Source organism: Budorcas taxicolor, chromosome 6 (genome assembly GCF_023091745.1).
Source record: "Budorcas taxicolor isolate Tak-1 chromosome 6, Takin1.1, whole genome shotgun sequence".
In the NCBI taxonomy this organism is placed as follows: Eukaryota; Metazoa; Chordata; class Mammalia; order Artiodactyla; family Bovidae; genus Budorcas; species Budorcas taxicolor.
Window position 1 is genome coordinate 25,794,533 of NC_068915.1, and position 72,089 is coordinate 25,866,621.

General features: G+C 40.8%; 1 protein-coding gene and 1 pseudogene across 1 annotated transcript; both read left to right on the top strand.

Moving 5' to 3' along the window:
• The first annotated feature begins 14,794 nt into the window (after positions 1-14,794).
• On the top strand, positions 14,795-15,315 carry LOC128049871 (male-enhanced antigen 1-like; annotated as a pseudogene).
• Positions 15,316-17,188: 1,873 nt separating this feature from the next.
• LOC128049869 (all-trans-retinol dehydrogenase [NAD(+)] ADH4-like) lies at positions 17,189-56,792 on the top strand. The gene is made up of 9 exons (XM_052642190.1): positions 17,189-17,206; positions 19,737-19,838; positions 20,795-20,936; positions 25,456-25,543; positions 40,468-40,699; positions 45,922-46,182; positions 51,122-51,257; positions 51,743-51,881; positions 56,768-56,792. Exons 1-9 carry the CDS (start codon positions 17,189-17,191, stop codon positions 56,790-56,792), a joined length of 1,143 nt encoding a protein of 380 aa, XP_052498150.1.
• Positions 56,793-72,089: the final 15,297 nt, after the last annotated feature.

A 72,089-nucleotide genomic window follows, 5' to 3' on the forward strand; every position in this document is an offset into this window, starting at 1 on the left:
CCTGGTTTGGATGCACTTCCCATGTCTAAGCCACTCAGGTTCAGGTTCTCGGGCACTCCACAAAGGCGCAGACTTGGTTGGGCCTGCGTTTTGTGCCCGTCCCAGGTCCAAGCAGCTCCGGTGACCAGGTGCTTAGTGAGCACAGCCGCCCCCAGTTGAAGGCTGTGACTTATCGCCTCCCCCTTCCCAGCTGCTCTTAGGTGTGCCACGTATCTCTTCTGGGGAGCTGATCTCTGGCTGTGACCCTCCCAGCCAATGTCAACTGTCCAGAATCCCAAGAAGTCTTGGTTAGCAATGAAACCAGCTTGCAGTTTGGTATAGGATGATTCTCTGGGTCTGTGATTTCCCCCTTCCAGCTCTGGCTGTCCTCGCCTGCCTGTCTCTGGAGGGGGATGGGCCAGTCTGCAGCTGGCTAGCTCTGCTCAGTCCTTTGTTCTGTGAGCCGGCCTGGCAGTGCCTTGAGTGAGTGAGTGAGTGAGTGAAGTTGCTCAGTCGTGTCCGACTCTTTGCAACCCCATGGACTGTAGCCTGTCAGGCTCCTCTGTCCATGGGATTTTCCAGGCAAGAGTGCTGAAGTGGATTGCCATTTCCTTCTCCAGGGGATCTTCCCGACCCAGGAATCGAACCTGGGTCTCCCGCACTGGGGGCAGACGCTTTACCGTCTGAGCCACCAGGGCAGTGTCTTAGGTTAGGGCTTTTCATGGGTTAGCTATCCCACAGTCTGGGTTGCTATCTCAAGCTAGTTTCCTCAGATTGCCCTTGGGGCATTCAGGCCTGGTCCCTACCCTAAGCAATGCAGCCCGCGCCTCCCTGTCCAGCCCCCACTTGCTAGTGGGGGATGTGAGGATCTGGGCTGCTGCTCCACTGGGAGTTGCTGTTAGGCACGTAATCTGTGGGTTTTAACTATTTATTTATTTTTCCTCCCAGTTATTTTGCCCTCTGAGATCCCAAGGCTTGCCACAGACCCATCGGAGAAGAGTGTTTGCTGGTGTTTGGAAACCTCTCTTTTTTAAGACTCCCTTCCTGGGACGGATCTCCATCCCTACCTCTTTTGTCTCTCTTTTTATCGTTTATATTTTTCCTACCTCCTTTCGAAGACAATGGGCTGCCTTTCTGGGTGCCTGATGTCCTCTGCCAGCATTCAGAAGTTGTTTTGTGGAATTTGCTCAGCATTCAAATGTTCTTTCGATGAATTTGTGGGGGAGAAAGTGGTCTCCCCGTCCTATTCCTCCATCATCTCAAAATTTCTGTTTTATAGTGACCCTTACTGATTAAACCAGATCTTGCACAGGTGGTCCCTATTAGATGCAATCCCCATTCTGAGATTTCCAAGTTGATAATTTAGGACTGGTTTATGATCTCCACGCAGGCTTGGGGTTCAGAAACCAGTCCTAAGAAATCAATTTACATGCTACAGCTAAGACACAAATGAAACTAACTCCATAATAGACAACAATGAAGAAAACACAAGGAAAATAAAAATAAGATTTCTAATTAGGGACACTAGTGGTATACATTTAGGGATTTCAAAATAAAATTATAAAATGAATGAAATATAAATATCAAAAATATGCCAAGAACAGAAAAATTAAAATGAATAAAACCTCCGTAGTTGTTAACTATGTTCATATGTTAACTGTATTCAGTTCAGGTCAGTCGCTCAGTCGTGTCCAATTCTTTGTGACCCCATGAATCGCAGCACGCCAGGCCTCCCTGTCTATCACCAACTCCTGGAGTTCACTCAGACTCATGTCCATCGAATCAGTGATGCCATACAGCCATCTCATCCTCTGTCGTCCTCTTCTCCTCCTGCTCACAATCCCTCCCAGCATCAGAGACTTTTCCAATGAGTCAACTCTTCTCATGAGGTGGCCAAAGTATTGGAGTTTCAGCTTCAGCATCAGTCCTTCTAATGAACACCCAGGACTGATCTCCTTTAGAATGGACTGGCTGGATCTCCTTGTAGTCCAAGGGACTCTCAAGAGTCTTCTCCAACACCACAGTTCAAAAGCATCAATTCTTCAGCACTCAGCTTTCTTGACAGTTAACTGTATTAGCATATGTAAATGTTCTTTGCAGCTTCAAATGGTTGAAATAATAAAAGATCAGAAAGTAAGGATTCTTGTAGTAGCAACTCAAGAATTTGGGATTTCACTTTGTTGGTCCTACCAAATGAAACATTCCTTCTTCCAACATAGTTTCTTAAATTTCACGCCTTTAGAACTAGAAGGAATTTATAAAAGACAAGATCTAGTTCAAGTCTTTCACTTTTAAGATGATGAAATCTAGGCACATGGGTGACCATTCACTCTCAAGATTAAATGGCTGAGTCTGCTCTTGATCCAAGGTCTCCTGATTCTTAATTCAGTCCTTATCCCTACATAGAAAAAGTCATTGATTTTGTGATGGATAGGGAGATCCTATCCACATGTAACTATACGAGTGACAATTTCCTAAGCAATTTACCACAGATGAATGTAAAAGATTGAAAACCTATAAGGTAATCTATCTAGCTCATCTCTTCATAGATTCTGCCTCTTCCTTAAATTTATGAAGAGCTAGGAGTCATCTTTGTTGATGGGACCAGGTATGGTCATTAAACTCCCTGAAAATTTAGAATCTAGACCAAATAAAGTGTGTTGATTCAGTAGGTGTCAATATTTTTCCATGTCTCTTCATGGGAGGTATTGTTTTGACTTTGAGCCATTAATTTTCTTTAAGTAAACATATATCTAGAGTAGAGAGTAAAGAGCATTTATCCAGGTTTATTGTGATACTGTTTGATTCCCAACATTATTCTTCTCCCAGATGATGAAATTAAGCCAAACAGCACTTTTAAATATATTCCCTTGCAATTATTTGCCTAGAGATGAGCATGTGATTTGAGTTGGCCTAATTAGCTTACAATCTCCCATGAGTTTAACTGGGTTATACCTGGCTTTATTTCTTTGTTTTCCAGAACCCCTCATCCTCAGTGATATAACTTTTTTCCTTTTTTTTTTTTTTAAGATTTTTTTTATGTGGACCATTTTTAGAGTTTTTATTGAATTTGTTATAATACTGCTTCTGTTTTATGTTTTGTTTTTTTTGGCCTTGAAGCACATGGGATCTTAGCTCCTTGGCCAGGGATCAAACCTTCACCCCCTGCACAGCAAGGTGAAGTCTCAACCACTGGATCTTCAGGGAAGTCCTTGATGATTTTTTTCTTGTCTGGAACTGCAAATCCAGTCATCAAATTCAAACCAGTTTCTTCTCTTTCCTTTTGTCTTCCCTCTCCCCATCTTTCAATTTCACACAAACAAGGAAGCATGTAGTACCAATCAAGGACTGTAATCAAAAGGAAAAAGAGCCTTTGATGAATTCCACAGTGACAGTAAAGCAGAGAAAAAAATAAAATCGGGGTTCTTACTGACATCACCAAACCACTAAATCAACCAACTCCAGAGCCAGTCCTGCCCCTGGAAATCTAATTAAAGTCATAATGATCTTAGGAAGCTAGCTTGAGTCAGAGATTTCTATCTTTTTTTTTTTTTTTTTTTTTTTGCACAAAATATCTTGAATAATTTAAGCCATCCTTACTCTAAACAAAATAACCCAACTTTCTTTTGATTTCCCAAAAGCCAACTGACTTGTCTGAACTCTGAATTCTAATTTGAGTTTCATAAGTGTATGTACTGATCAGCAAGGATATGGCCTTTGCAGAGATCAGCAATGCATTTCTGACAGGCCCTGTATATCTCCGATTATAAATTAGGACTAACTGGCATCACAGTGTTCAGTCACCTATGAGGATTTTGTGGGTTTTCTTGGCTGCACTCTGCAGCATTCGGGATCTTAGTTCCCTGACTGTGCCCCCTGTATTGGGAGTACAGAGACTTAACCACTGGACTACCAGAGAAGCCCCACCTATGAGTTTAATTTTATGCCTCTTTTCTCAGAACTACCTTATCCTTAGATGAAAAAACATCCTGATTTTTAGGACTTTAAAATTAGTAGGATAATCATGGGCCAGATGTTTACTTCATGCAATGTGAGTATATTAATCTGTATTCAAAACTATACTTTAAAAAGATGAATCACATAAACTTATTTAAAGTGTAAGAGTAATCATCTCCAAAAATACATAAATAGCTAATTTTCTCTGTGAATTTTACTGACTTCCATTTATTCCATCCCACCGCCACCCCTCCCCTCAATCAAGAAAAAAATGCAACAGCTAATATGTACTTTAAAAATACCTCCAAAGTAACTGTTCTGTCTTAGCCCAAACCATCTCAGATTGGAAATATCTTTCTTTTTATTAAACAGCCTCGACTGTAAGATTATGAGAAAATCTGTAGCAGTGCAGAGCAACAGTGGTCTGGGGCTGGGAGAGTGCTGCCACTCCTGCTGAGGAGTGTCCCAATCTCCTCTTGGGAAAAGAATCAGAGACAAACAGCCATACACCTGCATCTTGCTAGCCAGATTTACTGCCCAAAGACAAAACCACCATTTCACTCAAAACTGCTTTCACCACCAGCAAATGCTCTGTCATTTGGTTATTACTACTTTAGTATCTTCTCACTGGCATAAATTAAATTATCTTTATAAAATCATGACCCATGACCTCAGGCCTGTTTGCTCTATAAAACCCTTATGGGAAAACAAAAGTCTCTTAACAACATGGGTCATTGAACTTCTAAGCCACTTAACAGATGATGTTAGGAACACAGGTGAAAATAATTAAAACCAACAAACAAGATGTTTGTCAAACCTGAAACCTAAGTTACTAGGTTTGCTGAACAAACTACACCTTTTTTCTACTGTGCTCCAGCTCTACCAAATAATACTTTCCTTTATAGTTTCAAGTTAACTTCCAAGTATCTGTCTTATTTCACCCACCACTTTTCCAATTCATCAGCACGATTCCTCCCCCTTCAAGCCAGATATAAAGTTAGTATATTTATGGATACATATTTCTGTAGGTTTCATCAGTTCAGTTCAGTTGCTCAGTCGTGTCCGAATCTTTGCAACCCCGTGAATCACAGCACATCAGGCCTCCCTGTCCATCATCAACTCCCAGAGTCCACTCAGACTCACGTCCATTGAGTCAGTGATGCCATCCAGCCATTTCATCCTCTGTCATCTCGTTCTCCTCCTGCCCACAGTCCCTCCCAGCATGCGTCTTTTCCAATGAGTCAACTCTTCGCATGACGTGGCCAAAGTACTGGAGTTTCAGCTTTAGCATCATTCCTTCCAAAGAAATCCCAGGGCTGATCTCCTTCAGAATGGACTGGTTGGATCTCCTTGCAGTCCAAGGGACTCTCAAGAGTCTTCTCCAACACCACAGTTCAAAAGCATCAATTCTTCGGCACTCAGCCTTCTTCACAGTCCAGCTCTCACATTCATACATGACTACTGGAAAAACCATAGCCCTGACTAGGTGGACCTTAGTCAGCAAAGTAATGTCTCTGCTTTTGAATATACTGTCTAGGTTGGTTATAACTTTTCTTCCAAGGAGTAAGCATCTTTTAATTTCATGGCTGCAGTCACCATCTGCAGTGATTTTGGAGCCCCCAAAAATAAAGTCTGACACTGTTTCCACTGTTTCCCCATCTATTTCCCATGAGGTGTTGCGACCGGATGCCATGATCTGCATTTTCTGAATGTTGAGCTTTAAGCCAACTTTTCGCTCTCCTCTTTCATTACCTCTTCTCTAAATGATAGAATTCTCCTATGAAGCCATCTGGTCCTAAGCTTTTGCTTTTGGAAAGTTTTTTTTTATCACAGCTTCAATTTCAGTGCTTGTTGTGTTGTTCATAATTTGTATTTCTTCCTGGTTCAGTCTTGGAAGACTGAACTTTTCTAAGAATCTTCCCATTTCTTCCAGGTTATCTATTTTATTGCCATATAGTTTTTCATTATAGTCTCATAATCCTTTGTATTTCTCCATTGTCTGCTGTGACCTCTCCTTTTTCATTTCTAATATTGTTGATTTGATTCTTCTCTCTTTTTTCCTTGATGAGTCTGGCAAAAGGTTTGTCAATTTTATCTTCTCAAAGAAACAGGTTTTAGTTTTACTAATCTTTACTATTGTCTCTTTCATTTCTTTTTCATTTATTTCTGCTCAGATCTTCATGGTTTCTTTCCTTATACTAATTTTGGGGTTTTTCTGTTCTTCTTTTTTCAGTTGCTTTCTGTGTAAAGCTAGGTTGTCTATTCGATGGTTTTCTTATTTCTCGAGGTAGGATTGTATTGCTATAATCTTCCCTCTTAGAATTGCTTTTGCTGCATCCCATAGGTTTTGAGTTGTCGTGTTTTCATTGTCATTTGTTTCCAGAAATTTTTTGATTTCCCTTTTGATTTCTTCAGTAACCTGTTGGTAATTTAGAAACGTGTTGTTTAATCTTCATGTGTTTGTGTTTCTTAGTTATCTTCTTGTAATTGATATCTAGTCTCATAGCATTGTGGTCAAAGGAGATGCTTGATTTGTTTTCAATTTTCCTAAATTTACTGAGGTTTTATTTGTGACCAAAGATGTGGTCTATATGGAAAATATTCCATGTACACTTGAGAAGAAAGTGTATTCTTCTGCATTTGGATGGAATGTCCTGAAGATATCAATGAGATCCATCTCATCTAATGTATCATTTAAGGCTTGTGTTTCCTTATTAATTTTCTGTTTTGATGATCTGTCCATTGGTGTGAGTGGGTTGTTAAAATCTCCTACTACTATTGTGTTACTGTCAACTTCTTTTATATCTGTTAGTGTTTGTCTTATTTATTGAGGTGCTCCTATGTTGGGTGCATAGATATTTACAATTGTTATGTCTTCCTCTTGGATTAATCCCTTGATCATTATGTAGTGTCCTTCCTTATCTCTTGTAATCTTCTTTATTTTAAGGTCTATTTTGTCTGATATGAAGATTGCTACTCCTGCTTTCTTTTGCTTCCCATTTGAATGGAATATATTTTTCCACCCTCTCAATTTCAGTCTATATGCCTCTTCAGATCTGAAGTGGGTTTCTTGTAGACAGCATGTATATGGGTCTTGTTTTTGTATCCATTCAGCCAGTCTGTGTCTTTTGGTTGGAGCATTTAATCCATTTACATTTAAAGTAATTATTGATATATATGTTCCTATTGCCATTTTATTAATTGTTTGGGGTTGATTCTGTAGAGAGGCAAACAAAGGAATAAATGTAGAAAAAATATAGCAGGTTTAAAAGAATTAAAAAATAAAATTATAAAAAACAGAAAAGAAAAAAATGGAAGAAGAAAGAAAAAAGGAAAAAAAGAAAACTTCACAGAATTGCAAAAGCCAAATGTAGAGGCAGAGGTTTATAACAACAAAAAGAAGTGTGAGTGAATATACACATATATATACACACCCATAAGCAAATCAAAACAGTCCAACAAAAATAAAGTACAATAGAATGACCAAGAAGGAAACCAAAAATTATATCTACCAGAACAAAACTAACTAAAGAATAAACTAGAAAACAAAATTAAAGCAAGGTGCCGATTGGGGAATAAAGCAATGAAAATAAAACTAACAAATATATTAAGAGGAAAGGAGAGAAAGAAAAGAAGGAAAGAATAGATATGAAAAGTTAAATAGAGGTGGATAAAAAATATCTATATACATTAAAGATTAACTGCAAGGGAAAAGAACAGTAGGAAAAGCAAGCAAAGGAATAAATGTAGAAAAAAAAATAGACTTTGTAAAATTAAAATTTAAAAAAGAGAAAAGGAAAAAAAGAGAAAAACTCCATAGAACTGCAAAAGCCCAATATAGAGGCAGAGGTTTATAACAACAATAAAAAAAAGTGACTGAGGGAAAAAAAAGCTCAAAAGCTTAATTGGATTCCATAGAGTCAACAAAATCGACAACTACATTAAAGGGGAGGAAAAAAAGGAAAAGAAAAAAGAAAAAAAATCCAAAAGAATCTGCAGAACAAGTCAAAACATAAGAATAATAAGTGTTTTTCTTGAGTCACTGCTATCAGAGTCCTTTCCCTCGCTGGGAGTCGCAGGATAACCTTACCTCCCTAGGTTGCCCTTCAACACTGTGCTTATCTCTGGACCTGCTGTGGGGGCAGCTCAGATTCTAATCTGATCCTACTCCTGTGTATTTTTGCCTCCAATGTCCACAGCTATCAGAACTAGTGCGTTTTTGTTTTGTTTTGTTTTGTTCTGTTTGTGTGGGAGTTCTCAATCACCTTTTATATATTCCATAGACACAAAGTCTGCATAGTTGATCATGTGGATTTAATCTGCAGCTTGTACAGTTGGTGGGAAGGTTTTGGGTCTTCCTTAGCCACACTGCCCCTGGTTTTCAATTGTGGTTTCATTTCCACCTATACATGTGGGTCATCCACTGGGGTTTGCTCCTGAGGCTGCCCTGGAGGACTTGGGTTTGCCCCTGTGAGGGCCAGGCATGGAGGTGGTGCAGCTGCTTGAGTTGCAGAGGTTCTGACAGCACCAGGTACTCAGTGGAGTTGACAGCTACAGCAACAGGAAATGTAGTGCTCTAGAAGGATATGGAAACAAGTATTGGCCAATACACTCTAGCATTCTTACCTGGAGATACCCTCTCCCTGATAGATTGCCGGGAGAAATATCAATAACCTCAGATATGCAGACTACACCACCCTTATGGCAGAAAGTGAAGAGGAACGAAAAAGCCTCTTGATGAAAGTGAAAGAGGAGAGTGAAAAAGCTGGCTGAAAGCTCAACATTCAGAAAACGAAGATCATGGCATCCGGTCCCATCACTCCATGGCAAATAGATGGGGAAACAGTGGAAACAGTGTCAGACTTTAATTTTCTGGGCTCCAAAATCACTGCAGATGGTGACTGCAGCCATGAAATTAAAAGATGCTTACTCCTTGGAAGAAAAGTTATGACCAACCTAGATAGCATATTCAAAAGCAGAGACATTACTTTGCCAGCTAAGGTCCGTCTAGTCAAGGCTATGGTTTTTCCAGTGGTCATGTATGGATGTGAGAGTTGGACTGTGAAGAAGACTGAGCGCCGAAGAACTGATGCTTTTGAACTGTGGTGTTGGAGAAGACTCTTGAGAGTCCCTTGGACTGCAAGAAGATCCAACCAGTCCATTCTGAAGGAGATCAACCCTGGGATTTCTTTGGAAGGAATGATGCTAAAGCTGAAACTCCAGTGGTTTGGCCACCTCATGCGAAGAGTTGACTCATTGGAAAAAATCCTGATGCTGGGAGGGATTTGGGGCAGGAGGAGAAGGGGACGACTGAGGATGAGATGGCTGGATGGCATCATGGACTCGATGGACGTGAGTCTGAGTGAACTCCAGGAGATGGTGATGGACAGGGAGGCCTGGCATGCTGCAATTCATGGGGTTGCAAAGAGTCGGACACGACTGAGCGACTGAACTGAACTGATAGAGAAGCCTGCCAGGCCACACAGTCTACAGGGTCACAAAGAGTCCAACACGAGTGGAGTGACCCTGCACACATAGATGCATGACTTTCTTTGCCTGTGGCAGCTCTGCCCCAGTGAGAATTGAGCGTGAGGGTGGCACAGCTGCTTGGCTTGCGGGGACCCTGGCAGCGCCTAGTGTGCAGGGACATGGACTGCCTCAGGTGCAGGAGTTATAGCCCTATTAGAGTCTTTTTTCGAGCCTTTTGTAGCTGACAAACAGAAGGCCTCTTTGGCCAGTCTTTCTCTGTAGCTCTGCCCATTCAGGTACTTAGAGGGCTCCCTTGCCTGGGGTCCTCCTCTGTTGGTCGGTGCATCAGGCCCTTAAAGGGGCACCCTGGGTGGGGTCCTACTCTCTAGTTCAGTGCATCACGTGTTTGATGGGCCAGCCTCTCTACCTGCCAATGCTGGTGAGTGGAGAGAGAGAGGCTATGCTGATGGCTCCACCCTCTGCATGTGACTTAGCAGTACTGCCTTGCTTCCATGGCTGCCTGGCATACCTCCACCAGCATTTCCCACCATGATCTCCTCCCTCACATCCCCTCAATCTGTCTCTCTGCAGTCAACAGCAGCCCTCACTCTGGGATTGCTCCACAATCCCTAAACTCCAGCTCCCAGCCACTGCACCTTCCAGGGAACCAGGGTTCCTGTCTGGGGTATGTATGGCTGTGGCAAGGACTGTCTGATTCTCATCCCACTTAGGCTGCCACAGGTCAACTGTTTCACTCTCAGCCTTAAATGTTTCTCCTCTGACTCAGACAATTGCCCCAATGTGGGGATTGAACCCCTGCTTCAGTTCTCCCACCTGCTGAGGGCAGGTCCTGTCCTACTAACACTCTTGTTTTTCCCTCTAGTTCCTTGGTCCTACCGAGTTTGGCATGGTTCTATATATTCTTTTCCACTGGTCAGGTACTCCTGTCCACTCTCAGCTGGTGTCTTGCATGCACTTATGTGTCTGAAGGTGTATTCTTGATGTATCTGTGGAGAGAGATGTACTCCATGTCCACCTACTCATCTGCCATCTTGTTCCCCCCTCCCCTTATTTTTAAATTAAGATTTTTGGTTGGCATTTCAGTACAAACTCTCAAAAATTAATAGAATGAATACAAAGAAAAGTAGAATGATAGTGAATACCTGAAAAGCACCATGAACCAATACAACATAATTTAAGATTTATACAATTTTCACACAACAGCAGGATACAAATTCTATCCAGTTCCCATAGACTATAAACCAAGTGACACTGAAACATATCCAAGGACATAAAACAAGTTGCAAAATTTTCATTAGTCTTGTCAGATTGTTTTTCTTTGCTTCTACTTTTTCTCACTTCTGATTAAATTTATCCTTTGGCTAAAGTTTTTCCACAGACAAAAGGCTGGCAGAGGACATGAGGAAGAAGGAGCATAGGGTCCTGCTCCATTTCAGTACCACACAGCACTCTGTACCTCAAAAAGTTCATCTAATATCTGTTAAACCATTGAACAATTCCAAATTAGTTGATCATTATTCAATATTTTACATGTGTAAGGCACTGCAGGGACACAAGATGAGTAAGTCTTTGTACTAAGGAGGAAGGTCAAGGAAAGAACTCAGTGTTTCAGATTATAAGGCAGAATAAGATGATGTAAAACACATACCAATTACTCTGGATGTTCAAAATAAGGGAAAGAATGGAAGGATCAGAAGAGGCTTCATTTGGAAGATGATTTCTGAGATAAGCCTTGAAGGAAAAGTAGTCATTTCACCTACAGAAGTGGAGGTACAAGAAACAAACTTAACAAAGTCAGGTAAAAGGACAATATTAAGAGATAGTCAGGTGACAGCTGAATTTTTCAGCTTTGTTGAAAACTAATGCATTAGCAACCAAAGTGTAACTCCATACATATTAGTAGATTAAAAATCCTTGAGTTACAGGATAGCAAATTCATATCTAATTTGATAGATCTATTATGCAACCATTTAGATTTTTGAATAGGAAATTAAATGATTTTAATGTCCCTTTGGAAATCTATTCTGAAGAAGTAAGAGACCAGAAGGTCAATGAAGAAGTTGTGAGAGAAATACCACTTAAGAAACAGTGAGGAATATTATTTCACACCTGCTAGGATGGCTACAATGAAAGAGAGGAAAAAAAAAAAAAAATAGCAAGTGTTGATGAAGAGTAGAGAAACTGGAAGCCTCATACATTGCTAGTGGAAAAGTTAATGGTGCAACCATGACAAAACCTTTGGCAGTTGCTCAAAAGTTACACATAGAGTTAACTTAGCAATTTCATTCCTAGCTATATACTCAAAAGAATTGAAAAGATATGTTTTCTACAGGAAAAAACTTGTACATGAATATTTTAGCAGAATATTTATTTATAACAGCCAATAAGTGAAAAAATATATTCATCAACTGAAAAAATAGAAATAAATAGTGGTATATCCATACAATATAATATTACTTGGCAACAAAAAAGGAGGACATACTGATGCATGTTACAATATGAATGAAACTTGAAAACATTATGACAAGTGAAAATGAAAAAGGCCATACACTGTAAGATTCCATTTAAATAAAGTTTCCAGGACAGGAAAATTTACAAAGACAGAAAGTGGATTAGTGGTTGCCATAAGGATAGGCAAAGGGATAAATAAACTACCAAGTATGGGGTTTCTTTTCGGAGTGATGAAAAAATTCTGGAATTAGTATTCACGATGGCTGCATAATATTGTAAATATATTTAACAATCACTAAACCGCATACTTTAAAATAGTCAAAATGGTGAATTTTAACTAAATGAATTCATCTCATTTTTTAAAACAAAAAAGAAATACTGAGGAAATAGACTACAATGGCAGTCATGTGACTAGAAGGACAAAAGAGGGAAATGTTAAGAAATTACGGTCTACATTTTTTTTAATGTTTATGCTTTTTTAATTAAAAGTCAGGAATTGATATTACACACAGCCAATAATTTTTGAAATTAATGTTAACAGGAAGCTGCCATGAAGCACAAAATGAATTTCATAATTTGAACTCTACTGAGATATAGAAGAATAATTTTATTTTTTACAGACATTTTCAACTACACAGCCAGTTTAATTAGGAAGGTAAGCTTATATCCCATCTGTCATACACATTCTGTTACAGTGTATGATATTGGTGATTTCTGAAAAAATTAGTTGTTGGATTAAAAGCAAATTTTTCATTAATTAATTTTTATTGAAGTATAGTTGTTTCACAATGTTAGTTTCTGCTGTACAGCAAAGTGAATCAGATACACACACACACACACACACACACATATACACTCTTTTTTGGATTTTGTTCCCATTTAGGTCACCACAGAGCATTTAGTAGAGTTCCCTATGCTTTATGGTAGTTCTCATTCATTATCTATTTCAGTGCAGAGTTCCAAAGAATAGCAAGGAAAGACAAAAAAGCCTTCCTTAGCGATCAATGCAAAGAAATAGAGGAAAACAATAGAATGGGAAAGACTAGAGATCTCTTCAAGAAAATTAGAGATACCAAGGACATATTTCATGCAAAGATGGGCTCAATAAAGGACAGAAATCACATGGACCTAACAGAAGCAGAAGATATTAAGAAGAGGTGGCAAGAATACAGAGAAAGTGAAAGTGAAAGTTGCTCAGTCATGTCTAACTCTTTGCAATCCCAAGCACTATACAGTCCATAGAATTCTCCAGACCCTGATGCTGGGAAAGATTGAAGGTGGGAGGAGAAGGGGATGACAGAGGTTGAGATGGTTGGATGGCATCACCAACTCAATGGATATGAGTTTGGGTAAACTCCAGGAGTTGGTGATGGACAGGGAGGCCTGGCATGCTGCAGTCCATGGGTCACAAAGAGTCGGACATGACTGAGGAACTAAACTCAACTAATATCAGAGATTTAACTTGGAAAAAAAAAAAAAGCTAAAATCAGAGAAACATAATTAGATATAGGAAATAGAGAAAACATGCATTAAAAAGCAAGAGCTAGTTTGTGTAGAAACACAACAAATTCATTTTGAACCATCATGGATTCCAAATATGTTGTTTGGGTATTTATACTGAGATTAATGAATTACTATTAAAATAATGTATATACTAATTCAGTGGGTGAGAGATTATACTTTTAAACATATATAACATTGGAAATTTTGAGAACTACAAGTCTGAAAATCAACTGTTAGAAAAGGTAAAGCCATCCTCATGGAAAGAACCTACAATATTAATTTTAGAATTGGAAGACACCTTCACATTCAAAATCCCAGGGTTCTACCATTTCAATATCTCTTATCAAGTTTCCACTCAAAACACTTCTTAGCAGGTTTTTCATGAAAGAATATAAAAGACAGTCCCCATCTTCAAAGAAGTTCATCAAAGTGAAGCACAAAAAGAAAGGCAGAAAGAAGGTAAATACCTAACATTCAGAAAATATGTTGAAGCATATTGGGTTTCCAAGGTAAATACTCAATTTGCCCTGTATTTATTAAGTACCTAGTATCTTTCAGGACTCTGAAGTACTCTCTGAAGGGTGTAAAATGTAAGTAAATACAAGCATTATAGTTAAGGACACTGGAGGCTGGAGACGGAGTAGTTTTGCTTCATGTAGCTATCTATGTGTGAGCAATAAGGGGATAGAAACACAATGAATGCTGTAGGGATTCAAAGAGGGAAAAGATCATCCTGAATAGAAGAGCTAGAAATGGCAAGATAGGTATCAGAAAAGGAACCTTAAGAATATGTTCTAAAGGTCCTGAATAAGTTCAGGGCTTCCCTGGTGGTCCAGAGGTTAAGAATCCACCTACGAATGCAGGGAACACTGGTTCAATGATTCTTGGTCTGGAAAGGGATCATGCCCCACTTGCCCCACATGCTGCGGGGCAACTAAGGGTGTGTGCCACAACTATTGAGCTCAGGTGCCCTAGAGCACATGCTTCACAGGAGAAGTCACCACAATGAGAAGCACACAACCGCAACTAAAGCATAGCTCCCCCACTCCACCACAACTAGAGAAAGCTGGCACACAGCAAGGAAGACCCAGTGCAAGCAAAAATAAATAAATCTTTAAAAAAGAGAATATGTTAGTTTAGTAGGCAGAACTGGCAGCAGTAGGTTGGTTCTAATCAGGGGAATCAGTTTAGATAAAATCATGGAGGCAGGAAGGCAGGCACACAGTACATTGGAGGAAGGCTGGAAGATAAGTTTTGAAACACAACCTGGGTTGTAGATAAATGGTCTTGAATGCCAGAATGAGAATTCAGTAGGGATTAGAGAGTTCTTGATGGTGTTAGACCAAGAGAATGATATAATAAAACTTGTTGAAAATACTCATCTAGGGTTGGGTTGTGGGCTCTGAGCGGCCCCTGCCCAATGGCAGCAGTAGTTCTAGGGGGAGACACCGTGGGTCCTGAATGTATCTTCCCCAATCAGACTGAGGAACTGGGGCCACATCAGGGTCCCATGGAAGGCACTGGGGATTGAAGCAGTGAGGAACCAGAGGAAGAACAAGAGGAAAGAGGAGCAGGACCAGCTGGCTACTCCTACCAGCCTCTGAACCAAGATCCTGAGTAAGAGGAGGTGGAACTGGCACCAATGGGGGATGGAGAAGATGTAGTTGCTGATATTCAAGATCAGATCCAGGCCCTGGGGCTTCATTCGCCAGACCCACCACTAGAAAGTGAGGACGAAGATGAGCAGAGAGCTACAGCATTCAACAACCACAGCTCTATTCCCATGGACCCAGAACATGTAGAGCTGGTGAAAAGGACGACAGCTGGCATAAGCCTGCCTGCACCAGGGGTTCCTGCCTGGGCTTAGATGCCCAGTGGGAAGATGTGGTACAGAAGGCCCTTCAAGCCCAGCAGGCCACCCCTGCCTGGAAGTGACAATCCTGAGAGCTGCCATAACTCCCCGCATTCTAGGCAAGAACCAGCACAGGACTGAACACATCCTGGTTGTCACATCCATCTCCATCCTCCCCAGCTCCCCTCCACATCAAGGCAAATCAGACTTCTTCTTAGACTTTATTCAGTTCTGTACATATGGGGACATCGGCCCAAGCCCAACCCACCTTAGCATGTATCACTCGGTGGAGAATAAAGAACCCTATGTACACAGCCAAAAAGAAAAAGAGAGAGAGAGAGAATACTCATCTAACAACATTTTGAAACACAGACTGGTAGAGGGAGCTCTGCATAGGAAAATCAGTTTTTAAACAAACGCTATTGTGATGACATAAGCAATAAGTTAGATTACTCTTATCTATCTTATCTAAATGTAATAATAAAAACAGAAAGAAGGAAATGAAAGGCATACGAGAGGTAGAATACATAAAGCTTGTAAACAATGCAGAAAGCAAGGTCAAGTGGAGTTTCAGGAGAATGGAGATGCTAGTGCCAAAACAGGCAAGCTAGAGAAAGGAGCCTGGAGTCAAGAAAGAAGATGAAATTATTTTGTGAACACTATTAAAATAGAAACATCTAAAGAAAAAACAGAAACATCTAAGAGCAAACAGAAACTCCTGGCAAAAGTTTGGATTAAAGAGAAAGAAGTCATAAAAATAAAATAAGAAATGCTAGAAAAATCAAACACTAGAAAGAAATTTTTAAAGGTCACTTTAAAAAAAATGAGGTCATTGGCAATTTTCCAAAGAATTTTCAATTAAAATATAGAGATGGAAACCAGAAAGTGGAGAAGTGAAACCATGAGTAGTGAGAAAGTAGAAACGAAGAGTATAAATCATACTTCTAAAAATTGAAATAGAAAAACTTAGTCAATAATAAAATATTAGTTAAAGTTTTAACTAATATAAAGATATTTAACTAATATAAAAATAGTTCTACTATCTCTCTGGATAAGATAGTAGAAAACTATGGCTTTTTACCAACAGGATGAAAAGTATTTCAATATTTTAACAATTGGCTTTGCCTTAATAGGGTATGTTGGTTGCATAAAAGCCCTGAACTTTCCCTAAGGAAACTCAAGCACAAACACAACAAGAATACATGAAAGGAATTTTTAAGCAATCCTGATTCACTATAAAACAGAAAATGGATGAAAAAAATTGTGGTCAATTCATATAATCGAATACTCTACAATATTCATATAATGGAATACTCTACAATAATTAAAAATAAAGTATAGCTACAGGCAATGTGGCTAAATCTCACAAAAATAGTTGAGAGGGAAAAAAGCCATGAAAGAACACATGCCCTATGACTCTATCCATATAACTTCCAATCTGTTAAACTAAACTATATTGTATAGAGAAGCATAAATCATAAAAGAAATACAAGGAAATTATTACTAGGATTGTGAAAGAGAAGGATGGATATAGGAGGGATTCTGAGGCACTGGAGATATCTGTTAATTTTATAATTATATGATAACTTATCTAATAGCTTTAATGACATTTATAATTATCTGTTGACTTATCCAATAAGTTTAATGACCTTTTCTATGTTATCTTATATTTTGCAATAAAGGAAGAAAAAAACAAGTAAACGAAAATCTCCCAATAACATTTGGAAGAAATGAGGGTTTGCAGCTGAAACAAGATAGCACAAATAATGACGTGAAGAGACAGGCAAAGTTTCAGATTACAGCAAACAAAAAAGGAGAGAAAATGATTGGAGAACACAAGAGCTGAAATGGTATTTATTCAAAGTCAGTTCATTACAGGACACAGAGCACCCTGGATAGAAGTAGAAGAGCTTCTTAAATCAGAGAGAAACTTCCAAGGCAAATTTCCCAAAGAAAATGGGCACCAAGGGAAAAGTAAGTAAATATACCATTTATTTGATCAATTGTTTGGGGGTTTTGTGTGTGTGCATGTCTCTTTGTACACCTGCTAAAAGAAGTTTCCTTGGGTATTGCTCTCAGAAAGCAGCCATTTAAAGCTGATCAAAAGTTAAATCCCAGGGAATTCCCTGGAGGTCCAGTGGTTAGGACTCTGAGCTTCCACTGCAGGGGCACGGGCTTGATTCCTGGTCAGGGAACTAAGATTCTGCATGCCACATGGCCAGCCAGAAAAAGAAGCTAAGTCACCATCACGATGTATGGATAAAGAAGATGTGGCATATAACACACACACACACACACACACACACACACACACACACACACACAATGAATCTTCAGTTCAGTTCTGTCGCTCAGTCGTGTCCAACTATTTGTGACCCCGTGGACTGCAGCACACCAGGCTTCCCTGTCCATCACCAACTCCCAGAGCTTACTCAAACTCATGTCCATTGAGTCAGTGATGCTATCCAACCATCTCAACCTCTGTCATCTCCTTCTCCTCCCACCTTCAACCTTTCCCAGCATCAGAGTCTTTTCCAATGAGTCAGTTCTTTGCATCAGATTGGCCAAAATATTGGAGTTTCAGCTTCAGCATCATTCCTTCCAATGATTTTAAAACTCAACATTCAGAAAACTAAGATCATGGCATCCGATCCCATCATTTCATGCAAATAGATGGGGAAACAATGGAAACAGTGAGAGACTTTATTTTCTTAGGCTCCAAAATTACTGCAGATGGTGACTGCAGCCAAGAAATTAAAAGATGCTTGCTCCTTGGAAGAAAAGCTATGACCAATCTAGACAGAATATTTAAAAAGCAGAGACCAATTATACTTCAAAACCAAATAGAAAAAGAGGTCAGGTTTGTGGTTACCAGAAGCAGGGCGGGGGTGAGGGGCGTGGGGGTTGAGGGGGGGATGGAGAGGAAGAATTGCATGAAGTTAGTCAAAAGGTACAAACTTCCAAACCTCCAGTTATAAGACAAATAAGTAGTAGAGATATAATGTACAACATGGTAAATATAATCAACACTGCTGTATGTTATACTTAAAAGTCGTTAAGGTAAATCCTAAGTTATCACAGGAATAATTTTTTTTCTTTCTTTAATTTGATGTCTATATGAGATGATGGATGTTCACTAACCCCACTGTAGTAATCATTTCATCATGTATGTATGTCAGATCATTATCCTATATACCCCTTGAACTTACACAGGACTGTATATCAATCATATTTTAACAAATCTGAAGAAAAAAAATAAAGATGATCAAAAGGATATGAGTGACCTCCATGCTAGGAATTTACTCTAGAAAATAATTGAATTTGCCAAAATGCTTACTACAAGGGTTTTCAATCAAATACTATTTATAGTGGCCCAAAAAGAGAGATTTCAGTACCTGTGCCATAATCATAAAATTTGTATTTGTTAACATTTTAGAAAAGAATATGGAAAATATTCATTGTATATTAATAAGTAGAAGAGATTAAAAATATTACATACAATTTTGTCCCAAGTGAAAAAGCTCAAAGGATCTACCTCAAAATCATAAAGTAGAAGACAAAGTTACAGATGGATTTTGTTTCTTTTTTCTTATTTGCATTTCTATGTTTCATTTATAATAAAACTAATGATATTTAAAACAGTTCAAATTGCATAACAAGTATCAAAAATACGTGTTCATGGGAACAAACACTAGGAATATCATACCAAAAGTAAACATAGTAGCATTAGAATGAACTATAGGTTTATTTCTTTCTACTTTCCTTCAATATCACCTATACTTAAAATTAAAAATAAAATTTTAAGGGGCTAAAATTATAGATTATAGAATCTTTAATACTTAATTTCTTTTCATATATTTGTATCCAGATTTCAAAGGGACAAATCTTTAATGTACATTCCACTGATAAATTTAATAATTACATAAGCCTCATTTCTTAAACTTTTTTGTGCATATGAATCAAAAAAAACAGGTTTTGATTCAGTAGATTTTGGACAGGGCTTATAGCTCTAGCAAATTCCCAAGTGATGTTGCTGGTGTCAAGGAGGTTCACATTTTGAGTAGCAAAGTTGTAAAACACATCTGCTCTAGCAATAAGGATTCAGGTAATGCAGAGCTGATAAATCAATCGCTCAATCATAAAATACATATTGGTCATCTACTCTCTCCAAATCCTATAAATTTATCCTCTCTGTTCTGGAGAGGGAAAAAAAAAAAAAAAATCAAGGCCTTACATTAAGGTAAACTTTAATACACCTGTTCTTTTCAAAAATTAAAAGTGCAATGACTATAATGTAGACTTTGACTTCCTATTGTCAATTAAGGTCGCTTGTCTTTACAATAACTATGTATAACATCCAGCCACAAACCCCAAAACTCTCTTTCATGAAATAATGGTATCAACATATTCTTTCACTTTTTTCCACGATATTTTTCTTTCTCTCTCTCTTCCTCCCTTCTGTGCTTTCCTCCTCCCCCTTTTCTCCTTTCTCCCTCTTTCTCAGATTATTAAATGCAAAGCAGCTATCGCCTGGGAAGCGAACAAGCCCCTCAGCATTGAAGAGGTTGAAGTAGCTCCCCCCAAGGATCATGAAGTTCGAATTCAGGTAAGTATGGGCTTTCCCAGGGCAGGATAAACAAGACACCAAATGCTGACTTGACTTTGGTCAGGTCAGACCTATGTGCTTTGACTGAGAGTCTCAGGAGTTTCCCACTGTGGGGGATTACGTTTTTAGGTTCACATCAAAAACAGGTATTTATTCCCAGGAGGGATAAATTATAAGAATCAGACACAGGAATTTACATTAGATTAGAATTAGGTAGGTTTTCTTTTGTTTTCCAGTTGCCAGTTATTGACAGATGTTTTAAAAGGAAGATTGAGAGTTTGGTTCAAAATAAGAAAAGATCTGAAGTGCTAAGGGTCTTGGGTGCTCACAGGAGGGAACAGAAGCAAGAGGGCAGGGAGAAGAGATGGTACTGAGCAGAGAGGGATCATAAGTAACAGGGTGGGCCAATTTCTCTATTTTCCCTACAGTTGACCTGGCTTATATTTTTCCTCAGGATCACCACAGTAAGAGTTTTTGCCTGAGAATGAATGAGACATCATCATGAACAGAATCTTGAGGAATAAAGCAGGGATACTTTCTAATTAATTAAGATAATCCTTTATTTGATATAGCTCTTTTAACTATAAAAGTTTATTACCTCAATTGTATTTCATTCAGTTTCAATAAAATCTGAACAAGCCCTGGAAGCCTGTGTTCCCTGCACTCCCTCTAATAGACTTTTATTACCTTTGATTTCTCCTCTCCTAGAGACAGTGACTGCCAATTCTCTGTGTCATTTTTCAGGGACAGCAAAAGGAAGAAAACAAAGATGCATTAAGAGGAAAGAATATAACCTAATATATTTTTAACTGTTCCTTTTATTTTTCAAAATGCAGTTCTTTTATTGACCTCAATGAGTGTTGTTAAGTTTCAAGGTGTCATTGGCCTAAAATCATCCGAACAACCCTAATGATATAATTACAGAAATAGGGCTCAAGTCTGTGATTGCTTTGCAGATAATTGCCACCACCCTGTGCCATTCTGATGCCCATATCCTCCATCCTCAATTTGAGGGGGGGTTTTTCCCAGTGATCCTTGGCCATGAGGGTGCAGGAATTGTGGAAAGTGTTGGGCCAGGAGTGACCAACTTCAAACCAGGTATTTTAATTTCTGATTCCAACTAAATGGAAACATCAGGGTATTTCAGAGATAATTTCTGCTGCACTATTGCCTTTGCATGCTATAATCAATCTCTACTTACACAAGGGGACCATCTTTTCCAAAGCAAAACTAAGACACACAATCTATCACAATCTAGCAATGAGGCAGAATATCTGCAGTCAGAACTGTCTAATGAAATCTGGAAAACACAGTCACTTTATTTACATCCAGCACTGAGAAGTTGTCCTACGAAGCAAAGCTACAAAGTGAGCTTACACTGAAGCCTCCATGGGGGCACAGATGACAATTTACATTAACCTCCTCTAAATAAAACAGAACTATTTTAATACAGAAAGAATGAAGACCCTTAGGTAGCTTAAGTGGGAAATATATGCATATGTCAAAGTTAGCTGAAGTGTTTTCTAGGGAACTTGTAAGATAAATACATATAAAGCATGCCAATAGCCGAAATTATTTACTTTACATGTTGTAACAGATCCACCAAATACTGGAATATGAGCTATGCAATTGTCACTTATCTAGGATGAACCATATCCTTCTCTCCTTCTTTAATGAAGATGCTCAAAATTGAGAGGTATATTAGTATCTTCCTGTTCAGTTCAGTTCAGTTCAGTCGCTCAGTCGTGTCCGACTCTTTACGACCCCATGAATTCCAGCACGCCAGACCTCCCTGTCCATCACCAACTCCCGGAGTTCACTCAGACTCACATCCATTGAGTCAGTGATGCCATTCAGCCACCTAATCCTCTGTCGTCCCCTTTTGCTCCTGCCCCCAGTCCCTCCCAGCATCAGAGTCTTTTCCAATGAGTCAACTCTTGGCATGAGGTGGCCAAAGTACTGGTGTTTCAGCTTTAGCATCATTCTTTCCAAAGAAATCTTAGGGCTGATCTCCTTTAGAATGGACTGGTTGGATCTCCTTGCAGTCCAAGGGACTCTCAAGAGTCTTCTCCAACACCACACTTCAAAGCATCAATCCTTCGGCACTCAGCCTTCTTCACAGTCCAACTCGCACATCCATACATGACTACTGGAAAAACCATAGCCTGGACTAGACGGACCTTACTCGGCAAAGTAATATCTCTGCTTTTGAATATGCTATCTAGGTTGGTCATAACTTTTCTTCCAAGGAGTAAGTGTCTTTTAATTTCATAGCTGCAGTCACCATCTGCAGTGATTTTGGACCCCAAAAAATAAAGTCAGCCACTGTTTCCACTGTTTCCCCATCTATTTGCCATGGAGTGATGGGACCGGATGCCATGATCTGCATTTTCTGAATGTTGAGCTTTAAGCCAACTTTTTCACTCTCCACTTTCACTTTCATCAAGAGGCTTTTTAGCTCCTCTTCACTTTCTGCCATAAGGGTGGTGTAGTCTGCATATCTGAGGTTATTGATATTTCTCCCAGCAATCTTGATTCCAGCTGGTGTTTCTTCCAGCCCAGTGTTTCTCATGATGTACTCTGCATAGAAGTTAAATAAGCAGGATGACAATATACAGCCTTGATGCACTCCTTTTCCTATTTGGAACCAGTCTCTTGTTCCATGTCCAGTTCTAACGGTTGCTTCCTGACCTGCATACAGATTTCTCAAGAGGCAGGTCAGGTGGCCTGGTATTCCCATCTCTTGAAGAATTTTCCAGTTTATTGGGATCCACAGAGTCAAAGGCTTTGGCATAGTCAAGAAAGCAGAAATAGATGTTTTTCTGGAACTCTTTTGCTTTTTCTATGATCCAGCAGATGTTGGCAATTTGATCTCTGGTTCCTCTGCCTTTTCTAAAACCAGCTTGAACATCAGGAAGTTCACAGATCACGTATTATTGAAGCCTGGCTTGGAGAATTTTGAGCATTACTTTGCTAGCATGTGAGATGAGTGCAACTGTGCGGTAGTTTGAGCATTCTTTGGCATTGCCCATCTTTGGGATGGGAATGAAAACTGACCTTTTCCAGTCCTGTGGCCACTGCTGAGTTTTCCAAATTTGCTGGCATACTGAGTGCAGCACTTTCACAGCATCATCTTTTAGGATTTGAAATAGCTCTACTGGAATGCCATCACCTCCACTAGCTTTGTTTGTAGTGATGCTTTCTAAGGCCCACTTGACTTCACATTCCAGGATGTCTGGCTCTAGGTGAGTGATCACACCATCGTGATTATCTGGGTCATGAAGATCTTTTTTGTACAGTTCTTCTGTGTATTCTTGCCACCTCTTCTTAATATCTTCTGCTTCTGTTAGGTCCATACCATTTCTGTTCTTTATTGAGTCCATCTTTGAATGAAATGTTCCCTTGGTATCTCTAATTTTCTTGAAGAGATCTCTGGTCTTTCCCATTCTGTTGTTTTCCTCTATTTCTTTGGATCGATAGCTTAGGAAGACTTTCTTTTCTCTTCTTTCTATTCTTTGGAAATCTGCATTCAGATGCTTATATCTTTCCTTTTCTCCTTGGCTTTTTGCCTCTCTTCTTTTCACAGCTATTTGTGAGGCCTCCCCAGACAGCCATTTTGCTTTTTTGCATTTCTTTTCCATGGGGATGGTCTTGATCCCTGTCTCCTGTACAATGTCACGAACCTCATGCCATAGTTCATCAGGCACTCTATCTATCAGATCTAGGCCCTTAAATCTATTTCTCACTTCCACTGTACAATCATAAGGGATTTGATTTAGGTCATACCTGAATGGTCTAGCGGTTTTCTCTACTTTCTTCAATTTAAGTCTGAATTTGGCAATAAGGAGTTCATGATCTGAGCCACAGTCAGGTCCTGGTCTTGTTTTTGCTGACTGTATAGAGCTTCTCCATCTTTGGCTGCAAAGAATAGAATCAATCTGATTTCGGTGTTGACCATCTGGTGATGTCCATGTGTAGAGTCTTCTCTTGTGTTGTTGGATGGGGGTGTTTGCTATGACCAGTGTATTTTCTTGGCAAAACTCTATTAGTCTTTGCCCTGCTTCATTCCATATTCCAAGGCCAAATTTGCCTGTTACTCCAGGTGTTTCTTGACTTCCTACTTTTGCATTCCAGTCCCCTATAATGAAAAGGACATCTTTTTGGGGTGTTATTTCTAAAAGGTCTTGTAGGTCTTCATAGAACCGTTCACCTTCAGCTTCTTCAGCGTTACTGGTTGAGGCATAGACTTGGATTACCGTGATATTGAATGGTTTGCCTTGGAAACGAACAGAGATCATTCTGTCGTTTTTGAGATTGCATCCAAGTACTGCATTTTGGACTCTTTTATTGACCATGATGGCTGCTCCATTTCTTCTGAGGGATTCCTGCCCACAGTAGTAGATATAATGGTCATCTGAGTTAAATTCACCCATTCCAGTCCATTTTAAACAGGAGTCCAAAATGGCGGTGACTAAAAGACAAGGAAAGGAAAAGCCCGCGAAAATAGAACAAAGGAAAGTCCAAGGACCACAGTGAGGACTTCAGGTAGAACAAACAGCACTCCTGGCTGGCCCAGTTTACATACAGCAGGCCCAGGGGAGAGGAAAAGACATATAAAAAGAGGAGCCCAAGGGCCAGGGGTTTCTCTCTCTCCCGCGCACTGGGGCACTCGTCTCTTCCACGTCTTTGGGTCAGCGTGCCCTAATGCCTCGAGGAAGGATTTTCCTGCGATTTTCTAAATAAAATAGAGCTGTAACACGGAGCTATAACACTGATTTGTCTAAGAGCTATAACACGGTCTGTCCAAGACCTGAGAGCTGTGACACGCCACATTTCTATTCCAAACAAGATTATAGAAGCAAATTGTTCTTCAAAATTTGGAATCTACAAAGAAGTCCAGCCAATTAAGGCACAGCTCTGCCACTTACTGGCTGTGTAACCTTAGTCAGCTAAGTCACTTTTCTGTGACTCAATTTAGATTTCCATTTTCTAAAATGGGGATAAAATAGTACCCATCTCAAAGAGTTGTTCTGAGAATTAAAGAGATAATATATGCAAGCAGTTAGAATGGTAACTGACACATACTAAAGGTTGAACAAATGTTAATTATCATTATTGGACTTTAGTCATCAGAGGCTAGAAGTCTTTGTTAAATTCAAATTGAATAAAAAGTAGAAAAATGTAGAATTTGAGTGAACTGGCGAAACATGGAGATGATATATAATTTACTCTCCATATCAAGCCTATTGCCCACATCTCCTATAATTAAGGTGTTTACAAATGTAATAAATAATAGGCATGATATAGTAAGTAATAGTCATGATGCAGAGTGTTTCAAGGACAACAGAGTGTCAGACAGGATTCTGCACCTGATGGTATCCATACAGATGTGTTGCTTGACTGTCCAGCCCAGGAAAAAAGAAGAAAAAAGATAACATATGCAGTACTTGGGAGAATGAGCAATCTTGTAGGTTAACAAAGTATTATCGCTACCTATACTTCCTACCGAATATAAGATATATACAATAAAGAATAGTGTTTTCCACCAATTCACCTGGTGAAAACTATTTATACGTAACAACTATGCATCATTCAACACATGGCCTTTTTTTTCTAGGTGACAAAGTAATTCCACTCTGTGTACCTCAATGTGGAAAATGCAAGTTCTGTCTGAGTCCACGCACAAATTTTTGTGGAAAACTCAGGTAAGCTCTATAAGCTATTAGTAAGATAGCTGGTACAAATATTTTGAGCAGTACATTGGCATACCTAAATGGAGTTGAAAATGTTCATATTCTGTACCCACTAATTCTTGGTGTGTATAAGAAGCCATTGCAAAATCACACAAATGGACATGCACTATTATGATCACTGCCACATTGTAATAACTAGAAATTTAAAATAGGGTAAATGCCTATCAATAAGAGAACATATTAATAATCACTGTGTAGTAACACAATTGAATTACCATATAAAAGTGAGAATGGCTAAACTTGCTCTAAATGTTTCAACCCAGAATAATCTCACACATATAATGGTAAGGGAAACAAGCAAGTTTATGACATACATTTAGTCATATACAATAACAATACCATATACTGTATTGTTTATGGTTTATGTGAATATAGTAAAGAAAATGATAAGTGCCAAATTGAGAATAATAGCTACTCAAGGTTGTTGCTGAGCCATGAAAGACTGGGATTCTTGGCCTCCAGAGGAGAGAAATTCAGTCTGGGGCCAGTGACAAGGCTTGATCACTCAGAGCTTTTGTGTAATAAAGTTTTATTAAAGTATAAAAGAGAATATGAGCTATGCAATTGTCATAAAAGAGAGAAAGCTTCTGACATAGATATCAGAAGAGGGCAGAGAGAGTGCCTCCCCCCCACCCTCCGCTAGTCTTTAGCGGGATATTATATAGTTTCTAGCAGGCTGCTAATTAGAGTAAGGAAATGTCTCAAAACTCAGAGTGGTACCAGGCCTCTCACCCACAACATGCATTTTGAGATAACATTGGCACAATGTGAGACATCCCTGGCCATAAAACGATTGCCGTGAATCTTGAATAAAGGCAGGTTTCCAAGCAAATATATGGTTTCATTAACATAGATTAGGAGAACAAATGTACGAGTAAAACATATTGGGTTCTGAGTTTTAGGTGGAAGCTACTTGAAGACAGACTCTAGGGTAAATGCGTAGTTCATTAACATAGCTTAAGAGAAACATTTCCACAGGAAAAATGCATTGGTTTGCTCAAGGTTTGAGAAAACTTAAGTTCAGGTGGAGCCAGGTGTTGTCATGGCAACATAGAATTTTAAGAGAAACCTCCTTTTAAGTTTGTATAGAGAAAGGGGGGGGGGGGGGGGAATCTGACACTTGTAGTTGTTTCCTTCTGCCACTTAAGAGAGAGATTAAAAATCTGACACTTGCAGCCCGTTTCCTCCCTTTGGAGACCCCTGGCCTTCTTTGCCTTTAACCCTCTCATTCCCGCCTTTTCTTTTAGGAGAATTATGTTGCCTAGGGAAAGGGGAGTCATTCTCATTCCATAACTGCTTCCAAGCTGGTAAGGGGCATTGTCCCTAAATTGGTGAGGCAGCCTATTCTCCTAACCTTCATATTGAGGGTCTCTGATCCAGGGGCCCCAAGTAGTAGTTAGAGGAAGCTGTGGCAGTCAACAGGAGTTTGAGCAACCATTTGTAACTTAAAAACCTCCATGCAACTAGAAAGAAATCCAGCTACACAGTTACAGATGCAGAGAGCAAACAGCAAAAACAGAACAATAAGCAAAAAGTCACATTATGCCCATAGTTAAGGTACAAAGTGCTGCACCTGTCGATTTTAGGATTGTTAGATGTCATCAGATTAATGAGGTATCACATATGATTGTTGTTATCGAAGGTAGTCACAGATTTGGAGAAAGTCCTTTCCCTGAAGTGGAAGGACTCCCACCACGGGAAGCCATCCACTGATGAAGAGGGGGGCACTCCACAGACCCAGTAGTTACATAGATTGTGGAATGCAGTGTGGGAGTGAGCCCAGGACAGGAAGGCGTAATCTTCAGGATCAAACAGCAGACTCAGGAATTTTGGAGTCAGCAGAAGCAGGCTCACATAAATTATCAGGCCCATCTGAAAAGTACAGAATAAGAGCATAGAAAGTAAAGGCATAAAATGACATCACTTAGTTCTGGTCAGGGTGCCACTTCTTAACTCAAGTGTGGTGCACCCACGAATCAATTCCTGGCACTTTGACAGCTGTGGGAGAAGAAAGAATAACCTGGTAAGGGCCTTCCCAGCGGGGCTTGAGGGATTGGCCCCCAGATCCCAATGCTTTTATCGGGACCTCTGTTCCTAGCTCAAACAGAAGCTTTTTTGACTCAGAGGCTGGGTCAGGAGTTACCTCCCAGAGTCCTTTAATGCATGTTGAAAAGCTGAGAGCTGAGTTACATAATCAGTTAATTCCAGGGCTTTAGGAAAACTTTTCCATTGAGCATTTTCAGGAATTACTGATCGTCCATCCTCAGACTGTAACCATCCTTATCAGTAACCTTTGCTCCTCTTTTCTCATATCTTTCTAATTCTTCCTCAGTATATTGTGGTTTTCCTTATCCACAGGACCTGTCCAGATCAAAGGCCTCTGTAGTGAAGGGGTTTCCTTAAGTGCCACCTTTCTGACTTGACAGCCAGCTGATTACCCTTGGCTACTTTACTCCTGTCCCTGCTGTGCCCTTTGCAATGCATAACAGCTACTTCTTTAGGACAATATATAACAGTTAAAAGTCTCTCAATCTCTCTGAAATGTGCTTAATAGGTTCTCCTGTTGCTATTTTAAATTGTCTTTCTTTCCAATTTGCAACATGAGCATGAAAAGTCAAATAGGCCTACTTAGAATCAGTGTAGATATTTACTCGCTGCCCTTTGCTTAACTCGAGAGCCAGAACCACAATCTCCACTAGCTAAGCACTCGTTCCCTGGGAGAGATTTTGCTTCTAAAACCTGTTCAGCCATTACCATGGCATAACCTGCTTTATGCTTCCCATCCCGAACAAAAGAACTGCCATCTGTAAATATTTCCATGTCAGGATTGTCTAATGGGGTATCCATCAGATCTTCCCAAGCTGCATAAAGTTAGAAATTGGGAACAATCATGATCAGGTGTTTCATTTTCCTTTTCAGGAAGGAAAGTGGCAGGATTTAAGTTTCCACAAACTTTAAAGTTAGTTATTGGTCCTTCTAACAACAATGACTGATATTTAAGAAGCCAACTGTCTGTCATCCAAATATTAACCTTAGAGTTTAAGAATACACTCCTGTAGGCTGCTGGTGAGGCCTTTGGGGTTGTGTCAAAAATCCCAAGGCCATACCTTTTCTTTCAGTGACAAATTAATTTCTGACCCCGTGGGCAAGCTCAAAGCTGGAACTTGCAGGAGAGCAATCTGAAGAGCCTTAAAAGCCTTTGAGTATCTGGAGAACAAAGCAGTTTGTCAGTTTGGGCTTGTTGAGTTTCAGTTATAAGCTTCTACAAAGGGCTGGGCAAGTTCCCCATAACTGGGAATCCAAATGCAGCAGTACCCTATAGTTCCAAAAAATCCTCTCAATTGTCTTAAAGTCATAGGTAGAGGATGATTTAATATAGGTTTAACTCAGAAAGCAAACTTCAAATCAATGACTGAGAAATATTTGATTCATTCAGGAATTTCAAACAATAGAGTATAAGGATTAGGCACCGTGGGGTGTAAAGGAACTACAGCCTCATTTATTATCTGTAAATCTTGAACTAGTCTCCATTTATCATTTGACTTCTTTATACCCACGATAGGAATGTTGCACGGATTGTTACAGGGAATTAATAGCCCCAGCTCCTTTAAATTCTCAATAATGGGTTTTAACCCTCCCAACTGAACTGAACTAACCTCATGTTTCAGTGGATACTGCTTTTTATGTGAAAATAAGTGTGGGTATTTGAGCTTGACAGCTACAGGAATAGCGTTTTGTGCTTGACCCACGGACTTTCCATCAGCCAGCACTCTCGGATTTACATTTTGTTCAATTAAAAGGAGAGAAAGGGAGGGCTCCATAGTTACAAAAACAGAGGCATGGACCTTATTCATTATATCCCTTCCCAAAATGGGTGAGGGAGGCTCTGGCACCATCAGAAACTCGTGTGAAAATAGCAGAGTCCCAGATGCATACTGAAATAATAACAGTTGGCTCATCCAGACAGTCCCATTAGGGAAGCAGACCTGGGAGAAAGTGGGCCAGGGGCTTCAGTAAGCACAGAGTAAGTTGCCCCAGTGTCCAAAAGGAAATTGACAGATTGGCGCCCTCACAGTTATTAATACTTAGAGTTCCTCAGATGTAATTAGGACGGGAGCTCGTGTGGGGACCCCCAGGCACCTTCAGTCCTGATTGTCTTGGGAGTCTGACCCCTGAAACCTACATCTCTGGGGCAGTCTCTCCTCCAGTGTGGTCCCTTGCAGACCGGACATGGAGCCAGGAGTGACTTAGATGCCTGAGGGCAATCCTGTTTGAGGTGCCCCTCCTTTCCACAGGAATAGCAAGCCTATCCCTTTTCACCTGGGTCCCTCTGGGAATTTTTCTCGGGCTGTTTAAGAATGGTTCAGACAGCCATTACAAGGGCTTCCGCCTGTTCTTTTGTCATTCTCTGCCTTTCTTTCCTCATATTCCCTGCCAGAATAGACTGTCTGAGCCTGTGGCAACAGATTATCTAAAGACTGATTTGGCCCATATGCCTGTTTTAATAGCTTACAGCAGATATCTGGAGCCGATTGAGTGAAAAATCTATCTTTTAAGATCACTCTTCCCTCTTCATTTTCGGGATCAGTCTACCTAGGAATTCACCAGGAGCTTCCTTCTCTTCCTGTTCTGTTTTCTGTTTGCCAGTTTGGCATAGTTTAAAGACTTATTTTAAAGTCACGTGTTCCCCTGAGTCCTTCAAAAACACATCTGACAAAATGACTCTGATCCCATCTTCCTTTAGCTGTGTTACAGTCCCAGTCTCGTTCTATAGTGGGAACCACCTGATTCTCAGTGGGGATGGTGGCTATCTTGTCCTCCATCTTCCCAACTGGTTTGTTACCAAGCCATTCATCTCCATAAGCAACCGCTTTCCCCAAAACTCGAGTTTTTGAGGCAGGAGTTAGTGTTTGTCCCAAGATATACATCACACTCTTCCAAGTAAGGTCATAAAGCAGAGTAACACCCTTAAAAGCACTAATATATTTTTCTAGGTGCTCTAAACAGTCTCCTAGATCCTCCTTGATTCTTTGTATTTCTTGATAAGAAAAGGGCTTATTAACTCTCATAGACTGATTATTTCTCCCAGTGGGTGCTTCATTAAGACACAACAGCTTGTATGGCTGTTCCTCAGCCCCTCTGGCTGCTCTGCACATATGATCCCAGGGACAGACTGGAGAAACCTACTTTTCTTTATCTCTTTGTCTCCTGTCTTCCATCTCATCCAGTATGTCACCCTTAACTTTGCTGTTGACAGGGCTCACATTATATTGGAGAAGGAAATGGCAACCCGCTCCAGTGTTCTCCCTGGAGAATCCCAGGGACAGGGGAGCCTGGTGAGCTGCCATCTATGGGGTCGCACAGAGTCGAACACCACTGAAGTGACTTAGCAGCAGCAGCAGGGCCCACATTGTAAGGTGAGTGCAGAGAAAAAGAGAGCGAGCTGGGCAGTCAGGCAGGAAAAAGGAAATTTATTAGAGGGAAAAGAGAGGGTGACTGGCTCTTATGGAGAACCAGCATTCTCCCTTTCTGACAGAGTCCTTCTTATACCCCACCAATGAAAAATTCTCTGAAGGGATGGTCACATAGCCAGAAGTCTGGAATCTGGTGGTTTCACAGCTTTGAGAAGTTAGGTGCCAGTGAGATAACTGAATGCCATTTGGGCAATTTGGTCAGTCTCACAGATCACTGTGATTTATTCTTTGTTTGCGAGGTCGACATAAGAAGCCATCTTATCAATGAGACCCCATGTGGGCCCTATCACACATGGGGCCTCATTGTCAGAACACCCGGGAGGGAAGATCCACCGCAACTGGGTGGGCTCCTCTCAAATGGAGCCCACCTCCTCCTCTCTCCGGTGGTCCCCTCCCTTGGGCCTTACCAAGAAACTGAGATGAACTCCGGGATGGGACTCTCCACTTGCCTTCCTGGAGTGACATCCACACACCACCCCACATTTCATCCATCGCTTACAAGTGTGAGTGAAATCCCATTCCCTCGGATCGTCTCTCTCTCTCCTCTCTTCCAAGTCCTAGCGTTAGGTGGGAGGATCCCCACTGCCCTTGGACCCTTGGCCTTGCACCCCGTCTGACTTTGAAATAGGGGACTCCCATTTCAAAGCAGACTATTATTACTCTCTGTGAAAGTCCTGAGAATGGGGATGCTTTTTCTCTCAGACCTTTCTCCTCGCTTTCTCTTGCCTTTGTCAAACCTCCCTATTCAGCCATAATGGGAAATTCTCAATCCCATCCCTCAAAATCTACTCCTCTAAGATGCCTTCTGCAAAACCGAAAAGCCTTGGGCTTCCAAGGGGAGATAAGACCAAAGGTTTATTTATTTACTATTCCAAAATTGGCTGGCACACTACAGACTTGATAACAGGCCCCAGTTCAGTTCAGTTGCTCAGTCGAGTCCGACCCTTTGTGACCCCATAAATCGCAGCACGCCAGGCCTCCCTGTCCATCACCAACTCCCAGAGTTCACTCTGACTCGCGTCCATCGAGTCAGTGATGCCATCCAGCATCTCATCCTTGGTCGTCCACTTCTCCTCCTGCCCCCAATCCCTCCCAGCATCAGAGTCTCTTATAATGAGTCAGCTCTTCGCATGAGGTGGCCAAAGTACTCGAGCTTCAGCTTTAGCATCATTCTTTCCAAAGAAATCCCAGGGTTGATTTCCTTCAGAATGGACTGGTTGGATCTCCTTGCAGTCCAAGGGACTCTCAAGAGTCTTCTCCAACACCACAGTTCTAAAGCATCAATTCTTCAGCACTCAACCTTCTTCGCAGTCCAACTCTCACATCCATACATGACCACAGGAAAAACCATAGCCTTGACTAGATGGACCTTAGTCAGAAAAGTAATATCTCTGCTTTTGAATATGCTATCTAGGTTGGTCATAACCTTTCTTCCAAGGAGTAAGCGTCTTTTAATTTCATGGCTGCAATCACCATCTGCAGTGAGTTTGGAGCCCCCAAAAATAAAGTCTGACACTGTTTCCACTGTTTCCCCATCTATTTCCATGGAGTGATGGGATCAGATGCCATGATCTTCGTTTTCTGAATGTTGAGCTTTCAGCCAACTTTTTCACTCTCCTCTTTCACTTTCATCAAGAGGCTTTTTAGTTCCTCTTCACTTTCTGCCATAAGGGTGATGTCATCTGCATATCTGAGGTTATTGATATTCCTCCCGGCAATCTTGATTCCAGCTGGTGTTTCTTCCAGTCCAGCGTTTCTCATGATGTACTCTGCATAGAAGTTAAAATAAGCAGGTGACAATATACAGCTTTGACATACTCCTTTTCGTATTTGGAACCAGTCTGTTGTTCCATGTCCAGTTCTAACTGTTGCTTCCTGGCCTGCATACATATTTCTCAAGAGGCAGCTTAGGTGGTCTGGTATTCCCATCTCTCAGAATTTTACACAGTTTATTGGTATCCACACAGTCAAAGGCTTTGGCATAGGCAATAGAGCAGAAATAGATGTTTTCCTGGAACTCTCTTGCTTTTTCCATGATCCAGCTGATGTTGGCAATTTGATCTCTGGTTCCTCTGCCTTTTCTAAAACCAGCTTGAACATCAGGAAGTTCGTGGTTTATATATTGCTGAAGACTGGCTTGGAGAATTCTGAGCATTACTTTACTAGCATGTGAGATGAGTGCAACTGTGCGGTAGTTTGAGCATTCTTTGGCATTGCCCATCTTTGGGATGGGAATGAAAACTGACCTTTTCCAGTCCTGTGGTCACTGCTGAGTTTTCCAAATTTGCTGGCATATGGAGTGCAGCACTTTCATAGCATCATCTTTCAGGATTTGAAACAGCTCAACTGGAATTCCATCACCTCCACTAGCTTTGTTCGTAGTGATGCTTCCTAAGGCCCACTTGACTTCACATTCCAGGATGTCAGGGCTCTAGATGAGTGATCACACCATCGTGATTATCTGGGTCATGAAGATCTTTTTTGCACAGTTCTTCTGTGTATTCTTGCCACCTCTTCTTAATATCTTCTGCTTCTGTTAGGTCCATACCATTTCTGTCCTTTATCGAGCCCATCTTTGCATGAAATGTTCCCTTGGTATCTCTAATTTTCTTGATGAGATACCTAGTCTTTCCCATTCTGTTGTTTTCCTCTATTTCTTTGCATTGATCGCTTAGGAAGGCTTTCTTTTCTCTTCTTGCTATTCTTTGGAACTCTGCATTCAGATGCTTATATCTTTCCTTTTCTCCTTGGCTTTTTGCCTCTCTTCTTTTCACAGCTATTTGTAAGGCCTCCCCAGACAGCCATTTCACTTTTTTGCATTTCTTTTCCATGGGGATGGTCTTGATCCCTGTCTCCTGTACAATGTCACGAACCTCATGCCATAGTTCATCAGGCACTCTATCTATCAGATCTAGGCCCTTAAATCTATTTCTCACTTCCACTGTATAATCATAAGGGATTTGATTTAGGTCATACCTGAATGGTCTAGCGGTTTTCTCTACTTTCTTCAATTTAAGTCTGAATTTGGCAATAAGGAGTTCATGATCTGAGCCACAGTCAGCTCCCGGTCTTGTTTTTGTTGACTGTATAGAGCTTCTCCATCTTTGGCTGCAGAGAATATAATCAGTCTGATTTCGGTGTTGACCATCTGGTGATGTCCATGTGTAGAGTCTTCTCTTGTGTTGTTGGAAGAGGGTGTTTGCTATGACCAGTGCGTTTTCTTGGCAAAACTCTACTAGTCTTTGCCCTGCTTCATTCCATATTCCAAGGCCAAATTTGCCTGTTACTCCAAGTGTTTCTTGACTTCCTACTTTTGCATTCCAGTCCCCTATAATGAAAAGGACATCTTTTTGGGGTGTTATTTCTAAAAGGTCTTGTAGGTCTTCATAGAACCGTTCACCTTCAGCTTCTTCAGCGTTACTGGTTGAGGCATAGACTTGGATTACCGTGATATTGAATGGTTTGCCTTGGAAACAAACAGAGATCATTCTGTCGTTTTTGAGATTGCATCCACATACTGCATTTTGGTCTCTTCTGTTGACCATGATGGCTACTCCATTTCTTCTGAGGGATTCCTGCCCGCAGTAGTAAATGTAATGGTCATCTGAGTTAAATTCACCCATTCCAGTCCATTTTAGTTCACCGATTCCTAGAATGTCGATGTTCACTCTTGCCATCTCCTGTTTGACCACTTCCAATTTGCCTTGATTCATGGACCTGACATTCCAGGTTCCTATGCAATATTGCTCTTTACAGCATCGCACCTTGCTTCTATCATCAGTCACATCCAGAGCTGGGTATTGTTTTTGCTTTGGCTCCATCCCTTCATTCTTTCTGGAGTTATTTCTCCACTGACCTCCAGTAGCATATTGGGCACCTACTGACCTTTGGAATTCCTCTTTCAGTATCCTATCATTTTGCCTTTTCATACTGTTCATGGGGTTCTCAAGGCAAGAATACTGAAGTGGTTTGCCATTCCCTTCTCCAGTGGACCACAATGGCCAGAAAACAGAACTCTCAATTATAATTGAGAGTTGCCTTGGTGGCTCAAACGGTAAAGCATCTGCCTGCAGTGCGGGAGACCTGGGTTTGATCCCTGGGTTGGGAAGATCCCCTGGAGAAAGAAATGGCAACCCACTCCAGGACTCTTGCCCGGAAAATCCATGGATGGAGGAGCCTCGTAGGCTGCAGTCCATGGGGTCGCAAAAAGTCGGACACGACTGAGCGACTTCGCTTTCACTTTCAATTATAATACTCTATGGGACCTTGATAAACATCTGCTGCCGCAATGGCAAGTGGTTAGAAATCCCTTATGTTCAGGCTTTCTTCACTCTCCGCTCTCAGCCCTCTCTCTGTGAATCCTTTTCTACTTCTCAAATACTCTTAGCCTACTCTGGGCCACATCCTCTGAATAAAATGTCTCCCAATTCGTGTTCAGACTTTTCTTCTTCTTCCTTCGACCCTTCTGAACACAGCCTACCCCCTATCACTCCCAATCCCCTTGCAGCTGCTCTAGATCCAGTTCCACAGCCTTCACCTTACATCCCCTCCTCCCTCCATCTTTCTGAAGGTGAAGGTGAAGTCACTCAGTCGTGTCCAACTCTTTGCGACCCCGTGGACTGTAGTGGGCACCCTCTTTGTGACCCTGTGGACTGTAGCCCACCAGGCTCCTCCGTCCATGGGATTTTCCAGGCAAGAATACTGGAGTAGGTTGTCATTTCCTTCTCCAGGGGGTCTTCCCAAGCCAGGGATCGAACCCAGGTCTCCCACATTGGAGGCAGACACTTTAACCTCTGAGCCACCAGGGAAGCCCAATCTTTCTGAAGGCAGCTCCCAACTCCCTTCCCCAGCCTTTGGCTGTAATAAGCTCTGAAATCTCAGCCCCACCCTCTACCCTGAGGGTCCTACTGCTTTACCCAGACCTCCCTAGATCCCCTCCCCCACAGGCAGTCCTGAACAACTTTAAAACAGGAAACTTCACTGCAGGACCCCGCTCCTTCCCCTGCTCCACTCCTCCCTTCAAGGGAAGTAGCTGGAGCAGAAGGCATTGTTAGGGTTCATGTTCCATTCTCCCTCACGATCTGTCTCAGATTGAAAGCATCTTGGCTCCTTCTCCTCATACCTGGATATCATCTAAAAGAATTCAAGTGTCTTACCCAGCCTTATGACTTAACCTGGCATGATATTTACATCATCCTTTCCTCCGCTCTTCTCCCAGAAGAGAAAGAATGAGTATGGCAAGCCTCTCAGGCACATGCTGATGAGATACACAGGACAGACACTAAGCCTGTAGGGGCAACAGCTGTCCTCTGAGAAGATCCCAACTGGGATTATCAGGCAGGGAGACCTGGACTAGCAGCCCATAATCACATGGTTGCTTGTCTCACTGTGGGCCTTCAAAAGGCAGGGCATAAAGCCATCAACTTTGATAAGCTCCGGGAAATAACTCAAGGGCTAGACGAAAACCCAGCAAATTTCTAGCCAGGTTAACAGAAGCACTACAAAAATATACAAAATTAGATCTCAGTTCAGCAGAGGGCTTCCCTGGTGGTTCAGATGGTAAAACCCAACATTGGGAACCACACGGCCAAGTGGTTCTCCTGGGTTTCCTTATCCTACTGCTCTCCACCAGGTGCCCTTTCTCAATAAAATCTCTTGCTTTGTCAGCACATGTGTCTCCTTGGACAATTCATTTCTGAGTGTTAGACAAGAGCTCAGTTTTGGGTCCTGGAAGGGGTCCACCTTCCTGCAACAAATGACAACTCTGGTGAGATTCTTCTTCGCTGAGACTGACACCCTGACCACTCAGGGTACTCAGGGGCCAGCTTGCCTGCCAATGGACCAGACACAGCAGCTGCAACGGGGACCCTTTTGTCCCTGGTCTCCTCCTGATATGGACAACTGGCCAGAGTGCCCTGACCAGTAAGGAACAAGAGACTTTATTGACCTCTCTCCCCTTCCCTCTCTCTTTCCTCTCCTTAACCCTTCCTATCCTTCCCTGTTTTTCTAGTCCCCTGGTCCTGGATGCAGGAATCTGGTCAAAGGGCCCTCAGCCTGAGCTGAGGATTGGAGACTGATCACCTCCTCTTGGCAGAGAACTCGAATTCTGGTTCTGGTCTGGTCTGATTTCTGGTAGGGCTGAGTTCCAGGCTTCCCTTCTCTGGAGGCCCAGGAAAAAGTCCCATAATGCCTGGGCATGTGTAGGTGGCAGGAGATGTCTGTAAGGCCACCCCTTTCGCCCCCCCTCTCCCGCCTCCTCCCCCTTCTTCTTTCAACCTGGATTCCTTTCCTCCCTTGAAATCTTTGATGTTAGTACTTGGATTCTTGCATTTGAGGGCTTCCCTGGTGGTGCAGAGGTTAAAGCGTCTGCCTGCAATGTGGGAGACCTGGGTTCAATCCCTGGGTCAGGAAGATCCCCTGGAGAAGGAAATGACAACCCACTCCAGTATTCTTGCCTGGAGAATCCCATGGACGGAGGAGCTTGGTGAGCTACAGTCCACGGGTCGTAGAGTCGTACACGACTGAGTGACTTCACTTTCACTTTCAGCAGAGGGCACCATTGTCCTTAATATCCATTTTATCTCCCAGTTGTCCTCAGATACCCAAAAGGCAGAAGGCCCTCAAACCCCTCAATGAGACCTTTTAAATTTAGCCTTTAAAATTTTTCAATAACCAGGAAGAATAGGCAAAGCTAGAGAAGGCCCGAAGAGATCAGGCCAAATGCCACCTTTTAGCCCTCGCCCTACGTGGCTCCAAGCCGCCATCAACCAACAAAGAAAGGAAGCCACCTGGACCCTGCTTCACATGCAGCAAAGAAGGCCACTGGACCTGCTCATGCCTAAAGCCAAGGCCCCCTCCAGGTCCATGTCCCAGCTGTGGCATAATGAGATATTGGAAGATCAACTGCCCAAATACACCTCCAAGGATCCGGACATTCCCATCCTGGTTCCAAGCAGGAGTCCTCTGACCCAGCTCTGCCCAGCTTCCACAGACTTGCCACTGAAGACTGAAGGTGCCCAGGGCCCCAGAGCCCGACTCTCATTACCTCTATGGAGACCAGGGTAACTCTTACAGTGGCAAGACTGCTTACAAGCCTTCACCAACTGAACTATCCATCAGCTACTTCTAACTCACTCAGATTATCAAACACTTTGACCCCACACAAATCCCCTTGACCCACATTCCAGCCTTTTCTTATCTTACCCCCACAATGTCTTATCTTACCCCAATGATGCCCCTGTCCTGCAGGAAGTAGTTACAGAAGATTGACCTTTGGCCCTTATCCTAAATCAAAAAGGCTGAAATGATAGGGCCAACATGGGGTCTCATTGATAAGATGGCTCATTATGTCGACCTTGCAAACGAAAAATAAAATCACAGTGATCTGTGAGACTGACCAAATTGCCCAAATGGCATCCTGTTATCTCACTGGCATTTATCTTCTCAAAGCTGCAAGACCACCCAATTCCAGACCTCTGGCTATGTGACCATCCCTTCACAGAATTTTTCATTGGTGGGGTATAAGAAGGACTCCGTCAGAAAGGGAGAACCCTGGTTCTCCATAAGAGCCAGTCACCCTCTCTTTTCCCTCTAATAAATTTCCTTTTTCTTGCCTGACTGCCCAGCTCACTCTCTTTTTCTCTGCACTCGCCTTACAGCTGTCTGAGCTTCTCTTACTTCAACTGTTTGAGTTTCTTTGAAACTAGCGTAGTCTGAGGTCATAATGAGACAGGGGTTGTTTGGACCGCTACTTGGGCAGTTTGAATCTCAGTTTGGATTTTTAATGAAGCAACCCTTTTGGGCGGGAAGGGGGGCCTGACTTTCAGTTTGGAGCCCCGGGTATGGGGGCAAAGTAGGAGGACAGAAGGGAGCTGAAGGTTTCATAGCCAAATCTATACCCTTAGGACATAAGTCTGGCATGTCTTGCAGAGAAAAAGGTCAACACATATGCTACTTCTACCCATTTCCCTTGTTTTCTACAGAACTGGCCTAATTGTAAAATAGTATTATAATTAAGAGACCCTCCAACTGGCCACCGTTTGCCTTCCTCCAATGGATACCGTGGCCATGCAGTATCACATAGGAAGATCAGGCATACCATCTTTAAGCTCTAAGGATCAAATCTATCCCAGTTTTTCAGGATACAGTTCAAAGGAGTGAGGCTGGAATTGTTAGCTCCCATCTGTAAGAGAGGAAAAAGTGACCAGTGCCATCTTTCTACCGGAGGCGTCCCTCCCTGCTGTAGATGGGGGTGTAGACAGACTTTCCACCGAAGCTTTCCTTCCCTGGTCTGACTTAGTCTGTCCCTTACTGACTCAGGCACCGTACTCATACCTCCCGGTTCTACCACCGAGGCGGGGTGGAGATGCATCAGGGGTATACCTGATGGCATCCCAGACTGATTTTCAGTTCCTTACCTGCCTGTTACCCTCTCACTTCTCCAGAGGATGAGAGAGAAACGCAATGTGTCACAGTAATTTATTCCAAGGCCACACGGATTGGAGCTAGATTTTGAACCTAGGCAGTCTGGATCTGGGGTCAAAAATCCTAACTGCCTTATTTTTTACTTAGACCATAGAAACGAAATATTTATCTTTAATGCTAACTGAAACTAGTTATTTCAGAAGCTAAAATTTTACTACTCATATCTATGCATGCATGCGTGCTCAGTGGCTACAGCCATGTTGGACTCTTTGCGACTCAATGGACCATAGCCCTCCAGGCTCTTCTGCCCATACTGTGCCTCAAGTTACTCATCTATAAAAAGGAGACAATAATAATACCTACTTCACAGGGTTGTTGCAGATATTCAAAAAATGAATAGACCCTTTTGCAAACCTCTAATGAAATAACAGATTTTGACAATGACCATCAGTTCTTTCCAGCATCACAAAGAGATAAGCTATCTCATAAGCTATACCTCCAGGTGAAAATGCACTATACTATTTTAGCGATATTCCTACAAAAACATAAAATTTGAATCAGATCAAGCATTTAAATCAAAAATACTAGTTTAGGGGAAATACAGCAATGGAGAGATATGTTAAACCAGATTACAGGAACATAATCAGAAAAATCTAGATTCAAGAAAATTCTGTAGAACAAATAACTATTTATTCAACAAAAAAACTGCAGGGGAACAAACAAGAGGTAGGGTGAGAACCTATAAATCAGAAGAAATAAGAGACACACCAGACAAATGAAATCTGTAGAATTAAAAGAATCTTTTAGAGACACATACTGAAATATTTACAGATGAAATAGTGATGTCTGAGATTTACTTGAAAATAGCCCAAAGTGGGGAGGGTAGGTGCTTGCATCAGGGAGCAGGTAGGTACTTTTTTTCAGGAAAGTTATCAGTTGTCCATCAACTTTCCCTTTTTTGTATCTTTTTTTCCCTAGGAATTTTAAAAACCCTTTGAGTGATCAAAAATTAATGGAAGATGGAACTAGCAGGTTTACTTGCAAAGGAAAACCAATTTACCATTTCATGGGGACCAGTACCTTCAGTCAATACACTGTGGTCTCAGATGTCAACCTTGCCAAACTAGAGGACGATGCCAATTTAGAGAGAGTTTGTCTGCTTGGATGTGGATTTTCAACTGGCTATGGAGCTGTCATCAACAACGCCAAGGTAAAATGGTTAATCACCAGGCTGTGTAAGATAGATGTCACTGGGAGGCAGCATGATAAAGCAGCCAGATTTATCTTCAAAAACTGGCCCTGTCATTTATTACCTTGGTGACTCTAGGCAAGATATTGACCCTCTCCACTCCTCTCTCTACTATAATATCTACCACAAATAGTTGTGGGGATAATTAAATCATATTACATATGCAAGGCATCTGGCCCAGAGGCCAGCATATAGCTGGCACCCAGTTCACGTTCATTTCCTTTCCTTTACTACTATGTGAGATTATTGACTATCCCTGATTTAAGTACAGTCTGCTTAAACATGTCCCCTAAATATGTCCCTTGTCCTGGGACAGCAGATCCGGTCAAGAGACAACAGAAACTACCTCCATATAGCCACCAAGTTTCTCCCTGATGCGGCAGATTAGAAAGCGAAAGTGAAAGAAAGTGAAGTCGCTCAGTCGTGTCCAACCCTGTGAACTGTAGCCAGGCTCCTCTGTCCATGGGATTCTCCAGACAAGAATACTGGAGTGGGTTGCCATTTCCTCTCTCTCAAATGTAGTAATTCATCTCTATGTCTCACTTTACCCCTTTGTGGCTTCAAGAGAGGGTCTCAGATGGCAGCTCTGATGGTGGCAAGATGCGTCCCTGAAATTCCATGTTAGAATTTAGCAGCTTTTTGCAAAGTTCTTCAACTGACAGACTAGAGAGATGTCACTATCACTTGGATGCTTCAAACAACCTTCTTTTTTTTCTTTCTTTTTTTTTTAATTTGTACTGCCTGCCTGCAAGCAAAGGCTCCCCTTCCATCCACTCCCACTTCCTCCTCCCTCTGGTGCCACCTGAGAAGCTCATCCCCAGGCTGCCCTCACTGTCCCCATGCAGCACCCCGGATAGGTGAACCCACACCCTTGCCTCCAAGCGCACCCCCACGGGCAGATCTGAGCACACTATCCATCTTTCTTGTCGTCCTCTCCTTAGTTACCCTTTCTCCTTCTCTCCATCCGTCCACTAGCGCTCACTCTCTGCCTATTTCAAGGGCCTCATTCTGAGCTTCAGGAGGCTGAGAGAAAGCACAGAGCTGCCAGGGTCAGGCACATGTAGGTTCAAACCCCACTCTACCACTTCTGAAGGATTTTGCATGCTCAGTTGCTAAGTTGTGTCCAACTTTTTGCAACCCCATGGATTGTAGCCCACAAGGCTCCTCTGTCCATGCGATTTCCCAGGCAAGAATACTGGTGACCTCCTTATTTGAACCTCCTTGACATCAATCTTTATCCCTTAACTCTAAACTGCAAAATGCAACCAGAGTGGTCTTCCTAAACAACAAAATCTGGAGATTTCATTCCCCTTTAAGTAGTCCCCTTTTCCTTCAATATGCTAGTCATCCTTTCTATTTCCTTTCATGACTCTCTGTTCCCCTGGGCCTGACCCGCAGGCTCTGGGTTCTAAATGTGGCCTCTAGACTTTTCACACCTGGCTCCCACCAACACTGCCTGGAAAGCTCCCCCACTTCTTCTGTCTGACACCAGTTATTTGTCACTTCCCATTGGAAACCTACTCCATCCTCCCAGGCATGCATTGGGCATCCCTCACAGTTTCCCCTAAAGTATCTGTATTTATCCCTTTCTTCCTTCTTATCACATTATGGAGATATTTCCCACTTATTTCTCCTTCTTATTAGATGATTTGCTCCATAAGGACAAGAATTCTCTCTTGTTCATTGTGATGGCTCTGGAGCCTAGCCTTGTGCCTAGCACATAGTATGAGCTTGGAAAGTTTTCAGCAAGTGAATGAATAAAGCCGGGTTCATATGTAATCCCTAAAACATCTTGGTGAGGCTTGGTCCTCAGCTTTGCAATCCAACTGTTCTTTTTTATAAGATTACATAGAGTTGTTCAGTGTCAAGAAAATGAACTCAGCCTAACCAAAATAAAAGGCTGATCTAGTAGCCAAAATATCAAGATACAACTTTTTGCTGAGCGTTGTATCAGTCAAGCAGATAGGGATGCTATTCTTGGCTCTCAGTATATTATCTCTTTCTAAAAATTGATTCATTCATTTATTCATTAGCAAAAATTTAAGACTATATGGGAAGTCAAACTATAATCTGAAGGCTCCTACAGGAAGGGCATTGTTAGTTGGGAGAAGTTAAGAGCTGAGTGACCCTGGCAGTCCAGGCCTATTTTCCTCTAGATAACACTGGAGACACAGGAAAGAATTACTGTTCTTTGCTACACTCACCACCACCACCACCACCACCACAGCCACCTTTTCACCCTGCCCTTTTCTGGACTCCATGTCGACTATCACCTTCTACCACTGGAGTCTTTCTTCAGGGATATTAACCCTTGAGATTCAGCCATAATTTTCTTTTAAATCTAGTCAAAGCTTACCTAAATTCTCAGAATCTGTTCTTCCTGATGCTGAAGAACAGCTAATCCACCTCATGACATACTCAAAAAAGAGAAATAAATTTGATAGGAGCAAGTAAAAAGAAGTGAATTGTCAGTAATCTAGAAAAAGGCAAGAGCTTTAATAATTTTTAATTACCTCTGAGAAGAAAAGTGATGCAATAACTCTGATTAATTATTAAGGACCATTCCCCCAGCATCACCAGAACTTGTTCTTTTCAATCTGTTTGCATTCTTTATTGCCAAATTAATTACATTTCATACAGATCTTTGAAAGTATAAAAATGTCCTAAGAGTGTTGTCTGTAGGTAGATAATCACACACTATTTAAAGCTCTATTTTTAAGTGGGGTTATACTTTATAACCTTCGCTTGTGGCTCAGTTGGTAAAGAGTTCACCTGCAATGCAGGAGACTGAGCCTCAATCCCTGGTTCGGGAAGATCTCTGGGAGAAGGGCATGGCAATCCACTCCAGTATTCTTGCCTGGAGAATCCCATGGATAGAGAAGCCTGGTGGGCTACAGTCGATGGGGTTGTATAGAGTCGGACATGACTAAGCGACTAACACAAACAAAAAAACAAACAATACTTCATAATGACCACCCCCCCACCCCGAACTGCAATTAAAGACACTTTTACACACAAGTGTCCCGTTGTATAACACAATTGGTACAGTGTATTCAGTTTATGCACTGTTGTAAGCTATGCACAACAACTGTGTACAACATTGCTTCAATGAGAAAAATGCATGTCTACTTCCAGTTAGACTTACTGGCGAAATTTATAACAGTCTCTGGAGAAATATATTTGGAAATATACTAAACTCATGCCACAGTATCATAGTAAAGATTACATAGTATGTATAGAACAGTGTTCTGAATATTCGCAAAATATATATATTCTTTTTCCCTGAGTGGCAAACGCCAGTGTATGCATGTCTGCTGCTGCTGCTGTGGCTGCTAAGTCGCTTCAGTCGTGTCCGGCTCTGTGTGACCCCATAGACAGCAGCCCACCAGGCTCCCCCATTCCTGGGATCCTCAAGGCAAGAACACTGGAGTGGGTTCCCATTTCCTTCTCCAATGCATGAAAGTGAAAAGCGAAAGTGAAGTCACTCAGTCGTGTCCAACTCTTAGTGACCCCATGGACTGCAGCCTACCAGGCTCCTCCATCCAGGGATTTTCCAGGCAAGAGTACTGGAGTGGGGTGCCATTGCCTTCTCCAGAGTATGACACATAAACTAAAGTAAAAAAGTCTCTCTTTCCTTAACGGTTTTGTTTTCAAATTAGAATATATCAAGGACTTTTCCTGGACACATTTTCTCTTTCTCTTGTGTTTATGCTTTTAATTCTAACAGGTTCTTATCACCACTGGAAAATATTAATTGATCATATCTCTGTATAGTAGTTTTCCCACTATACCACTCTACAAAATAGCATATTCCAGTTACAGCAGCTTTCCTTGTCATCTCACATATCATGTTTCTGTTGAATTCAATATAACAAACATTTACTACAGACAAAACATACAGAAGACTCCTTGATATCAATATTAAAGATTATATGCCCTCAAAGACTTTAGTCCACGTGCACACACAATCATTCAAAACTAATTTTAAATTATATGATATAGAAAAAGCAAAAAGATGGGTACTAATTTCTAATTGTAGAATCAAGAAACATTTCGAGGGTAGAGTGTGATTTAAGTTAGGTCTAGACATACAGGTTATATTTTGACTAAAGGAAATAAGGTGAAAAGCACATCAAGCTGAGGGAACAGCATGAACTAAAACATGGGGAAAGAAAACTGCAGCATTTGGCTGTAGTTGTAATACTGCGATGATTATGGAGAAGAAGTTGAAAGGTATCAGACCAAGATAATAAAAATCCTTCAATACCATGCAAAGACATACCTTCTTTGTTCCATTTGAATGAAGTGATGATTTGGGATGATCATGTTAATTTACATTTAGAGGCATATTATTGGTCATTCAAAACCAATCACAACATTAATACCAAAAAAACAAAAAAGACCTATTAGAAATACAGATGTCAAATTACTTGTGACTTTTTTTATCTATATCTTATTTAAATTTAATTTTTTTATTTTATAATGCAATATAGTTGATTTACAATGTTGTGTTAGTTTCAGGTGTACAGCGAAATGATTCAGTTATACATATACATATATCCATATGTAAATAGTGCTGCAATGAGCACTGGGGCTTGTGATCTATTTAAAGTGAAGTTGCTCAGTCGTGTCCAACTCTTTGTGACTCCATGGGCTGTAGCCTACCAGGCTCCTCCGTCCATGGGATTTTCCAGGCAAGAGTACTGGAGTAGGTTGCCATTTCCTTCTCCAGGAGATATTCCTGACCCAGGGATTGAACCCAGGTCTCCTGCATTGTAGGCAGACGCTTTACCGTCTGAGCCACCAGAGAAGATCTATTTAAAAAAGAAACCAATAAGCCCTTTAAAATGTCTGGGCTTCAGTTTTTGTTCTCATAACACTAAAGGGAAAAGGAAGATAAGAGAATGATTTTTACTTGGGTTTGTAGAATTATGAGCTGATAATTCTCATTCTAATAGCCTTCAAATGTTTCTTCAAATTTAGCCAGTGATTCATACATTTTCACATTGGCAAATTTCCTCCATTTAGCTATATCATTTAGCTTTACAACAGACAGGCTTTTATATATCTGTTCCTGCCCCAACTCAACTCTGTCCCTTTTTTTGCTCCCACTTCACTCTGTCCCTTTTTCAAAAATGGGACCAGCTGCTTGAAAAGTTAATTTATAATGTTCTTGCCTGCAGGTCACACCTGGTTCTACCTGTGCCATCTTTGGCCTAGGAGGTGTTGGTCTCTCTGCTGTAATGGGTTGTAAAGCATCAGGAGCTTCCCGAATCATAGCTATTGACATCAATAGTGAGAAGTTTACAAAGGCCAAAGCCCTTGGAGCCACTGACTGCCTCAATCCTAAAGACCTAGACAAACCCATTCAAGAGGTCATCGTTGAAATGACCAATGGAGGTGTGGACTTTGCCTTTGAGTGTGCAGGAGGAGCTAAAATCATGGTATGTATTTTTTATTATAGGATATAATAAACATTGCTTATTGACATAATTAACATTGAAAATATATTAATATGTTTATATTTAATATTAATATTTATGTATATATGTTAAGTTTATATAAGCAATACTTATTAATATATTAGATGCCATTATATGTTACATAACATGTAATTAATTTTTATTTGTTATATTGCTAATTGCTACTTAATATTAATGTGTTATTAACATGTGTTTATTCTTTCACATGAAATTCAGCAAAAACATTAAGAGAAAACTTAGAAATTAAAACTTGATAAAAGAATTGTGCCTATGACAAGTGAGGGAAAAAGATAAGGCAGTCCTAGAAGAGGGAATAGCGAGGGTGACTGGTGTCCCTCGCCAAAGGTATCCACTCTCACATTAAAGTACAGCCAGGAGAGGGTAGCAACCTGCAAACAAGCCAATTCTGTCCATCAGATCTAAATAAACGGGCTGCAGAATCTTGCCTGGAGAATCCGAGGGACGGGGGAGCCTGGTGGGCTGCCGTCTATGGGGTCGCACAGAGTCGGACACGACTGAAGCAATTTAGCAGCAGTAGCAGAATTAGGTCCAAATTATGTGTGAAATTTTCAATTAAAAAAATCAACAAGCTGCAAAATTAAATCTAAATCCTTTTTTCCTAAACACTACAATTTTGATTCATTCAGATTTCTTCTCCTCTCAGGACAGGAAAGGAGGGCCCTTCTAAGTGCAGGGTCCTGAGAAACTGCATGATTGCAGATCCACACCTCTAGTCCTGTCTGTTCTGCTCCAAAAGATGGAATAAAGAGCCAACAGGCAACACAGGGATTAGTTAGCCTCCAGAGTGCGCAGCCTCAGTCTCCAGCAAATACTCGCCTAATGCATATTTGCTCAAAGACACCATTAGGAAGAGTTTTGTTTTTTTTTTAACAAGATGACTAGAGAAATCATCAACTAAATTTTCTGCCTATGGAGAAATTAGAGAGAACTTTTCTTTCATTAGTGAGAACTGTGAAGTATTAATAGTTATGACACTATTCCTTTTTATTTACACCTTCACTCAGCCTGGCTCCTAAAACTCTCCTCTAAGGAGAGGCTTTCCAGGTGGCACTAGTGGTAAAGAACCCACCTACCAATGCAGGAGACACAAGAGGCGAGGGTGTAATCCCCGGAGAAGGAAATGGCAACCCACTCCAGTATTCTTGCCTGGCAATTCCATGGACAGAGGAGCCTGGTGGGCTACAGTCAACAGGATTGCAAAGTGTGTGTGTATCTTAGTCACTCAGTCGTGTTTGACTCTTTGTGACCCCATGGACTATAGCCCACCAGGATCCTCTGCCCATGGAATTTCCCAGGCAAGAATACTGGAGTGGGTCACCTTTCCCTTCTCCAGGGGATCTTCCCAACCCAGGGATTGAACCTGGGTCTCCACACTGCAGGCAGATTCTTTACCATCTGAATACCAGGGGTGCAAAGAGGCGGACACAACTGGGCACTGGGAGGCTATAAAGAATGCAATTCTGTACTTCAGTCTCCCAGGAGCAGGCTTTGCTGATTCTTCTCCTCAGTTCTCAGCTGACATGTCTTCCCCAGGAGAGAATGGAAATTGGGAAGAGCTGCTGAGAGCAATAGGCTGCCCTTCCTGGGTCTTGCCTCTCAGAATGGTTTCACTGCAAATGGGGCGACTGCTTAAGAGAGGATCTGGCCGGTAACAAGCGTATACACATATGTGCTCAGTTGCTCAGTCCTGTCTGACTCTTTGTGACCCCACAGACTGTAGCCCACCAGGCTCCTCTGTCCATGTGATTTCCTAGGCAAGAATACTGGAGTGGGTTGCAACTTTCTCATCTAGAAGATCTTCCCGACCCCTGTCTTCTGCATTGGCAGACAGATTCTTTACCACTGCACCACCTGGGAAGGACTCAATAAATGCTATTACTGAAATTCATGCAGGGAGGGCTCCTCGTCCTGCACTGCTCCCCTGCATCCAAAGCTTCAGGCCCTACTTTTTAAATTGTCCTTGGAACCTGAGGACTGCAATGTGCCACATCCACTCCTCCACTTCCCACAGCTCACATGTTTCACAAACACTGAAATTCAGCCCATTTAACCTTATTTTTCTAGTACAGAGATTCTCAAAACTGGCTATACTTTAGAAGTATCTGGGGAGTTGTTTTTCAGTGTCAACGAATAGACCCATACCTAGGATATTCTCATGCACTGGGGACCAAGGTACTAATATTCTTTATAAGTTTCTCAAGCTGAGAACCACTAATCTAAATCTTTCAGGTTCCATTATTATTTATTACACCAAAAAATGTATTTTAAATTATGGATCAGAATCACACTAGAGAATCCAAATGAAAAAAGATAGGTTTATTTAACCACAAAAAATGAGCTGCCTACCCTTCCACCAAGGGAAAGGAAAGCTAAATTTCTAGGTTGTGGAAGACATTCCAGTAATGGGTATGAACTTGATTCTGATGATTTCTAATGCTCTAAAGCAGCCTAAGAAGCCCAACAAAACAATTAGAGATTTACAGTAATGGACAATTTTATAAGATTTTGAAAATTAAAAATAATTATCATCAAAAGATATCAGAGGCTACTAAATAAAACCCTCTATTTGCATATAATACCCATTTAACTAAGTCATATTTATGGAGGTCAATTCCCTGCTTGGAGAAAAGCTCAGAAATGGAGAAAAGGGCAATAGGAAAGACATTAAATTTAAAAATAAAGAGGAGGGTTCCTTGGCAGTCCAGTGGTTAAGACTCCACACTGTCACTGCAGAGGGCACAGGTTCAAAGCCTGGCCAGCGAACTAAGATCCCTAAGCCACATGGCACAGCCAAACCCAAAATGGGAATAATCTAAGCAGCTCCCTTAAGGTAACAAGCAGTGCCTGTGTGGTTTTCCTCTCTTTGTGGGTTCTTCTGTACAATATGCATTAAACAAAAATGCTTCTGCCATACAAGAAGTGTAGAAAGTAAAAGAGTTGCTATTTAGAAATGTTAGAAATTTTCAAAACTATAAATAAACACATATTCAAATAAAGATTTCAAAACATATTCTAAAAGTTCTAGGTCATTTTCCATCCCTAGTAAGACAGACAGAGACAGCGAGAGAAGAGGGAGAGAATATACCATACTTCAGACTGCTCTTTCATATAGTGATCAGTGATGAAAAGGAACAGTATTTCTAGTGGAACTTCTGTAGAAGTAAAAGTCACCTTGACAAGTGAGAATCAAGTTGACTACGTACTATGGCAAAGGAGAAGAAAATGGCAACCCACTCCAGTACTCTTGCCTGGAAAATCTCATGGACGGAGGAGCCTGGTAGGCTACAATCCATGGGGTAACAAAGAGTCGGACACGACTGAGCGACTTCACTTTATTCACTTCACTCACTTCATACTTTATCACTGGAGAAGGAAATGGCAACCCACTCCAGTATTCTTGCCTGGAGAATCCCATGGACAGAGGAGCCTGGCGGGCCATGGTCCATGGGGTCGCAGAGAGTCAGAAATGACTGAAGTGACTGAGTATGCATTGCAAAGGATATGGGGTTCGGTTCAGTTCAGTTGCTCAGTTGTGTCCAACTCTTTGCGACCCCGTGAATCACAGCACGCCAGGCCTCCCTGTCCATCACCAACTCCTGGAGTTCACTCAAACTCATGTCCATTGAGTCGGTGATGCCATCCAGCCATCTCATCCTCTGTCGTCCCCTTTTTTCCTCCTGCCCTCAATCCCTCCCAGCATCAGAGTCTTTTCCAATGAGTCAACTCTTTGCATGAGGTGGCCAAAGTACTGGAGTTTCAGCTTTAGCATCATTCCTTCCAAAGAAATCCAGGGCTGATCTTGAGAATGGACCGGTTGGATCTCCTTGCAGTCCAATGGACTCTCAAGAGTCTTCTTCAACACCACAGTTCAAAAGCATCTTATACTTTTCATCTATGACATCAGTCTCAAAAGATTTTTAAATATTCGACTATACCACAGGGCTTCTATGTGGAATGGCCATCCACAAGTTTATACTTTTCTTAAACTTATTTATGTTTTCAATCTTGGCATTTCATATTCACTCCAAACCTGCAGTGGGTTAAGATAACAATATTTTTTCTTCTATCATGCAAAGATCAGTGCAAATCCTCTGGGTCCCTGTTTTCCATGTGGTGACTTGGCAATGAAGGAAGTTCTAATTTATGGCTTTACAATCTTAACACGAGGTTCTCCTGGTTGTTAGAGCTGAAGGGATAGCTGGCAGGTTGCCCACTGGCTTTTCCATTTTGGCCAGGAAATGGAACACATTACTCTGGCCGGTAGCCCAGAACTAGTCATATGACTGTATGTAACCACAGGAGAGCTAAAAACTATAGGGAAGCAGATGAAATGTTTAATGAGCAGCAGCCACTGTCATTTTCTGTTTAACTGTTTTGTCTTCTATTTTCAATAACATTTCTTTTAATTTATCCTACATTGAGATCTATTAAGTTTACAGTATATGCCTCATATTTACTTATTCACTCTCTCTTCATGACTTAATTTGGATCCTAAGCCTGTGGAATTGCAAATATCTTTGCACATTCCATTGTAGATGGTCAAAAACTAGTTGATTCGAGTTTACAATATCATCTATAGATCTATGTGTATTTTTCTTGACATACAATGAAATACACTATAGGTCCAGCGTAACTGTGGTATTAAACAGAGTAAACTATGTTTTGCTTCGTTTAAATGCCATTTTTGAGGATGCTCAGAATTTTATTGGGTGTGCTATCTGGAACAGAGCGTAAGTGCAAGTCTCAGTCTATATTATGGCCATAAGGTCATAATGCAGAGTTGTGTACATTTTCCCTGAAGCATTGAACACACCCACATTGCAGTTCATGTTCTACTTTTCTACCTACTCAGCTAATCTTTTTTTGTTTGACCTTCCAGAGAGCAGCCCTGGATAGTGTAACAGTAGGCTGGGGAGTATGCACTATCATTGGAGTAAATGTTAATGACAATGGATTGAATGTTTCTGCAGTGGAGCTATTAATGGGCCGTACTCTAACTGGAACAAGCTTTGGTGGTCAGTTTTTATTTTCTTTTTTCTTCACAGTAGTACTCAAATTATCATAATGAAGGTTACTGAAAGGAAAGAAAAATTATTTTTTAAAAATATTGAGTGCCTAGAACATATCTGAAGACTACATGAAAGCTATTTATTCTATTGGTTACTTGAAAGTAAACAGGATTTTTATAGAAGGATCAATGTAATTTGCAAATTGAAATTCAATTTACATTAAAATAGACCAACATAAGGAACAAAAGGTAGACTTGGATCAAACTGAGATAATTTCTTATCTAGAAATAGAAAATAATCTTGAATTTTTCTCTTGAAGAAAAAGTTTAATAGATTAAAAATACAAAAAAAAAATTAAAGATGGCAGGAGGATAATCTATTTGAAACAACCCATATCTGACCTAAAAATTTTGTTCATTTGACAAACACTGGTTAAACTATCCCTTCATGTCAAGATCCATGTGTTTATTTGACATTTGGGGCAATTACAGGTTGGAAAAGTGTCACTTCTGTTCCAAAGCTGGCTGCTGACTACAAGAATAAGAAATTGGATTTGGATGCATTGATCTCCCATACCCTGCCTTTTGACAAAGTCAATGAGGCATTTAACCTAATGTACCAAGGAAAAAGGTAAATTACCAGATGAGTGAGCAGTCTCAAAAATCTTTACAATGATTCTATTTTCATTTGATGTTGAAAACTAACCAGTTTTTCTTTTCTGACACTTCCACATTATCAGAAGTACTCAAAACCCTTAAAAGATTAAATAGTGGCCATTTGGAAAAAAGAAATCTTCGTACTCTATCTCCGTAATATACATGGAGTATATTAAGTCATGTCTGATTATTTGCGACTCCATGGACTGCACCACACTAGGCTTCCCTTGTCTTTCACTATCTCCCAGACAGTCCTTCACTGTCTCTCACTATCTTCTCTCTCTTTCACTAATTCACTCTCTCTTTGCTCAAAGTTATGTCCACTGAGTCAGGGATGCCATCTAACCATCTCATCCTCTGTCGCCCACTTCTCTTCCTGCCCTCAATCTTTCCCAGCAGCAAGGTCTTTTCCAATGAGTCAGCTCTTCATGTCAGGTGGCCAAAGTATTGGATCTTCAGCTTCAGCATCAGTCCTTCCAATGAATATTCAGAGTTGATTTCCATACACTGTTCCAAAATAGAGTGATGGTATAAACTGACACACATTTTCCCCTTTGTAAACAATTTTTAACTCAGTTGGGGCTACTCTGGAGAGAGAGTGGTTTCTAGATTATAATGTCAGGTTCCTTTGGTACATTATTGCCCTGGCTCTGGAATCACTGTGGTCTGCAATTGACATAGAAGGCCCACTCCGGGCCCTTCATTATCAGATTCAAATGAAAACCATGAAAATGTGACCAGTGGGGGGCAGATGTCCCATACTTCAAGGATGTCCCAACTTTCTCATTTTCTAGGTTTGTCATGGTATCCTGTAAGTAATTCAAGTGTACAATTTCAGCTATATTGTGCTCTCCTGGCATAGACCCTATGAACTGATTTATAAAAGTATCCCAATTATGGGATCCCTAGTAACTGGGGAGCAAGACTAGGATCAATGATTTTGGTTAAAATAACCACAACATTGGTCATTGGGAGCAAAGGACAAAACACCAGGAACAGTACTGAATAGAGAAAATGCAAAAAGGCAACAAAAAGAAAATATATCACAAAAGAGGCAGGGGGAAACCACACAGTTAAATGACAGGAATCTGAAGCAGAGAATAAATGTTGCAAAAGAAGAAAATAGGTCCACAGTGTGAAGACCCAGGATATTTCCTGAGGAAGAAACCTGAGAAAATATCTCTACTGTATGAACTTCCTGATTTGCAAATGTGTTCACTGCAACATATCAAAAGGAATGTCAATAAAAAGAAAGGAAATCATCCCTGCTGAGTGAGGTGAAGATAATTTGCTTTGCAGTTTGAGAGCAGACTCCCTGTGCTTTCAGATAGCTTAACAGAAAAAGAATGTGTGAAGAAGAAACTGAATCTCTTCCATGAATTTCTGCAAACAGAAATAAAGAAGCAGTTATGTGACTATGTAAATTACATAAAGAAGAATTATCAGTGGAGGGCTACTTGGGTAAAATCAGATCCTTTTTATATAAAGATCTGTCCTTGGAGAACAGAGCTCAGGCTTTCAGTTGAGAAGTGAATGGATGTCTAGGAAACAAGTGGTAAAGACTGCAGAATGAGAACAGCAGAGGAAAATGAGTCCCACAAACTTGTTTCTAAACTTTGTATACTGAGAAAAAGCAAGTCTGATGAGAAACAAAGTTTAGGCCCACCCAGGATTATAAGGCAAACTAGCAGGCAGACCACCATCACATCTCATTTCACAAGGAGACCTGAGGAAGAAATTGAAAGACCAAAATTGGACAATTTTGTCAATGAAGAAGAAAAGAACCAAGAGGAAAAAAGACATAAAGTCACATCCAGAGAACCAGTTGCTAGACCACTAGCTGCAGAAGAACCAGAAAGAGTAAAACCCATAAACACACTTGGAAATGGAAGAACAAAGAGATGAAGAGATTTAGAAGTCAAGCAAAGAACCAATACCTAAACAGAAATCTAAGGAGGAGCCACACAGAACCAGAAGTTCAGGCTGAAATGGGTAAAGGAGATGAGAAAGATGGAAAGAAACACAAAAGACAGCCCAAAGACTCTAGCTGCCAGAGACATGAAGAAAAATAACCTGAAAGAGAAAAATCACAAGTTTCTCATTACAAAGATAAGGATGAAAAATTCTGGAAACTGGAAGTCCAAGATTAAAGTGCCAGCAGAGAGGAGAAGAGATGGAAAACTACATCCAAAGACCCACTGAGAAAAAGAAAAAACAGCTCAAACTAAAACAGTGGTGTCCTCCAAGACCCACCCTCTGAAGTGCATTCAATGCAGACAGTACCTGGATGATATCACATCAGACCTCTTGGAGCTGTTCCTAGTAGGCAAATGTGAGGACATGTAGCTTTTCACACATTCACAGCAAAGTAAAGGTCTAGAAAGTTCTGTCAGAAAACTAGGCCTTGGAGGGGGCGTGGATTCTGATGCCCTGATGGCAGAGGATGATAGGGAGACCTATATCCACAAGCAGTGGTATGATCAAGACTATGAGAGATTCGAGTTCCCTCCAAAAACTCAGCTGATGGAGGAAAAGTAAAAAGTCTACACAAGCTGTGCTTATCTGACTGAAATGAGGCAACAAGAAATTCCCAAGATCACAGAGCAGCTTGAGCACCTGGATGGCCGAGTTCCCTACGGTTCAGTTACCAAGCATGTCATTCAATATCAAGTGGGTGAAAGTGCATATACCTCTACCCTGAGGCCTTCACGGTGGACACACAGCTGTCCAGTCCTGCAAAACACTCACAGAAGGAACCTATGGATAAAGATCTGAATCCAGAATACTACCAGAAATACGTCAAACTACATCAAAGGCAGAGACCTGGACACCCCTGAGCTATACTGAATTGGCCACATAAGACATCTTCTGTATCAGGAGTAATGACAAGCCCAATGAGAGAGACATCAAGGTCAGACAAGTTCTACAGGTGGGCAAAGGCCTCTGCTCTTCCAGGAGGCAGTAGATTCTGCCAGAAAACCATTACTACAATGGAGCTGTAACATTGCACACATGGTGGTGTTTTAAGAGTTAGGTAGAGGTAGTTTTTTCCCCAAATGTTTCTAATTATCTGTGGGCACTGACAATGACCATAACTATCTGTCATAGCCCTTGCTTTTAGACCTCTATTTTAAAGTTGCAGAGCTCTTTCTGCAAAAGAAAGAAGTCCAGTGAATGACAAAAGCACAGGGGTGGAATGTGTGGGCTCTGTCTGAGCCACTCCCAGGGATCCTTGAGTTCGGTTTATGACTATCTGCATTCTGTTCCTTCTCATGAGTCCCTTCCCACTCACTGCACTTTCTGGGCTCTCCTTTCTTCCTTTTTACAGGGTCTCTCCCTGTCCACACTTTTCCTAATATCTTGACTTCACTCAGTCTTTTTCTGGGATCCTAACAGTGGTTAGGAGCTAACCTGAAACTAATCCATACAGATATAAAGTTGCTTTACTTCCTAGCTATTGCAAAGTGAAGATTTTCTAGAGAAAAAAAAAAAAGAGGAAAAATAAGCATTATTCTTTAAGCTACACAGAGTAATTTAGTGTGTAAGCCCCACAATATCTTGTACCATCTCAATAACCCTGTAAGTAGTATTCATCACATTAGGAGTTGGATTAGGATTTAGGGCCTTACTGGGCTCCTCTAGTGACTCAGATGGTAAAGAATCTGCCTGCAACGTGGGAGACCTGGGTTTGATCCCTGGGTTGGTAAGATCCCCTGGAGAAGAGAACAGTTATCCACTCTGGTATTGTGGCCTGGAGAATTCATGGACAGAGGAGCCTGGCAGGCTGCAGTCCATGGGGTTGCAAAGAGTCAGACATGACTGAGCAACTTTCACTTTCACTTTAGAGCCTTACTGGCATTCATAGCTCCTCCAGCACTCTTTATTCAGTCATGGCATATATCCACAAGGACTACTACGCAGCAGCCAAATGGAAAATGTTGCACTACTTTACCAATACCTGGGCAAGACTCCCACACTATACCATGTAGGCCTGATAATCAGTGGAGAATGGAGGCCAAGGGGTAGGCCATCTGAATGAGGTCTCCGGCTTCCCCCTGGCTCACCAAGAAAACCAGTTGACTGCCCACACAGCTAGAAAGGTGGCAAAAGAGAAGGCAGAGGATGGGCCTCCCCAGGGATGCCTATACATCCAGGTATGCTGATACCACACAGGAACAGGAAGTACAATTGAGGTTAGACCCTCCTGCCATACTAACTGCATAGTAGCAAGGTAGTGGAGGGAACATAGCACCCAGTTGGCCTCTTAAGGTGCAGTGACCCTGACTTATGGTGCAGAAAGGCCACAGAAGTTCTCCTTCCATCGGAAGGTGCAGCTCCAGGTCCTGGGTGAAAACAGTATGTATGCTGGCAACCTGCTGACGCCAGGGATTTCACAGCTCCAACAGTAAGGTCCAGAAGAAGATTGCATATATTGAAGGAGTAGAAATCTTTGAATTCTCTGAAAGCAGCATTCCAACACATCAACCACTAATTTTTTTGATGCCCAGTTTCCTCTAAGCTACAGGAGAGCCAAGAACAATTACCCCAAGACAAAAATCACACTACAGTCTCCACTGTAGTGGAGTGCTCTACTTCTCTATAACACCAGTGGGCAACAAGAACGTTGCCAGAGTCAAGTGAGGGTCTCCAATTTTTCCCCAGGTTACTAACACCATATGAAACATTAGCAATGTCATGAATGGAAGTGGGTGACAAGATAAAAGAAATTAGGCTTAGCGAAGTAGGTATCTATACAGAAATATTAAACCCAATCTTGAAACAAACAAAAAAATTATTTGTGGATTTTGGTGAAATTTTCCATGCAAATTATACTGATTGTTGTTTTATTATTATTAACAGCATTCGGACAGTCCTGCTCTTTTGACAACACCAGGAACAATTTGGAATACTAGCTGACTAAATCTGAACCTGTCTGGTTAATCCATTACCTGATATGATGAATAATGATAGCCATCAGTTTAAACAGATATTTACAGGTAACACCCAATATTAAATTGCTATAAAAATTATAGCATTTGCATCTATAAAATACATCAATATTTCCTATGTTGAATAACCTTGATAGTTGATATGTTTATGAAGAGAGTCATATGATGTTTGGATATTGTTTAAAACTAGTTCTGAGAGCTGGAAGTGGGGAATGAAGGGGTCACAAATTAAACTAGATTGTCTATATGTTTATAATTTTTTAGGTGGGGTGAGAGATATATGGGATTTCATTATACTGCTCTCTCTACTGTTGTATATGTTTTAATTTTTCCATAATAAAAACCTTTTTACCAGAAAAAAATCATTATTGATATGTAGACTTATATATGTAGATTTATATATCTTTAAAACACACATCATATATGTAACACAATTTACAATAATTAACAAGCTATTCTTCCTTAATTAGCTGCTAAATAATTTTAATACCTGTTAATTTCTCTTAGCTCCACTTCACCACTGTGAACTATAATCACAAGTAGTGGGATATCAGAAACTACATAAATGAGTGTATATATATTTTTTTTTAAGAAAATATATTTATACTCTCTAATTTCTGTTTTTATTAAATAAGTCCCCTTTTTTATTTCAGAATGATCACAATGTACAATGTGAACATCTATTTACTAAATTGTACTAAATAATCTGTTAATAATTCATATTAATCTATTTTCTATATTCAACTAGAAATGACAAAGAACAATGTACTTATTATAAATGTAAATAAAGCTATTAATAGTTGCAGGACATAATAGACAATAAGATTTATATGAAAAGCAAAATGAGAGTTTTCAAACTATTATACTAACAGATTTTACGATGGACAGTTTAAGATAGATAATAATTCAGATCAGAGTAACAAAGACTATTTCTCAGTTTAGCATAATTTCTGGAATCTACCAGTTTGGGGTTTTGCTTGTTTGTTTTTAATGTTTACAACACACTGAACTCTGAGAGAAGATAAACTTCTCTGAAGTTTTGGCTGAGGAAGGTGGCAGTATCTCGAAGTAGAAACTTATATTTCTGTTTATGTAAATTCTCTCCTTAGAAATAGCAGCCAGTTGATCCATCGGCAAAGGCTCCCTTTGCTGGCATTGTGGGGGAAAGGACGCACCCCGCGTGTGGCGGCCCTTCTCATGCCATTCCCTACGGCAGTTCTCTTGCTTCTCCTCATGCCCTGCCCCCCTCTCCTTGGCTTCCTCAGTCCTTCCCAGGTCTAGCTTGAGACCCACCTCCTCTCGGATCTTGGCAGCCACGAAGCTGTGTTTATTCCCTGATCGCCTTTGGCTCTTCGTGTCTTTAGTGAAACCTTACCGCATGCAGCTTCTTCCATTGTTATTTTCAAGTCTATGTTGGTAAGCTCCTTAAAGGTAGAGCAATCCTTGAATCCACCCTTCTATTAGAAATGCTCAGTGGATACATGGTGTCTGATACCAAAATTTATCCTCACAATGTTGTAGCCATGCGTTCCAGGAAACAAACTCACTCAGAAGGACAATGCAGATAGCAGAGTGCAGTTTATTACACCGGCGGGCCCAAGGCAGAGTCTCCTCTTAGCCAACGACCCCGACCAGTTTTTGTGGAAACCTTATATATAATGGCAATCCACTCCAGTACTATTGCCTGGAAAATCCCATGGACAGAGGAGCCTGGTAGGCTACAGTCCATGGGGTCGCAAAGAGTTGGACATGACTGAGCGACTTCACTTCACTATATACCCTAAGTGTACCCACCCAAACCTGTCTCCCTAAATTCCCTGAAACTAGTCTGAACAAATGAAAAGAAAGATACAATCAAAGTTAACCTGTGATTCATATGCCTTAAGCCTAGGTAGTTAACAGTGGACAATTATCAATAGGCCTGTGGTCATATCCCAATAAGCATAATAGAATTTATGATTCTATTTGGTTACACAGATAATTAGGGTATTCTTTTAGGTGATGGAGAGTCTAGGTATGAGCCTTGGGGCTCTTCTATGGAGGGGGTGGGGGTCTGGTTTTCTAGTTGGTATGTCGTCTCCATAGATACTGGGCATACAGCTCAAAGTCCACAGTCCAGCCCAAGATGGAGTCCCGCTTTCAAGATGGAGCCTGTTCTGTCTGTTTCCTCCTTCAACAAGTCTCTGAATAGTTTGTATTAGACCTTTTGAATGAAAATTTTTCCAAAACATTTCTATAGCCCTCTTTTTTTCCTATATAGAGAAATGCAAATCTAACCCTAATAACTTAGAATAGCCATTAGGAATATTATTTTTAATTAATATTAATTAATTAAAACTATTAACTGCTAAAGTTAATTAGTAAAATTAATAACTAGGTTAATAACAGTTAACTAAGCTGTGAAGCAGTAGTTTCCCTCTCTCTCTCCAAACACTCATGCTCAGCATCCCTGCCTCTATCAGTCTTCTACTTTTCCATGTCTGCTTCTCTGATTTGAAAAACAAAAGAAGTCTCATTATTCTTTTTTTTTTTTTACTTTATTTTACTTTACAATACTGTATTGGTTTTGCCATACATTGACATGAATCCACCACGAGTGTACATGCGTTCCCAAACATGAACCCCCCTCCCACCTCCCTCCCCATAATGCTAGGAATATTTATGAAATCAGTGAAAACTCAGGGTGATATATATGGGGTTTAAGGCTTAACCATTATCATTCCTTTAGCAGCAAAGGCCTTTTATCTCATCCAGGTCCCCAGTTGATATTACTAGTGAATTTAAACAATATAATTCTCCACAATGTACATCTAATGTCGAAGTTATCCAAATAGCTCCCTCTTAAGGTAAGAAATAATGCTGAGTTTTTACAGAATACTTCAGAAACGATAAAAATCATGCAACAATAATTCATTTGCTAATATGCAGAAAACTTCCATTTAAAACCTGCACTTTAGAGACATAAAAAATAATCTGCAAACTACTGACAACTGTATGGTTTTCTTGAGGGCTCTAATAGTCATCTGTTACTTTGTAAATGTTACTTTAAAAATTTTTGCTTTTTCATTATGGTTTATTATAGGATATTGAATATATTTCCCTGTGCTATCCAGTAGGACCTTGTTGTTTATCCATTCTACATATAATAGTTTGCATCTGCTAGCCCCAAACTCTCAATTCATCCCTCTCCAAAGTGTTACCAGTTTTTTTGTTTGTTTGTTTGTTTGTTTGTTTTTTGGCTGTGCCTCTTGGCTTGTAGGATCTAACCAGCAGTGGGAGCTCGAAGTCCTAATCATTGGACCAACCACTGGAAAATTCCCTAAAGTGTTACTTTTTGAAATACTAGGAGCAATACAAGTTATAGTATTTCTAGGGCACAAAGCCACTGAAACAAAACTGAAATGGAATTTGACCCCTCCAAAATAAAAATATGAGACGAAAAATCCACCAGGTAAAGGTTTGTATTCTCTAACATAGTAAGATACACAGGTGTGTTTTTTAAGGATATTGTGACCTGCAATTATTAGAAATCTTTAAGAATGCCAGTTAACAGGGTGAATAATACCTGAATAAAAGCAATACCATCACTTCTCCTTAGAAGGAAAAAAATGATTTTTTAAGATGTATTAACTGTCTTCAAACGTCTTGAACTGTCATTGTTTTTCAAATGCTACCACAATGCCCTCTGGTGTTTGTTTCTTTACTATCTTTCCATCTATTTTCTTTGAGAAAATGGGCTACCCTGGTGGCTTAGATGGTAAAGAATCTGCCTGCAATGTGGGAGCCTGGGGTTCAATCCCTGGGTTGGGAAGATTCCCTGGAGTAGAAAATGGCAACCCACTCCGGTATACTTGCCTGGAGAATTGTGTGGACAGAGGAGCCTGGCAGGCTACAGTCCATGGGGTCACAGAGTTGGACCCTACTGAGCAACTAACACTTTCACACACTTCCTTTGAGAAAAAGAATTCAGGGAGACAACAGCAACTTTCACATATATCATGATTGACATTTTTAAAAGTACTTTCATGTGCATTATTTAATCTGATTCTTCAAAATTATCACTGGACCACAGCTTTTTGAGGGCAAGGCCATTTTTAATATTCTTTAGGTACATTGCAAAGAGGTCAAATTTTTCTTTATGGCTAAAACTAAAGTTTGCCTCCCTAGTTCTGTTCTCTCAGTTCAGTTCAGTCTCTCAGTTGTGTCTGACTCTTTGCCACCCCATGAATTGCAGCATGCCAGGCCTCGCTGTCCATCACCAACTCCCGGAGTTCATTCAAACTCATGTCCATCAAGTTGGTGATACCATCCAGCCATCTCATCCTCTGTCATCCCCTTTTCCTCCTGCCCCCAATCTCTCCCAGCATCAGGATCTTTTCCAAAGAGTCAACTCTTCACATGAGGTGACCAAAGTATTGGAATTTCAGCTTCAGCATCAGTCCTTCCAATGAACACCCAGGACTGATCTCCTTTAGGATGGACTGGTTGGATCTCCTTGCAGTCCAAGGGACTCTCAGGAGTCTTCTCCAACACCACACTTCAAAAGCATCAATTCTTCAGAGCTCAGCTTTCTTCACAGTCCAACTCTCACATCCATACATGACAACAGGAAACACCATAGCCTTGACTAGATAGACCTTAGTCAGGAAAGTAATGTCTCTGCTTTTGAATATGCTATCTAGTTTGGTCATAACTTTCCTTCCAAGGAGTAAGCATCTTTAATTTCACGGCTGCAATCACCATCTACAGTGATTTTGGAGCCCAAAATATAAAGTCTGACAGTTTCCACTGTTTCCCCATCTATTTGCCATGAAGTGATGGGACCAGATGCCATGATCTTCGTTTTCTGAATGTTGAGCTTTAGGCCAACTTTTCACTCTTCTCTTTCACTTTCATCAAGAGGCTTTTTAGTTCGTCTTCACTTTCTGCCATAAGGGTGGTGTCATCTGCATATCTGAGGTGATTGATATTTCTCATGATGTACTCTGCATGTAAATTAAATAACCAGGATGACAATATACAGCCTTGACATACTCCTTTTCCTATTTAGCATCACAAAATTCAGCCCCTCTGCTAGCTGAAGCTGCCTAACACACTTCTTTCTCCCTTACCACCATGTCCTCTTTATTCCTAATTACATATTGTTAAGTATTCTTAAACTCGATATTCCATACGCAGTCTGAGAAACACCTATTCTGAATCATATACCATTAAATGCAGGTTAATTTGTATATTCTTTAGTCAATTATCTCCATTGTTGATAAATATTGAACTGTGTAAAAGCCCTAAATATTTCCTCTCTGGAATGCTATTAAATGAGAATGCACTTATCCTATTACTTAAACCCAAGGATAGACCATTTTTCTTCTCTGAAGTTTCAAGGTCTTTTTAGAAAGAATTTGTAAGTATATTAGGCATTTAATAATAAAAAAGGAGAGACTTTCTTGGTGGTCCAGTAGTTAAGACTCCATGTATCCACTGCAGGGTGACGCAAGTTCTATCCCTGGGCAGGGAATTAATATCCTGCAGGCCACACAATATGGCCAAAAAGTAAAATAAAAATAGAAGAAGGAAAACAATAGCCTCTTTATTTTACTGTTATTAAATAACATTTTTATCCCTTTCTCCATTTCCGTCAATAAAATTCTTTTTATAGGCCTGCTTATACTATAATAAAATTTCAGAACCTGACCTTAAAAATAAAAGTCTTCATGACCAGATGGACATTTCTCCAAAGAAAAAAATACAGATGGTCAATAGGCACATGAAAAGATGCTCAACGCTGCTAATTATTAGAGAAATGCAAATCAAAACTACAAAGAGTTACCACCTCACACCATTCAGGATGGCTATCATTAAAAAACAGTACAGTATATTAATGCACATATATAGAATTTGGAAAGATGGTAATGATGACCCTATATGCTAGACAGCAAAAGAGACACAGATATAAAGAACAGACTTTTGGACTCTGAGGAAGAAGGCAAGGGTGGGATGATTTGAGAGAATAGCATTAAAACATGTACATTACCATATGTGAAATAGATGACCAGTCCAAGTTTGATGCATGAAAAAAGCCGGTGCACTGGGACAACCCAGAGGGATGGGATGCGGCGGGGGGGGGGGTTCAGGATGGGGGACACATGTACACCCATGGCTGATTCGTGTTAATGTATGGCAAAAACCACTACAATACTGTAAAGTAATCAGCCTTCAAATAAATTAATTTTTTTTAAGTCTACAAATAACAAATGCTAGAGAGTGTGTATATGGAGAAAAAGAACTCTCCTACACTGTTGGTGGGAATCTAAGCTGGTGCAGCCACTGGGGAAAACAGTATGGGAGTTCCTCAGAAAACTAAATATTGTACTGTGATTGCAAATGGTTTACCCTGGAAACGAACAAACATCATTCTGTCCTTGTTGACACTGCACCCGAATACTGCATTTCATACTCTTTTGTTGATTATGAGGGATACCCCATTTCTTCTAAGGGATCCTTGCCCACAGTAGTAGATATAATTGTTATCCAAATTAAACTAACCCATTCTTGTCCATCTTACTAGGGTTTCTCTTACCTTGGGCGTGGGGTATCCCTTCACAGCTGCTCCAGCAAAGCGCAGCCACTGCTCCTTACCTTGGGTGAAGGGTATCTCCTCACTGCCGCCCTTCCTGTCCTTCAACGTGGGACAGCTTCTCTAGGCCCTCCTGCACCAGCACAGCCACTGCTCCTTGCAAGTGGGTGGCTCCTGCCAGCTGCCGACCCTGGCCTTGGACTCGGGATGGCTCCTCTCGGCTGTTCCTGCACCTTCACAGCCTGGCACTCTCGGCCGCTGCCCCTGACCTCGGACGTAGGGTAGCTCCTCTCCGCTGCGCACTTAGTGTGCCAGCTGTGCTTAGTGGTAGGTGTTGCAAGAGGGCATCAGAGGGCAGACACACTGAAAACATATTCACAGAAAACTAGTCAATCTAATCACACTAGGACCACAGGCTAATCTAACTCAATGAAACTAAGCCATGCCCGAGGGGCAACCCAGGACAGGCAGGTCATGGTAGAGAGGTCTGATAGAATGTGGTCCACTGGAGAAGGGAATGGCAAATCACTTCAGTATTCTTGCCTTGAGAACCCCATGAACAGTATGAAAAGGCAAAATGATAGGATACCAAAAAAGGAACTCCAAAGGTCAGTAGGTGCCCAATATGCTACTGGAGATCAGTGGAGAAATAACTCCAGAAAGAATGAAGGGATGGTGCCAAAGCAAAAACAATACCCAGCTCTGGATGTGACTGGTGATAGAAATGAAGTCCGATGCTGTAAACAGCAATATTGCATAGGAACCTGGAATGTCAGGTCCATGAATCAAGGCAAATTGGAAGTGGTCAAACAAGAGATGGCAAGAGTGAATGTCGACATTCTAGGAATCAGTGAACTAAAATGGACTGGAATGGGTGAATTTAACTCAGATGACCATTACATTTACTACTGCGGGCAGGAATCCCTCAGAAGAAATGGAATAGCCATCATGGTCAACAAAAGAGTCCGAAATGCAGGATGTGGATGTAATCTCAAAAAAGACAGAATGATCTCTGTTCATTTTCAAGGCAAACCATTCAATATCACCGTAATCAAAGTCTATGCCTCAACCAGTAATGCTGAAGAAGCTGAAGGTGAACGGTTCTATGAAGACCTACAAGACCTTTTAGAAATAACACCCAAAAAAGATGTCCTTTTCATAATAGGGAACTGAAATGCGAAAGCAGGAAGTCAAGAAACACCTGGAGTAACAGGCACATTTGGTCTTGGAATGCAGAATGAAGCAGGGCAAAGACTAATAGAGTTTTGCCAAGAAAATGCACTGGTCATAGAAAACACCCTCTTCCAACAACACAACAGAAGATTCTACACATGGCCATCACCAGATGGTCAACACCAAAATCAGATTGATTCTATTCTTTGCAGCCGATGATGGAGAAGCTCTATACAGTCAGCAAAAACAAGACCGGGAGCTGACTGTGGCTCAGATCATGAGCTCCTTATTGCCAAATTCAGACTTAAATTGAAGAAAGTAGAGAAAACCTCTAGACAATTCAGGTATGACCTAAATCAAATCCCTTATGATTATACAGTGGAAGTGAGAAATAGATTTAAGGGCCTACATCTGATAGAGTGCCTGATGAACTATGGCATGAGGTTCGTGACATTGTACAGGAAACAGGGAGCAAGACCATCCCCATGGAAAAGAAATGCAAAAAAGCGAAATGGCTGTCTGGGGAGGCCTTACAAATAGCTGTGAAAAGAAGAGAAGCGAAAAGCCAAGGAGAAAAGGAAAGATATACGCATCTGAATGCAGAGTTCCAAAGAAAAGCAAGAAGAGATAAGAAAGCCTTCCTCAGTGATCAATGCAAAGAAATAGAGGAAAACAACAGAATGGGAAAGACTAGAGATCTCTTCAAGAAAATTAGAGATACCAAGGGAACACTTCATGCAAAGATGGGCTCGATAAAGGACAGAAATATTATGGACCTAATAGGAGCAGAAGATATTAAAAGAGGTGGCAAGAATACACAGAAGAACTGTACAAAAAAGATCTTCATGACCCAGATAATCACGATGGTGTGATCACTCATCTAGAGCCAGACATCCTGGAATGTGACGTCAAGTGGGCCTCAGAAAGCATCACTATGAACAAAGCTAATGGAGCTGATGGCATTTGAGTGGAGCTATTTCAAATCCTGAAAAATGATGCTATGAAAGTGCTGCACTCAATATGCCAGCAAATTTGGATAACTCAGCAGTGGCCACAGGACTGGAAAAGGTCAGTTTTCTTTCCCATCCCAAAGAAAGGCAATGCCAAAGAATGCTGAAACGACCGCACAATTGCACTCATCTCACATGCTATACAGTAATGCTCAAAATTCTCCAAGCCAGGCTTCAGCAATACGTGAACTGTGAACTCCCTGATGTTCAAGCTGGTTTTCGAAAAGGCAGAGGAACCAGAAATCAAATTGCCAACATCCACTGGATCATGGAAAAAGCAAGAGAATTCCAGAAAAACATCTATTTCTGCTTTCTTGACTATACCAAAGCCTTTGACTGTGTGGATCACAATAAACTGTGGAAAATTATTCAAGAGATGGGAATACCAGATCACCTTACCTACCTCTTGAGAAATCTGTATGCAGGTCAGGAAGCAACAATTAGAACTGGACATGCAGCAACAGACTGGTTCCTAACAGGAAAAGGAGTACATCAAGGCTGTATATTGTCACCCTGCTTATTTAACTTCTATGCAGAGTACATCATGAGAAATCCTGGACTAGAAGAAAGACAAGCTGGAATCAAGATTGCCAGGAGAAATCTCAATAATATAAATATCAGATATGCAGATGACACCACCCTTATGGCAGAAAGTGAAGAGGAGCTAAAAAGCCTCTTGATGAAAGTGAAAGAGGAGAGTGAAAAAGTTGGTTTAAAGCTCAACATTCAGAAAATGAAGATCATGGCATCTGGTCCCATCACTTCATGGCAAATAGATGGGGAAACAGAGGAAACAGTGTCAGACTTTATTTTTGGTGGCTCCAAAATCACTGCAGATGGTGACTGCAGCCATGAAATTAAAAGACGCTTACTCCTTGGAAGAAAGGTTATGACCAACCTAGATAGCATATTCAAAAGCAGAGACATTACATTGCTGACTAAGATCCATCTAGTCAAGGCTATGGTTTTTCCTGTGGTCATGTATGGATGTGAGAGTTGGACTGTGAAGAAGGCTGAGCACCGAAGAATTGATGCTTTTGAAGTGTGGTGTTGGAGAAGACTCTTGAGAGTCCCTTGGACTGCAAGAAGATCCAACCAGTCCATTCTGAAGGAGATCAGCCCTGGGATTTCTTTGGAAGGAATGATGCTAAAGCTGAAACTCCAGTACTTTGGCCACCTCATGGGAAGAGTTGACTCACTGGAAAAGACTCTGATGCTGGGAGGGATTGGGGGCAGGAGGAGAAGGGGTCGACAGAGGATGAGATGCCTGGATGGCATCACTGACTCAATGGACGTGAGTCTGAGTGAACTCCGGGAGTTGGTGATGGACAGGGAGGCCTGGCGTGCTGTGATTCATGGGGTTGCCAAGAGTTAGAGACGACTGAGTGACTGAACTGAACTGAATTCTTGTCCATTTTAGTTCACGAGTCCTAAGATGTTGATGTTCAATCTTGCCATCTCCTGCTTGACCACTTTCAATTTGCCTTGATTCGTGGACCTAAGATTCCAGGTTCTTATGCAATTTTCTTTACATCATTGGACTTTACTTTCACCACCAGACACATACACAACTGAGCTCTGTTTCCACTTTGGCCCAATCATTTCATTCTTTCTGAAGCTACTAGTAACTGCCCTCCACTCTTCCCCAGTAGCATACCAAACGCCTTCTGACCCGAGAGGCTTATCTTCCAGGATCATATTTTTTGTTTTTTCATACTGTCCATGGGGTTCTCTAGGCAAGAATACTGGAGTGGGTTGCCATTTCCTTCTCCAGTGGACCACGTTTTGTCAGAACTCCTCACTATGACCCGTCTGTCTCAGGTGGCCCTGCATAGCATGGCTCATAGCTTCATTGAGTTATGCAAGCCCCTTTGCCATGACAAGGCAGTGATCCATGAAGAGGAAAAGCAGAATTACCATATGATCTAGCAATCCCACTCCTGGGCATATATCCTGACAAAACTATTAATTCAAAACAATACATGCACCCTTAAGTTAACAGCAGCAATATTCATAATAGCCAAGACAGAAAAACAACCTAAATGCAGTATACATACACAATGGAATATTACTCAGCCAAAAAATGAATAAATAAATGAAAGTATGTCTCCGCAGCAACTTGAATGCAACTAGAAATTATCATACTAAATGAAGTAAGTCAGAAAAAGACATACCATCTGATATCAGTTATATATGTAATCTGAAATATGGCACAAATGAACTTATTTATGAAACATACATTCAGACATAGAAAACAAACTTATGGCTACCAAAGGGGAAAGAAGGTAGGAGAGAGATAAAGTAAGAGTTTGGAACTAGCAGATACACACTACTATATATAACAAAGATAAATAACAAGGTCCTACTGTATAGCACAGGGAACTCTGCTCAATGTTCTGTAATAACCAAAATCAGAAAAGAATTTGAAATAGATACTTGCATAACTGAATCACTTTGCTATATACCTGAAACTAACACTACAATGTTAATCAACCATACTCCAATATAAAAGAAAATTTTGTATAAATAAATAAAATAGATAATAAGGTCTTACTGTATAGCACAGGGAGTTATATTCAATATCCTGAAACAAACCATAATAGAAAATGAAAAAGAATATGTATATATTGGTGCAAATATATTGGTATATTGGTATATAAAATATATGGGGCTTCCAAGGTGGTGCTAGTGGTAAAGAATCTGCCTGCAAATGTAGGAGACGTGGGCTCAGTTCCTAGGTCGGGAAGATCCCCTGGAGGAAGGCATGGCAATCCACTCTTGTATTCCTGCCTGGAGAATCCCCATGGACAGAGGAGACTGGATGGCTACAGTCCATAGGGTTGCAAAGAGTTGGACAAGACTGAGGTGACTTAGTGGATGCACACAAGCACGCACACGCATACACACACATCCCAAAGAAAGGCAATGCCAAAGAATGTTCCAACTTCTGCAAAATTGCACTTATTTCACATGTTAGCAAAGTAATGCTCAAAATTCTCCAAGCTAGGCTTCAACAGTACGTGAACAGAGAACTCACTGATGTTCAAGATGGGTTTAGAAAGACAGAGAAACCAAAGACCAAATTGCCAACTTCTGTTGGATCATAGAAAAAGCAAGAGAATCTATTGGATCATAGAAAAAGCTAGAGAAAAACACCTACTTCTGTTTCACTGACTATGCTAAAGCCTTTGTGTGGATCACAAAAAACTGTGGAAAATTCTTAAAGAGATGGGAATACCAGATCCCCTTACCTTCCTCCTGAGAAACCTGTATGCAGGTCAGGAAGCAATAGTTAGAATTGGACATGGAACAATGGACTGGTTCCAAATTGGGGAAGAAGTATATTAAGACTGTATATTGTCACCCTGCTTATTTAACTTATATGCAGAGTACATCATGAGAAACACTAGGCTGGATGAAGCACAAGCTGGAATCAAGATTGCAAGAAGAAATATCAATAACCTCAGATATGCAGAAGACACCAATTTAATGGCAGAAAACCAAAGAGGAACTGAAGAACCTCTTGATGAAGGTGAAAGAGAAGAATGAAAAAGCTGGCTTAAAACTCAACATTCAAAAAATGAAGATCATGGCATCCAGTCCCATCACTTTATGGAAAATAGAAGGGGAAACAGTGACAGATTTTTTTTTTCCTTGGGCCCCAAACTCAATGCAGATGGTGGCTGCAGCCATGAAATTAAAAGACACTTGCTCCTTGGAAGAAAAGCTATGACAAAACTAGATAGAGTATTAAAAAGTAGACGTTACTTTGCTGACAAAGGTCTGTATAGTTAAAGCTATGAGTTTTTCCAATAGTCATGTATGGATGTGAGAGTTGGACAATAAAGAAGGCTGAGCACTGAAGAACTGATGCTTTTGAACCGTGGTATTGGAGAAGACTCTTGAGAGTCCCTTGGGCTGCAAGGAGATCAAACCAGTCCATCCTAAAGGAAATCAGTCCTGAATATTCATTGGAAGGACTGATGCTGAAGCTTAAGCTCCAATACTTTGCCCACCTGATGTGAAGAGCTGACTCATTGGAAAAGACCCTGATGCTAGAAAAGATTGAGGGCAGGAGAGAAGGAGACGACAGAGGATGAGATGGATGGATGGCATCACTGACTCAATGGACATGAGTTTGAGCAAGCTCCAGGAGATGGTGAAGGACAGGGAAGCCTGGTGTGCTACAGTCCATGGGTTGCAAAGAGTTGGATACTACTGAGCAATTAAAAAACAGCAACTATATATATATATATATATATATATATATATATATATACACACACACATATATAGATAGTAATTGAATCGCTTTGCTATATACCAGAAACTAACAAAGCATTGCAAATCAACTGTACTTCAATTGGAAAAAAAAAAGAAAATATCCTTTCTCTCCTACCTTTCGATACTATGTTAGGGCACAACAGTCTGGAGCTGCAGTAGCCGTCTCAGAACCATGATGAGAAAGAGGAGAATGTCAGAGAAGTTGAACTAGATACTGAACATCACTAAGTAGCAGAATTTATCATTCTGTTTCATTAAACTGTCCAGAACTTTCAGAAGAAATTATCTACACCCACAGGTTTTGAATGATCATCTATTTTAATACTCTTCTATAGCAAAAATCTTGTGACCCCCAAGGCTTTGCCTTCAATACTTCCTTCCAAAAAATCAGAATTAATTTTTTATTAACTGTTCCACTCTTTCACACTTAATCTACTCTTTAGAATCAACTGGGTTTTCATTTGCTTTCAGCCCCATTAGGTCAGATTTTTCATCCCCAGATTGATCCACTTCCCTGATGGTCTCTTTTCTTGCAAACTCCTGATACAAATTGACTGATTTCATTGCAAGTCATAGAAATCAATTCTGATTAATTTATAATGATAAAGAATTTATTAAAAGGATATAACCCTGTATGCAAGACAGCAAAAGAGACACAGATGTATAGAACAGTCTTTTGGGCTCTGTGGGAGAAGGAGGGGTGGGATGATTTGGGAGAATGGCATTGAAGCATGTATAATATCATATATGAAATGAATCACCAGCCCAGGTTCGATGCATGATACTGGATGCTTGGGGTTGGTGCACTGGGATGACCCAGAGGGATGGTACGGGGAGGGGGGTTCATGATGGGGAACACATGTATACCTGTGGCAGATTCATGTTGATGTATGGCAAAACCAATACAATATTGTAAAGTAATTAACCTCCAATTAAAATAACTAAACTTAAAAAAATAAAATAACAAATAAACAAACAAACAAAAAAGAAAATGGAGAAAAGAATAGAGTAAAAAGCCTTTAAGTTGTGGTTTGCCTTATTTCTTTTAAACTTTCTTTTAGTAAAAATAAAAAATACTTCGACTTTTAAAAAAAAGGATATTAGGTCAGAAAACTATTAATATCAAGAACTAATAATATCAAGAAAACTAGAAAACACTTTCAGAGATTTATGGTTTGAAATTATGTCCAAATCCATGCAGCAGAACTGATCTGGTCACCATTTTCCTTGTCTCAGGTTCAGGATGCTGCAGACTAAACCATCAAACCCAACCCTAGACAGAGGCCATCACCACGGCTTGACTGCCATTATTACCAGAGGAATTTAGATCTGCAGTAGGGAAGGAATGAGGGGCTTCCTTCTTCTCCCTTCCATCTTCCATCTCTTCTCATTGCATACTAGCTACTGTTTCAAGTTCCTTCAACTGTCCAGCCTAGAAAAGAGGAGACATTTGGAAGAAAAGACTACATTTTATACAACCAGAACTGTTGCAACTGATGTCTAACACTGGTGTCCTTGGGGTATAGCATCCTTTAGAATCTGAATTTCTTCTTGAGTGGGGAATTTCTATAGATTTCACAAAGAATCCTCTGACCTAATAGGGATGTCCTATCTGCAGTTCCTTTAAAGGAATGATTCTTTCTACAACTGACCAATTAAGACAGCCCTTGGCTTCCACCAGGGTCATCTTACTTCTCCAGATGGATCTCTTTGGTTAAACTCTTCAAAGGATCAACAAACTTCAAGGGATTAATAACTGTATCCCTTTGCACTTTCCACGTTTGGTCCATGGAAACACATTAGCATCCCTCTCGCCTTTAAACTGCCCTATTTCATTCTGCCACCAGACTAGATGTTCTAGCCAGCCTCTGGCCCCAATTTTTTTTAAATTTATTTCAGATAACAGACCTTGAGTCTTCCAAGTTCCAGAGAAAATATTTAAAGCTTTTTGACTGTTGTTCTTCTCTTGACTTCAGATGAGGGCTAAGTGTTTCCATCATTCTTACCAGGAAGTAGGAAAGGCATATACAGCACACTGACAACTCGAAAGAAATTCTCCTTTCAAACCAGTTTTGCCCTTCCCCATGAATTCTTTGCTCTCCCTTATATGGCTGAGAGACAATAAATGAGCTAATGCTGATGAAAGAAATGTTCTGTCTCTTAACATGTTGTACAAAGCTACTCCAGCACCC

Excerpts from the sequence above, each read along its gene's own strand:
- LOC128049869 (XM_052642190.1), top strand. Across the intron at positions 19,839-20,794 it reads ATCATGAAGTTCGAATTCAG|ATAATTGCCACCACCCTGTG; the intron begins GTAAGTATGGGC and ends ATTGCTTTGCAG. Across the intron at positions 20,937-25,455 it reads AGTGACCAACTTCAAACCAG|GTGACAAAGTAATTCCACTC; the intron begins GTATTTTAATTT and ends TTTTTTTTCTAG.